The sequence below is a fragment of the Trichechus manatus genome, unplaced genomic scaffold (assembly GCF_000243295.1).
Source record: "Trichechus manatus latirostris isolate Lorelei unplaced genomic scaffold, TriManLat1.0 scaffold00057, whole genome shotgun sequence".
Taxonomy (NCBI): Eukaryota; Metazoa; Chordata; class Mammalia; order Sirenia; family Trichechidae; genus Trichechus; species Trichechus manatus.
In genome coordinates, this window is record NW_004443993.1 from 5,991,421 (window position 1) to 6,048,758 (window position 57,338).

General features: G+C 48.7%; 1 protein-coding gene across 1 annotated transcript; it reads right to left on the minus strand.

Annotated features, from left to right (window-relative positions):
* Positions 1-16,346: 16,346 nt before the first annotated feature.
* On the minus strand, positions 16,347-49,236 carry ELAVL1 (ELAV like RNA binding protein 1). Its single transcript, XM_004378398.2, has 5 exons — positions 48,370-49,236; positions 34,141-34,244; positions 25,744-25,897; positions 20,815-21,040; positions 16,347-17,852 (listed from the first exon to the last, which is right to left on the minus strand). Exons 1-5 carry the CDS (start codon positions 48,539-48,541, stop codon positions 17,528-17,530), a joined length of 981 nt encoding a protein of 326 aa, XP_004378455.1. The 5' UTR covers positions 48,542-49,236; the 3' UTR covers positions 16,347-17,527.
* Positions 49,237-57,338: the final 8,102 nt, after the last annotated feature.

Sequence of the window (57,338 nt, forward strand, 5' to 3'; positions counted from 1 at the left end):
CAATGGAACAGAATTGAGAATCCAGACATAAATTCATCCACCTATGAGCAGCTGATATTTGACAAAGGCCCAAAGTCCGTTAATTGGGGAAAAGACAGTCTCTTTAACAAATGGTGCTGGCGTAACTGGATATCCATCTACAAAAAAATGAAACAAGACCAAATACCTCACACCATGCACAAAAACTAACTCCAAATGGATCAAAGACCTAAATATAAAATCAAAAATGATACAGATCATGGAAGAAATAACAGGGACAGTGCTAGGAGCCCTAATGCATGGCATAAACAGAATATAAAACATTACTAACAATGTGCAAACACCAGAAGAGAAACTAGATAACTGGGAGCTTCTAAAAATCACTTAGGCTCATCAAAAGACTTCACCAAAAGAGTCAAAAGACAACCTACAGACTGGGAAAAAATTTTTTGGCTATGACAAATCCGATCAGCGTCTAATCTCTAAAATCTACAAGATACTGCAAAACTTCAACCACAAAAAGACAACCAATTAAAAAATGGGCAAAGGATATGAACAGGCACTTCACCAAAGAAGACATTCAGGCACCTAACAGACACATGAGGAAATGCTCACAATCATTAGTCATTAGAGAAATGCAAATCAAAACTACAATGAGCTACCATCTCACCCCAACAAGGCTAGCATTAATCCAAAAAAACACAACATAATAGATGTTGGAGAGGTTGTGGAGAGACTGGAACACTTATACACTGTTGGTGGGAATGTAAAATGGTATAACCACTTTGGAAATCGAAAAGGTGCTTCCTTAAAAAGCTAGAAATAGAAGTACCATACGATCCAGCAATCCTACTCCTTGGAATATATCCTAGAGAAATAAGAGTCATCACACGAATAGATATATGCACACCCATGTTCATTGCAGCACTGCTCACGATAGCAAAAAGATGGAAACAACCTAGGTGCCCAAGTGGACAAATTATGGTATATTCACACAATGGAATACTACACAACGATAAAGAACAACGATGAGTCCGTGAAACATAACATGGAGGAATCTGGAAGGCATTATGCTGAGTGAATTTAGTCAGTCACAAAAGGATAAATATTGTATAACACCACTATTATAAGAACTCAAGAAAAGGTTTAAACACAGAAGAAAACATTCTTTGATGGTTACAAAGGTGGCGAGAGAGGGAGAGGGGTATTCACTAACTAGATGGTAGACAAGAATTATCTTAGGTGAAGGGAAGGACAACACATACTACAGGGGAAGTCAGCACAAGTGGACTAAACCAAAAGCTAAGAAGTTTCCTGAATACAACCAAATACTTTAAGGGACAGACTAGCAGGGTGGGGGTCTGGGGACCATGCTTTCAGGGGACATCTAGGTCAACTGGCATAACAAAGTTTATTAAGAAAATGTTCTGCATCCTACTTTGGTGAGTGGCGTCTGGGGTCTTAAAAGCTAGCAAGAGGCCATCTAAGATGCATCAATTGGTTCCAACCCACCTGCAGTAAAGGAAAATGAAGAACACCAAAGACACAAGGAAAATATCAGCCCAAGAGACAGAAAGGGCCACATAAACCAGAGATTCCGTCAGCCTGAGATCAGAAGATCTAGACAGTGCCTGGCTACCACCAATGACCGCCCTGACAGGGAACACAACAGAGAGGCCCTGGTGGAGCAGGAGAAAAGTGGGATGCAAAACTCAAATTCTAGTAATAAGACCAGACTTCATGGTTTGACTGAGACTGAAGGGACCACGGAAGACATGTCCCCTGGACTCTCTGTTAGCCCAAAACTAAAACCATTCCTGAGGCCAAATCTTCAGACAAAGGTTAGACTGGAGTATAGAACATAAAGTGATACTGGTGAAGAATGTGCTTCTTAGCTCAAGTAGATACATGAGACTAAATGGGCATCTCCTGCCCAGGGGCGAGATGAGAAGGCAGAGAGGGTCAGGAGATGGTTGAATGGACTCGGAAAATCCATGGTGGAAAGGAGGAGTATGTTGTCACAGTACAGGGAGAGCAACTAGGGTCACATAACAATGTGTGTATAAATTTTGTATGAGAAACTAACTTGAATTGTAAACTTTCACTTAAAACACACACACACACACACACACACAAGAATAATGTAATGAACACCTGTATACCCTTCACCTGGATTCAGTTTGCCACACTTGCTTTAGCTCTCTTCCTGTGTATATACTGTATATCTGTGTGTATATATATGTTTTTTTTTTTTTTTTTGCTAAACCATTTGTCATGTAGACAGCATTACACTTCACTCTTGAATACTTAAACATGCATCTCCTAAGGCCTTTGCCACAATGCCATTATTACACCAAGACATTCATTAACACAAATTGGATAATTAAAATTCAATGAAATAAAACTCTATTATTAGACTCTCCCCATTTTTCTCTTTATAGCTTTAAAAAAAATCTAGTTAGGAGCTGGTTGAATGGACATGGGAAATAAGAGTGGAAAGGAGGAGTGTGCAGTCACAGTATAGGGAGAGCAATTAGGGTCACATAACAATGTATGTATAAATTTTTGTATAAGAGACTAACTTGAAATGTAAACTTTCACTTAAACTATAACAATAAACAACAAGAACAAAATCTAGGATCCAATCAAGTTTCACTCATTACATTTGGTTGTAATGTGTCCTGTAATCTAGAAAAGTCCCCTCACTTTTTTTTTTCAATCTTTCGTGACTTTGACAATTTTGAAGACCTGTCGTCTTATAAAAATGTCCCACTAACATGAGGAATGTAATCAACGCCACTGAATTAACTGTACACTTAAAAAATGTTGAAATGGCAAATGTTTTGTTAGATATATTTTTATCCCAATTAAAAAAAAAAGTCCCATTTTGACTTTGACTGATTGATTCATCATGATTTGGTTCCGATTTCTGTCAAGAATGTTCCATCAGTGATGTGTACTTCCCACAACATAAGCGTCTCCTGCTGCTGGTGATGCTAAGTTTGATGGCTTGGTTGAGGGTTTGGTTGTTTTTAACACGAGATGACAGAGTGTATTTACTTGCTGAGTGGAAAGAGACACAAGGGAGGGAGATACAGAAGAGTAGGAGAGAGGAGGTGCCCACAGGAGCAGAGTGTCTGAGGAGACAGATTAGCACAGCTGCAAGGAGAGGCACCGAGTCCTCTGGGAGGGGGCAGAGAGAGGAGAGGGACATGCTAGAAAGTTTGCGGCTGACCCAGGAGAACACTGAAGGGGTATTCATTTGGGCATTGATTCAGCCTGTGACCTAAAGGAAGAAAACCCTGCTCCTCATTCACAACCCTGGTTTCCCAGTAGGAAGGTCCAGGATATGGGGCTGGTGGGGGCAGGGGGTGCTCTTCAGTTGCTGTTGTTGTTAGGTGCCATCTAGTTGGTTCCAACTCATAGCGACCCTACGTACAACAGAACAAAACAATGCCCCGTCCTGCACCATCCTCACAATCATTGTTATGCTTGAGCCCATTTGTTGCAGCCACTGTGTCAATCCATCTTGTTGAGGGTCTTCCTCTTTTCTTGACCCTCTACTTTACCAAACATGATGTCTTTCTCCAGGGACTGATCCCTCCTGACAACATGTCCAAAGTACGTGAGACAAAATCTCACCATCCTTGCTTCTAAGGAGCATTCTGATTGTACTTCTTCCAAGATGATTTGTTTGTTCTTTTGGAAGTCCATGGTATGTTCAATATTCTTCTCCAACACCATAATTCAAATGAATCAGTTCTTCAGTCTTCCTTATTCACTGTCCAGCTTTCGCATGCATATGAGGCGATTGAAAATACCATGGCTTGGGTCAGGCGCACCTTAGTCCTCAGAGTGACATCTTTGCCTTTGAACACTTTAAAGAGGTCTTTTGCAGCAGATTTGCCCAGTGCAATATGTCATTTGATTTCGTGACAGCTGCTTCCATGGGAGTTGATTGTGGATCCAAGTAAAATGAAATCCTTCACAACTTTTGTATTTTCTCCATTTATCATGATGTTACTTATTGGTCCAGTTGTGAGGATTTTTGTTTTCTTTATGTTGAGGTGCAATCCATACTGAAGGCTGTAGTCTTTGATCTCCGTCAGTAAGGGAGCCCCCTTATTAAGTAACTTTTCCAAGTGAGTCAGGGAGACTCACTGCTGAGTCTCCATCTCTCTCACCAGTCTGTAAAGTCCCTTCGAGTCAGGGTCCTTTATGGCCTCATGGTTAGCACCGTGCCTGGCACATAGCAGGTGCTCCATAAATGTGTCTACTGACAAAATGAATGACAGGGTCCCTGAAGGACCTTATGTAAAAGCTCTTGAAAGAGAAAGGCTTTATTTATAGCACAGAGTCCCTGGGTGGTGCAAATGGTTCATGCGCTCTGCTGCTAACTGAAAGGTTGGAGGTTTGAGTCCACCCAGAGGTGCGTCAGAAGAAAGGCCTGGTGAATTACTTCTGAAAAGCCAGTCATTGAAAATCTCATGGAGCACTGTTCTACTCTGACATACATGGTGTCATGGATTGAGTTATGTCCCCCAAAAATATGCATATCAATTTGGCTAGGCCACAATTCCCAGTATTGTGTTATTGTCCACCATTTTGTGATTTTCTGTGATTTTCCCATGTGTTGTAAATCCTAATCTCTGCCTGTGGTTAATGAGGCAAGATTAGATTAGGTTAAAGAGGAGTAGGGTGGGATGTAACACCCTCGCTCATGTCACATCCCTGATCCATTGTAAAGGGAGTTTCCCTGGGGTATGGCCTGCACCACCTTTTATTTTACAAGAGATAAAAGAAAGGGAAGTGAGCAGAGAGGGGGAAACTCATACCACCAAGAAAGCAGCACTGGGAGCAGAGTGCATCATTTGGACCCGGGGTTCCTGCGCGGAGAAGCTCCTAGTCCAGGGGAAGATTGATGAGAAAGACCTTCCTCCAGAGCCAACAGAGAGAGAAAGCCTTCCGCTGGAGCTGACACCCTGAATTTGGACTTCTAGCCTATTAGACTGTGAGAGAATAAATTTCTCTTTGTTAAAGTCATCCACTTGTGGTATTTCTGTTATAGCAATAATATAGAAATAACTAAGACACATGGGTTGCCACGAGTCAAAGTTCACTTGGTGGTAACTGCTTTTTTTTTTACTAGCACAGGCTGAGGCTAGGCTCCAATGAGCTGACACTGGGTAGAGGTGGGAGGTCAGTGATATCAGTGCTGGAAACGTTCATTAGCCCTGACCAGCTTTCCAGCTGCTGTACTAAGTGTTATACATGCATCATCTCACTTAATTCCTCCAACAATCTTATAAGGGTAGTATATTCATTTTTTATTCCTGTATACCAGATTACCACAAACTGAGTGGCTTAAAACAACACTTTTTTTTATCTCACAGTTCTGTAGGCCAGAATTCTGGGTCGGCTCAGCTGGGTTCTCTGTTTAGAGTCTCACAAAGCCAAAATCAAAATGCAACCAGGCTGGGCTCTTTTCTGCAGGTTCTGGGGAAGACTACACTTCCAAGCTCATGCAGGTGGTTGGCAAAATTCATTTCCTTGCCGTTGGAGGACTGAGATCCCCATTTTCTGGCTGGCTGTCAGCCAGAGGCCAGTCTTTGCTCCTAGAGGCCACCCACATCCCTTCTCTTGGGGCCCCCTCCATCTTCAAGCCAGCAAATCTTTCTTATGCTTCAAATCTGACTTTCTCTTCTGCTGCCAACCAGAGAAAACTCTGCTTTTGAAGGGCTGGTTAGTTTGGGCCCACTCAGATAATCTCCCTTTTGCCATGTAAGGTAATCATGGGAGTGATATCGCCTCCGATTCATAGGTTCCACCCACACTCAAAGCCAAGGGGATTATATACAGGAGGGCAATGGTGATTCAGTGGTAGAACGCTTGCATTCCATGCAGGAGACCTGGATTCAATTCCTGGCCAATGGACCTGATGTGCAGCCACCACCCATGTGTCAGTGGAGGTGCACATGTTGCTATGATACTGACCACGTTTCAGCAGAGCTTCCAGACTAAGATGGACTTGGAAGAAATGCCTAGCAATTGACTTTTAAAAATTTATCAATGAAAACCCTATGGATCACAACGGTTTGATCTGCAACTGATCATAGGAATGGTGCAGGACCGGGTAGCATTTCGTTCTGTCGTACATGGGGTCGCCACACACTGCGGGCCAACTTGACGGCACCTAACAACAACATGTTTAACAAATTACCCTGAATCTTAATGGGTTACAACAATAAATATTTAATATCTCAGTTTCTGTGGGTCAGGAGTCTAGGGGATGGCTGAGCTAGTCCTTTGGCTCAGGATATCTTACAAAGCTGCAATCAAGGCATTGGGTGGGCTGCAGTCTCATCTCAAGGCTTGACTGGGGAGGACCTGCTTCCAAGATCACTCAAGTGGTTGTTGGTAGGATGCAGTTCCTCAGGGTCTCTAAGACTTAGGACCTCAATTCACTGGCTGTTGGCCGGGAGACCATATTGTAGAATATTCTAGAATATATTTAGAAGTGAGTCACTAGGTCCAGCTGACACACAAGGGGAAGGGATTACAAAAGGACTTGAATAGCAGGGGGTAGGGACCCTTGGGGCCATCTTAGAAGCTGCTCACCACACCCTTCCTAAACAGGCAGAGGAATTTGATTATAATGCCTGTGAGGGTGAGAGTGGGGACTCGGATATAAAACCAGTTGCCATCAGAGTCGACTCTGACTCATGGTGACCCTATGTGTGTCGGAGCAAAACTGTGCACCACGGGGTTTTCAATGGTTGATTTTTTAGAAGTAGATCACCAGGCCTTTCTTCCATGGCACCACTGGGTGGGTTCAAACTGCCAACCTTTTGGTTAATAAACCAAAACCAAACCCACTGCTGTCACATCGATTCCAACTCATAGCAACCCTATAGGACAGAGTAGAACTGCCCCATAGGGTTTCCAAGGAGTGGCTGGTGGGTTCAAACTGCTGACATTTTGGTTAGCAGCCGAGCTGTTAGCCACTGTGCCACCAGGTTGTTTGCACCACCCAGAGTTCCCTTTGGCTGTAAACCACTTAAATGAGGGAGACAGACATTTAAGCTACGCAGCAGCTAAGCCTTGTGGGAAGAACCGGAATGGTCCCTCCGGCCTCGTGGAGAAGGGTCTGCGGTGCAGACAGAGCCTCAGCATGGGAGTCTGTGGCCACTAGCCAGAGGCTCTCCAGGCTCTGCTTCTCCTCCATCCCCCTCAGCGGCTCTGCTCAGTCTTCCCTTGGGCTCAGAGCTCCTGCCTGCTCCTGATTTCTGCTGCCCACAGGCCTCCGCCATCTGTCTGCCTCCTGGCTTCCTTTCCACTTCTACCAGCTGACTCCCCCCATCTCCTGCTGTACTTCTCGGAGTACAATAATAGCTGCTGGCACTTGTCGTGCCTTCTCAGTGGCAGACCATGTGCTTGGCACTTTGAAGCAGTATCTTCTTCAACGCCATCCCGACCACCCTTTGAGGCGGGTACTATCACCAGGCTTCTTATATAGTTGAGGCACCCAAAGCTTCGAGACAGGGAGGAAGCTGTACACGCCCACACAGCTCACCTCAGAAAGAGAATCTCCTGGCTGGCCCGGTGAGGGCAAAGCCTTTGCTTCAAGTCAACTGACTGTAAATGTTAACCTCATCTACAAAATACCGCCACAGCGACAGCTAGACCAGAGCTGAGTCAAGTCAATACATAAAATTAACCACCACAGAAGGTGAGGACAGAGAAAAGGCGTATTCTGAGAGACTCAGGAGCCAGTGTGATCCTGGGCAAGGCACTTCACCTCTCTGTGCCTTGGTTTCCCCATCTATAGTAATAATAATAATAATCTCATTGTCATTGAGTGGATTCCGACTCATGGCGATTCCACGTGTGTCAGAGTAGAACTGCGCTATATGTTTTTCTTGGCTGTAATCTTTACATAAAGGAGCCCTGGTGGTGCAAGAGTTAAGTGCTCAGCTGTGATCTGAAAGGCTGGTGGTTCAAACCCACCCAACAGCTCCACAGGAGAAAAGACCTGGTGATCTGCTCCCATAAAGATTACAATCTAGAAAACCTTATGGGAGCAGTTGTACTCTGTCACATGGGGTTGCTATGAGCCAGAACTGACTTGATGGCACCTAACAATAACAACAAGGTTTACGGAAGCAGATCTCCAGGCCTTTCTTCTGTGGTGCCACTGGGTAGGTTCGAACCACCAACTTTTAGGTTAGTAGACCAGAGCAAACCTTTTGCGTTACCCAGAGACCTTAAAATAATAGTAAAAAGCAGATATAATAAAATTAACTACTTCACAGGGTTACTGTGAGGACGAGGATGTCATCTACCGTAACGACAACCTTACAGGGACGTGGGTCCCACAGGGCAGCTCTGTTGCAACCTAGGGAGCGTCTCAGAGCCCACTGACCAATTTATTTGTTTCCTATGGCCGCTGTTAATTAATATCACATGCAAGTAAAATTTTGCTGAAGATCATTCAAAAGCGGCTGCAGCAGTACATCGACAGGGAACTGCCAGACTTTCTAGCCAGATTCAAAAGAGGACGTGGAACCAGGGATATCATTGCTGATGTCAGATGGATCCTGGCTGAAAGCAGAGAATACCAGAAAGATGTTTACCTGTGTTTTATTGACTATGCTAAGGCATTCGACTGTGTGGATCACAACAAATGATGGATAACACTGCAAAGAATGGAAAAATTCCAGAACACTTCATTGTGCTCATGAGGAACCTATACACAGACCAAGAGGCAGTCGTTAGAACAGAACAAGGGGATACTGCGTGGTTTAAAGTCAGGAAAGGTGTGCATCTGGGTTGTATCCTTTTACCATACTTATTCAATCCGTATGCTGAGCAAATAATCCAAGAAGCTGGACTATATGAAGAATAGGGTGTCAGGACTGAAGGAAGACTCATTAACAACCTGTGTTATGCAGATGACACAACCTTGCTTGCTGAAAGTGAAGAGGACTTGAAGCACTTACTGATGAAGATCCAAGACCACAACCTTCAGTATGGATTACACCTCAACCAACATAAAGAAAACAAAAGTCCTCACAACTGGACTAATAAGTAACATTATGATAAATGGAGAAAATACAAAAGGTGTCAAGGATTTCATTTTACTCGGATCCACAATCAACACCCATAGAAGTAGCAGTCAAGAAATCAAAAGATGCACTGCATTGGGCAAATCTGCTGCAAAAGACCTCTTTCAAGTTTTAAAAAGCAAAGATGTCACAGGACGGATCCAAGCCATGGTATTTGCAATCACCTCATATGCCTGCGAAAGCTGGACGACAAATAAGGAAGACTGAAGAATTGAAGCCTTTGAATTGTGGTGTTAGCCAAGAATATTGACTAGACCATGGACTGCCAAAAGAAAGAACAAATCTGTCTTGGAAGACGTACAACCAGAATGCTCCTTAGAAGCATGGATGGCGAGACTATGTCTCACATACTTTGGACATGCTATCAGGAGGGACCAGTCCCTGGAGAAGGACATCATGCTTGGTAAAGTAGAGGGTCAGCGAAGAAGAGGAAGACCCTCAATGAGATGGATTGACATAACAACAATTGTGAGGATGGTACAGGACTGGGCAGTGCTTCTGTTGTACACAGGGTCACTATGAGTTGGACCCAACTCAATGGCACTTAACAAGAACAACATGGCGGCTGTTAACAAATTACCACAAACTTGATGGCTTAAAACAACCCAGGTATTCTCTTAAGAGTTCTGGATGTCATCTGTCTCACTGAACCAAGATCAAGGTGTAGGCAGGGAAGTGCTCCCCTCTGAAGGCTCTGAAATCCAAAAATCAAATCAGTTGCCGTTGAGTTGATGCCAACTCTTGGCGACCCCTGTGCTTCAGGGCAGAACTGTGTTCCATAGGGTTTCTAATGGCTTGTTTTTCAGAAGCAGACTGCCAGGCCTTTCTTCTGAGGTGTCTCTGGGTAGACTTGAACCCCCAACCTTTTGGTTAGCTGCCGAGTGCGTTTGCCATTTGCACCATCCAGGGACTCCACAACTATTGGAGTCATCTTTTGGAACTCCCATTTCTGTTTAGCAACAAACATAAACCCACTGCCGTCGAGTTGATTCCGACTCATAGCACCCTATAGGACGGAGTAGAACTGCCCCATAGGGTTTCTAAGGAGTGGCTGCTGGATTCAAACTGCTGACCTTTTGGTTAGCAGCCAAGCTTTTAACCACTGAGCCACAAGGGCTCCTTGTTTGGCAAACTCCTGTTAAATGTCACTCCCCAGAGGCCCCGCCCAGCCAGCACTTGGTGCACACGTGGGGTCCCTGGTCTGTGCCCCGGCCCCATGGACTTTGTTCAGCAGTGGGAACTCTTGGGTGGGATAAAACACTCTTGCACCAGGCTGGGCAGGTGGGCAAAGCAAGTCTTTAATCTGTGACAAAGCCTCCCTGGCCAGGGTCACCTTGAGATTCTGTGTGGCTTCTGGAAGGTGGTAGAGCAGCAAGCCCAGTGCCGCCACTTGTCCAAGGCGCGCCCTCCTGCGCCCCACCATCTGTCCTGCTCCGATGGCTTCAGGCCAGGGGCAGAGGATAAGGGGTTGATTCACCATGCCCCCCAATCTTAATAAAACTACTCTTGTATCACACCTCGGTCCTGCCTGTTGTTAGACATGAGCCCAGCTCTTTGGGGACAATACTGTGGTCTATGTCCTCCTCCTCCCAAAATCTTTTGTTGTTGTTGGGTGCCGTTGAGTCGATTCTGGCTCACAGCAACCCCATGTGACAGAGTAGAACTGCCCCATAGCATTTTCTAGGCTGTGATCTTTATGAGGAGCCCTGGTAGTATGGTGGTTTAAGCGCTAGGCTGTTAACCAAAAGGTCGGTGGTTGGAACCCACCAGCCACTCCGTGGGAGAAAGATGTGGCAGTCTGTTTCCATGAAGATTTACAGCCTTGGAAGCCCTGTGGGGCAGTTCTAATCTGTCCTCTAGGGTCACTGAGTCAGAATCAACTCGAAGGCAATGGGTTTGGTTTTTGGTTTTGGTAATCTTTATGAGAGGAGACTGCCAGGTCTTTTTCCAGGAGAGCTGCTGGGTGGGTTCAAACTGCCAGCTTTTTGGTTGGCAGCCAGATGATTAACCATTGTGCCACCAGGGCCCCTTTCCAGAAATTTAGTGCTAAGAAATCACTGAGGTGAAAAAGTGAAATAAATCCCAAAGACAAAAGAACGTAGGCTTTGGGTCCGGCGGCCCTTAATCTGGAATGAAACAATGAAGAGACTGCACTGAGGCCATTTGGTAGGGAATGAGCTCTCGGACCCCAGGGCTGCTGAGGAATAACTTCCCACCACTCAGACAGGAGACGGCAGACTTGGGTTCAATTCCTGCCCAATGCACCTCATGCTCAGCCACCATCCATCCGTCTGTCAGTGAAGGTTTGCGTGTTGCTATAATGCTGAATAGGTTTCAGCGGAGCTTCCAGACTAAGATGGACTAAGAACAAAGGCCTGGCAATCTACATCCAAAAATCAGCCAATGACAACCCCATGGATCACAACCGTCCAATCTAAAATCGATCATGGGGATGGTGCAGGACTGGGCAGTGTTTCACTCCGTTGTGCATGGGGTCACATGAGTCAGGGGCTGACTTGTGGCTGGGACTCCCGGCGCTCTGAGCTCCAGGGCGAGGCAGCAGAAGGTGGGGAAGGGGGCAGGTAAGGCTTTGCTAGAGCACACCCTACTCTTTCTTCTCAAAGTGGGGTCCGTGGACTCGTGGCGTTGGCACTACCTGGGAGTGGTTGCAAATGGGGCCTCAGGCCGTTGGCTCTGCTTTCTGACCAGCCCAGGGGAGGCGGGGCGCTGCTCTCCAAGGCACTGGGGAGGGCTGGTTACCACGTGGAGATGGCAGGTGGTATTGCCGGTCCCCACAGCGACAGGGAGACCCACTAGCCTGAGCCCTGGTGGGGCCAGCTGATGGACACGGCTGGGTGGTCTGAGGCATCCCCAGAAGCCACGGGGCTGTCTAGCCACATCTGGAGAAGTGGGAGAAGAACACACACTCAGGACACACACAGTGACCGCAGCATCGGCTCCGTGAGTGCTGATGGCTGCGCTGCCTGTACTTGGAGCAGCCCTGCCCAGGCACCGCGGGAAGCTCACGCCTCCTTCATGTTTTCATTCTCACATGGACTTAGGGGGTGGGCCTTTTGAAGCCTGTTTCACCGAGGGGGAAACTGAGGCTCAGAGAGTCAGGGGCTTGCCCCCATCACACTGGAGCGGCAGCGCCTGGACCCAAACCTAAGACTTCCTGACCTAAGAGCCAGGTGCTCCTAACCACTGGCGTCCCACCACCAAAGAAGAGGAGTCCCAGAAGACACGCAGTATGGCCTAGGGCCCAGGGGGCGTCCGACATGGGGAGAGGGCAAGAGGCCATCGTCAGGGAAGGGAGGTCAGGTGGCCAGGGCGGGCTGGTGTGGGAGCAGGTGGGCAGGAGACGCCACGCCACCCGCCTCCTGCCCAGGGACCACGAAGCAGGCTCAGGAAGCTGCAAACCCAAACCCGGAGAAGGGGCCTCTGGGTCTCCAGGGGAGGTGGCTGGCCTGACCTGTGAACGTTTTCCAGGGGAGGAGGGAACGTCTGGGGAGAGGCCAAAGTGCCATGGGAGTCTGTCCCAGAGAGCGTCCCCAGCTGGCTCCGTTCAGCTCCCCACAGGCGCCCGCCCCCCAGGATTGGTGGAGGTCACCGGCAGCGGGAAGGAGGCCAGAGGTCAGCCCAGGCTCACCGGGGAGGAGGGGTCACCAGGAGGCCCGCGGCTCACACCATCAGCCCTACACCATGGCGACTCAATGATCCCACTTCGTTTATTACCAAAATATCACACAGTTCCAGTCAGAGTTAACAGACAGCGTGAAGCACACACCTGATAACCTGTGAAGAGAACTAAGTATTTGGACAATTGTGTTGTTTGGAATTGTTAACACCCCAAACCGTGATCACTCCGTACTTCAAAAATACGCTTGGAGAGCTTTGGAAACTGAATTAAAATGTCTACACAGCTATGAACAATTGTTTAATAAAACTTTTTCATGTTTCCATTACATGTAAATATATCAATTTGGCATCTCTATAAAAACTCTGAAAATGGTGCAAAAGTTTCATTCTCTTTGAGAAAGCCATTGACAAAAAATATTCACACGTCACTGAAATTTTGAAAAATGGTCTTCTTTCAAAGCTTCTTTATTAATCTGAAATCTCCTGGATTATCAAAATCTAGGTTTGCTTTTTTTTCCTTCTAAAACACTAAAGAACATTTATTCACAAGGATAAAAAGGCAGTGGGAAGGTGGAAACCTGATCAGTGCTTTTCCGAAAATAATAAAAAAGCTGTTTACATAAGCATCCTCCAAAGAACACAATGGGATTCATTTTATTGTTGACTTTTGGACAGCAGTGTCATACTTTATTGAAAACAAACCCAGGTAAAAACAAAGTTAAAATGAAAAATGGTACCTGAAAAATAAATTATTTTATATAAAACAAATCAATAACTTAAAACACGCTAATATACACATCGTCTAACCATCTACGGTACAGCATGGGAATCAATTGGTAATGCCTCCCCCAACCGCCCCAAAGCAAGTTGTAACCAAACATCACATATGGTAAGAGGTGGCCCCAACGAAGAGACTTCTGGAAGTAAAAGACAGTCCTCTCAAGTCCCTGGTCAAACCACTGGTGGGCCTCACTTAGGTACTTGTGGTGACTTACAAATCATGTTCTTTTCAACGACCAAGCAAAAAAAAAAAAAACAAAAAAAACCAGAACTGTGTCACTGGAAGGGTATGGAAAATACGATACAATCATTAGAGGTCAGAGGAAAATCAGGTTTTGAAATGTGAGCCCTGTTGGGGGTCTGGGCCTCAGATGGTGGCTCACAGATTCTACCCCGATTATAAGAAACGGTCTATTATAAATGCCACTCAACAGAAAGCACTTGTGACTTCAGGGAGCTCTTGGGGACGTTTGGAGACGTGGGCCGGGAGCCTGAGGAACAGTGGAGCTGGCTCGTTAAGGAGCTGCCTCACAGCCCCGTGGGCGGAGGAGGTGCTGGGAAGACGGGAAAGGGTGTGAGGTGGAGGGTGGGAGCAGGAAGAGGCCCGATAGCTGATAGCTTATTCTTATTCCGTTTAATCCGACACATGAAGGCTGCAAAAAGCATAGAGACAAAAAAACCTGTGGACTCTGATGGGAAATGGAACAGCTGAGTGACGTTAACACCGGACGGGGGTAAGTCACGTCTTTTCAACATCCGATAGGCAAACGGCCCGCGTCTGGAGGAGAACCAGGGTAACTAACAGCCTGCAACAGTCTTTGGATTCATCTACTTCTCTTATCCAGAAGTGACCCCTTGGAGGCTGGGGTCCTGAAATGAACAGCAAGTGCAGACTCTCAAGTGTTAAGGCCTTTGGAGTGGGGGAGACTCACCTTCTGGGAACCCGGAAGGCAGGACCCCACCCAGCACCACCTGCATAAGGGCCCAGAGGCCCCTATTTCAAATGGTCGTGCAAGATGGTGGCAGTGGAGGGGACAAAGGCCCCTGGGTGGGGAAGCACAGTCACAGTACTTGTGACCAGAGGCACAGCCAGCAGAGAGAACCACGGCTTGGCCTTTTATGCTGAAAAGCCAAATGAAGGGCAGAGCCAAGGGGAGAACCGGGTCATTCAACCGGAACCAGGTTCTCTCACAAAGTCCGAGCTGCTCAGTATGGTGTAACTATCAGGGGAAGTTTTACAGGCCAAAAGAGAATTCAATCAAAGCCTCTTTGGTATACTACCAAATCAAACTTCTGTTTAATCAAATTTCTCAAATAAAAGGAGAGTGCTCACTTTGCTAAATACAAATAGGATCAATCTACATAAACATTTTTTTTTCTTCTGGAAAATTCTGGTTTCTTCTGGATTGTGACTTTAACAAAAGAGACCTTCTTTTGGCAAACCAGCCTAGATAAGATGCACTGAACTTTGAGGGCACAGGGTCAGCATCTAGGATCTGGGTAATGCGTGAAAACGGCTCTTGGAGAGGAATGTTTCAAAAGCTAAGCCCTTCCCACACGCTGGCAAATTACAACTCCCAAAGGAACACGCTGCGGTTTTTTAGCTAGAAGGCTATTCAAACAGTGGAGACCACGTAAGAGGAACATTTCACAAAACCGAGAAACTCGAGGGAGCTTTCCAAGGTTCACAGACTTGACGTGTCTGTCCCAGCATTGGAATAATCCATATGGTTCTGATAAGGGCAGGGGACAAGGTGTTGGCTGTGTACCCATCACCATTTTCACAGTTAATATTCAAGATGGCATTCTCTTGAGAAACAAGACACTATCTGAGGCCAGCAGGAATGTGTGCACACGAGGAGACTCAAGGGCGAGTTTCAGAATTAGGAACCCCACCTTCACTCAGAAGACACCCACCGGAGGTGTCTTTTCCCAAGAAAACACCGTTCCGGGGCAAGACAGCTCTGGGCTGACAGAGCAGAGACAGCCTCGGTGTCCAGTCCAGGCTCACCGCCTTGGCTCTGGGTTGTGAGAGGCGACACACAAGTTGGCTTCCATTTAGGATCCGTGACTTTTGTTGGAGCTGGGGGCTAAGTCCTCCGTGGCACTTGGCCAACTGCGACAAGCCCTGGGTACAAATTTGCCTATTTGTGGGAAAAGTATGTGGCGATTTCTTAAACTAGTGAGGACAACACGCATGGCCGGCGGCAGCACCTCAATTAAGCGTCGGGGCCAGGGGGAAGGAGGCAAACAGCCTGGGGCACCCAGATCGCCCACGGGCTGCTCAGAACCCTGACCTGCTCTAGAGAAGCGCCTGACGCCCGATTTTCCATGCCAATAAAGAAATAAATAAACAGGCAGATAAATAAATAAATAAATAGATAAATAAATAATTCCATCATTCCGTTCTATCTAGAACTAAAACAAAAGCCAAAACCCAAACACATTTTAGACATTTAGTCTCATGGCAAGGTTAAAAACTGCCGGTACTAAGTTATCTCCCCCCCACCCCCGCCCCTTTTTGGAGTCTCTACACACGAGTTATGTATAAAAGTCAGATCACGTTCCTGAAGAGCTGCCCGGAGTCCGGGCCCTGCCTCCACCACAGGCCCCGTCTCGGACGCTTCCTATCGACGCCCGGTTTAAATCACGCCGACCTGTGACTGCATAGTCCCTACGTCACAGATTTGCGAGTGCTTTTCCTCGAGGCCGGGGTTTGTTTCTGAAGACCTTATAAACAGATTCTCCCTGAAAGCTGGCCCGCCTGTCCCTTCCCTAGCCAAAAAAGAAAGAAAAGGTAAAATAAAAAAAACAAAACAAAACTCGAGCAAAACAAAATCAAATTTAATGGTCTTAAATGCAAAAGTAAAAACAAACAAAAAACACAAAAAAAGCAAAAGAAAAATTAACAGAGCAACCCAAAATGTCAAGGCAGTTATGGAGAGAGCGTTGCGGGTTCATCTTTAGGACTACAATCAAAGACTTTTGTTAATAGCTAACCAGCAAGAAGTACTTTTCTGCTGAGTGTTCATACGAAAGCAAAATTTCAAAACAAAAATCCGACTAAAATAGGAAGGAAAGCCTAGCGCTCACAAGAAGGGATGCGAGAGATACAATGCTCAAATGTTTATGTGTGGTTAAAACACAGCGCTATGGTACGTGTTCAAGCTGTGGTGAATGGTCTCAGAGACTGGAGGAAGTGAACAACCGTGTCCGCTGTGGGGGCACCATGCATGCATGTTTGGGCAGATTCGGGAAGTCGGAGCAGCGACAAGTCTCCAGGTGTGCCTGGAGCTTAGAGCTGACTCTGGAATACACTGGAGTTTCCCTGAAACTCTTTGGTCCGTCCCCATTGGCGCCCGGGCTTACAAAACCTGTGTGTGCCCTTCTCTGGACGGCCCGCGGCCTCCCTCCCTGTGGAGGCGCCCCTCAGACGGGCACGCTGGCCCTCCCAAGGCCGCTCGGCAGAGCCTGGGGCTGAGTGAGCGGGAGGTGGCAATGGGACCTGCTCGGGGAAGCAATTTCCTGCCAACCAAAGCATCAATCGCTTAAAATGTGGTAGCGGTTGAGAAAACGCACACTCAGTGTCTGTCTAACATCTGTAGTTGAAAAACTAAAACTAAAAGATAACGTTTCCTTTTTTTTATCCAGTTCGTGGAGACATCAAATGAAACGAAATGTTAGACAGTCTTATAAGTTAAAGCATGCTTCAGTTTTACCACCATCCAGAGGGACTGGTTAGTTAATGCAGTCTACTTAGATTTCTGTTTAATATATATTTTAAAGGAAATAACTTAAGAAACTTAAAATTGGTCTAACATTGTGGGATTTCAAACATTTGAACATGTCAGTTGCATCCCAGAGTATAAAAAACCTTTTCACTTCTCATTTAGACTAAGACAAACACTTGTGAAAATTGGCGCAAAGTGAGTTGTACACTAACAAAAAAGTTTCAACTTCGGTCACTCTTAATTATCTATTCCGTACAAAAAAGCATGAGCGAGTTATTTGTGGGACTTGTTGGTTTTGAACGAAACCTGTAAGATTTTGTCCCCCAGGCGGTAGCCGTTCAGACTGGCTATGGCCATCGCGGCTTCTTCATAGTTTGTCATGGTCACAAAGCCAAACCCTTTGCACTTGTTGGTGTTGAAGTCGCGGATCACTTTCACATTGGTGACGGCGCCAAAGGGGCCAAACATCTGCCAGAGGATTCCTTCGTCGGCGTCCTGCCCAAGGTTGTAGATGAAGATGCACCAGCCCGAAGACGCATTGCCTGGGACGTTGACGCCAGAGAGCCCGCTCATGTGATCGACACCCATCGGGGAGAACCTAGCGGACAGAGAGAGCACAGTGTTCAGGCCATGTTCGGGCAGGCGGCCGCGTCCACACGTGAGGGCCCGGGAGGAAAGCCTGGCACACGTGGACACTGGGTCCTTCCCTGTCTACACTGCCGAGCTCGGCCACTGCTTGGGGCACGAAGTCTTGGACACCTGCATCAGTCACGATTGCTTTTTTTAGCTGAGAGGAATTCTGTATGGAGCTGGAGGAGGGCGAGAGTGGGTCCCAGCTCTATGGGTGATTAGCACTGAGAGGACACTTGACTCTCATAGATGGGGGAGCCCCAACTAACCCCATCTCAGTGCAAAGCCCCCACTGCAGCCTCTGAGCAGCTGCTCTCTCCACCCCTCACAGGGGCATGCCCACGTTTAAATGGTGGACGCGCTCCCCACATCCTTCCAGAAGCTTCTCACCCTCAGTGTTCTCTGATGGAAACTCTTTCCTCTCATACTCTGTGTCTGTGTGTCTCAGAGTGGGGGGATAGGGTGAAACTAGATTTTTTTTCATTTCTTTTTCCAAATTCTGTACCTTCCCCTCATCATGGCCTTCCCTCTCTGAGGGTCACAGCTGAGCAGCGGCCAGTGAAAGCGCCCCCATGGGGACTGCTGTAGAGGGCAGGGAGAAGTCCTTCCCACAGCTCCAGAGAACTGAGGGCTGAGGGCTCAGACAGGGGGTGGGGCCCGGGAGGGACACTGGCAACTGCAAGTTCACCCAACTTCACCAAAAACGGGGGACGCTTTCCAAAGCAACACTTTCGATTTACACCAAAAATAAACCTTGTGAAAACGTGTAGACGTTGCAAGAAGGATTCAGGTAGACGGGTGATAAACTGGTTGCTGAGGTCATGGTGCCCTCCCGACGTCACACACATTTAAAAATACTCAAGTACGAGACCGCAGTGAAGCCACACGATCCTGCTGGAGGAGGAGTACTACCTGCTCCAAAATAAAATTGGGCCTGGAGCCGTGGGACCCAACGGCCAAACACTGTACCTCAGGTCCCATCCAGGGGCCAATGAACGGTCACTCTCTCAGCAGATGACAGACAAGCGTGACCAGCCCACGATGCTGCTCACTGCCCCCAGAGTCAGTGCCAGTGCAGGCACAGAAGACTCTAGATACATTATCAATCATGGTTTTAAAATCTCAAGAATAATTCTGAACAGCCCACATCAGGATGACCAAGTTGGTTGGATGACTGGATGGCTCCTGAGTGGCCCTGACTCCCAGCATCATCGAGACATGGCTGGTACCCAAGCATCTATGACATGAAGTGGGCTGGGTGGCAAAGAGAACTAGAAAAAGGTTTCCACTTGTAAAAGGACCTTGTTTGCTCTGACTTTTGTAGGATGTGGCCTTGGTCCTCAGTGCCCCCATTTTCCACAACCACCCTGGAGGAAACCAAGCAGGGACACACGTTACTATCTTTCTGTGAGTTTTTATGTAGCTGTGATGCCAGAAATAATCCGAGGTCATACTTTACTATGTTTTAGTCAAGTTATTCTCATTCTTATTATTCTTGTCAGTTGGTTCTTCTGCTAACTGAAGCTGATTTCTTTTATCTTGACAGTCCCTCGCCCCTGAATTCTTTCCTCTGACGGTAGAGAAAGACAGGCCTCTCCTGACATGAGTGTAAGAAGTGGCTGCAACCTCGGTTCTCCTGGGTCTTTCTTCCCCGTATTCTTTATCTCAGTCTGCCTTCTGGCGGCGATGCTTTTCCTCCTTCCCTGACTCCCTAACCTGCCCCTTCCTTCCAGTTCTTTCCCCTGGGCTCCCTGTGGTCGCTGTGATCACTGTCTGCTTGACCAGCAACTCCAGCTCCTCAGGCTTCCCTTTTCTGCTCCTAGTCACTGTGACCAAAGGCCTCCTTCTTCTCTGACCTCCCCTGCTTTCCCAGTTCCAATTATCAAGTGACCCACTGACTGTTACGTCCACACCACCCACCCTATTACGAGTGATTCTAATGGTATTAGCTGACTTTTCAAATTGGATAGAGGTCCCTTCTCACCACAGTCACGTCCCCAGCCACTGTTTTTAAACTAGAAAAGGCAAGGAAGAAAGGCCAGCTTCAGAGTCTGAGCAGAGCGGAGAACTGTGGATTACTCAACTGTGAACATGCCTCTCAAGACAGCATTTGTGGGGACGAGCAGGGACGGTTTGACCTTGGTGCTTAAAATGAAGATGGGAAAACCGAAAAGCCACTGAATTAAGCCCTCGTGCTGTTTTTGGATGTTTTGACCAAAAATAAAAACTTAAAACAGCCCCACAAATTGTGATCTCCTCTGGCTAGTGAGGTGATAATACCCACAGGTTGGAGTCCAAGTTACTGACTCTAATTGTCTCTTTTCTACTCTATCCTGGCAACAAGCACCGTTTCCAATATGGAAAGACTAAGACTAAGCGTTTTCATTATGTAAACACTGTTCACCTCTTGCAAAGGGCTTTTAAACAGCAGGCCTTTCACATTTAGATACAAAAATGACTCCACAAGGAACGTCTATGAAAGGTTCATCTTAAGGCTGCTGACAAATGTCTAAACCTGGTTTAAAAACTCTGGAAAACAACTCTCTTCTAACCACACCAAAAGCCGCTTTTTTCTCCCACGGATCTTTTAAACCATGGCTCTGTTCTCATTTTACTAGAAGCTATGAGTATGAGCTGTATGTGCTCATTCTTATGGTAGCTACTTGGGACTTGCGCCACCTTTTGGATTCCAATTAAAGACACGGCTTTCACGCAGATACGTTTATGACGGGCAGAAGCACGGAGACGGGAAATGACTCCAAATGTGCCTTTCCAAGAGGCTGGGCCTAGCGTCCCCAGCATTTTCTGTTTGCTTGAGTTACCCCAGGCCTGGCTCCAGCTGCCTGGGAGAGCGTCAGGGCCCAGGGGGACGCAGGCACCGAGTAGGTGCCGCAGCGCAGGCCTCCCGCAGCGCCGCCCTCCTGACCCACCTGAATCTCTGCGCCTGGTGGTGCACGGGCCCTCCAAACCGTCTCGCGGGCGAGTGGTAGAGCTGGGAGAGCAGCGCCACGTTTTTGTTCTGGTTGGGATTGGCGGCAAACTTCACTGTGATAGGCTCGGAGGAACCTGGGGGTTTATGACCATTGAAACTGGTAATTGCCTCTTCTGCCTCCGACCGTTTGTCAAACCGGATAAACGCAACCCCTCTGGACAAACCTTTTTAACAAACCAATAAAAATAAAGTTAGGGGGAAAAAAAGAACTTTTCAAACTGAAAAACAAAAGTCAAATCAGTCTACTGTGCTTCAGAGTGAATTCCTGGTTAATGAAATAAATAAAAATTAAACCTGAAGATGAAAATAAACAAACGGATTAAAAAAAAAAACAAAAAAGACAATAAAAGACTAAGGTCTCAGACTTTCTTCTGAGCTGAAGCAATGATGCCATAGTCTCAGTGCTAATAGTTTTTGGTAATAACAAAAACCCAAAAACCAAACCCGTTGCTGCCGAGTTGATTCTGACTCATAGTGACCCTACAGGACAGAGCAGAACTGCCCCAAAGAGTTTCCAAGGTCCTATTCTTTACAGAAACAGACTGCCACACCTTTCTCCTGAAGAGCCGCTGGTGGGTTCGAACTGCCGACCTTTCGGTTAGCAATCGAACACTTTAAACCACTGCGCCACCAGGGACCCTTCTGGTGACAGATATCTCAAATGAAATGTTTCTTTTTTAAGAAAAAAGAAATAATGTCAGACAAGATTACACACACCATGCCCACTGTGTGATGTGGGTCACAGATGAGCTGAGGGGAAGGTGGATGAACAAGGTTGGGGGACAGGGCTCCAGGCCTCCCCCTCCTTCTGCTAATGTGCCTGAGGAGCTCTGCCTTCTGAGGCCGCTGAGGCAGGAGCGGCACAGCCCTCGTTGCCCAGCCCAGCCTGTCCCAGGCTCCCCTGAGGCCCTCCAGCCCTGCTCGGCCCACGCATCTCCTCCTTTACCAATGCCCTCCCCCACTCTTTCTAGCCGCTGTCACGACTGCACTCACCTCTGGGACACTGCTGCAGGGTCCTGGGACATTCTGTGGGACCCAAATCACCCTAAGAATGAAATGAGGCCACTAACCCTCTCCCAGGAATTTGTCCAGGCACATGGGCTGAAATCCACCACAGACTCTGCTGTCTTGGGCCCCCTGTGCACCTGGCCCCGTCCTGCCTCCATCTGCCTCAGGAGGGCACGGTCTCTTGCCACCTAGACTGAACCACCCCCTGCAAGGGGTAACACAGCCCCTAACGAGCACAAGAGCAGGCCGGGGCAAGGCGGCCAAGCAAACCGAGTGGGAGGGAGAGTCTGGCCATCCTCCCACCATCTGCCCACCACTTTCTAGGTCTGGGGGAAATGGTGAGCAGTGGAAGGAGGACCAACTCCTTCCTGGGGAGGAGGAATGAGGGCCAAGTGTGGAGGTCCTGGTGCCCGTCAGTGGGAAAGGAGACAGCCGAGGGCCAGGCCTGAGAGTGATGCCCCTGGGAGTTGTGAGGAGGGGGCCCAGGTGTACCCTGCGGTAGACAGCCTCACCTAAACACCCTCTTTCTTAAGACACTCAGTCATGGGTTGTCGGAAACGGTTCTCAGCTCTGGGACAGAGAGCTTTGAGCACACTGCTAGTGACTGTGATGAAAGTGGGACAGCCCAGTGCCTGGGTCACCAGCTGAGTGAGGTGTGTCCCCCCAAGATGGGCGTGGGGCGTGGGACGTGGGACTCCTTGGCTGGCCCCAAGGCAGTAGAGGGGCAAGGAGACCCGGGCACACCACTGGCAGGGCACGAAGTGACAGGCATCACTGCAAGGAGCAGCTGGCCCCTTTCGGGCCTAGAACCCCACACTCTGGCCTGACTTGGACCGTGATGCAGCGGGTCTCATGAGAATACACAGATGACAGTCAGGGACCCACCAGCCTGGGATTTCTTCTTTACAAGCAAGCCCTCTTCCATGTTACCTACTGTGGACGCCCCACACTGAGTCCTAAAGCACCCCCAAGCCTCCAACTGGGGAACTCCCCTGAGGGGCTCGCCCCAGGACCATGCCCAGGAAGGCCATGTGGCGGCTCCTAACAGCGCAGGGACCGTGATTGTTTAAATTAAAAAAAAAAAAAAAAAAAAATCACATGGCCCAACACTCACTGAATCAGTGAGAACAGACCTAGCAATCAGACCAGGCAGTGTTTTGTTCTGTTGTACACAGAGCCGCTTATGAGGCGGAACCGACTTGACGGCACCTAACAACAACAATAACAGTAAGACCTAGCAATATACATGTGTGCTGGGAAAATTCTGGAGCCTGAGCTCATTTTTAATTTCAGTTCAGACGGAACACCTGAAAACAGACACTCAGCACTGTTTTGTCTGCTCCTAATAGCAGGAAGGACAGCTGACTTGGAAATCAAAATGAAATCTAACTTGAGGTAAGTAAGACCCGGAAGCACTGGCTGGCTCCTCCTTCCAGAAAAGCTGCCTTCAGGGAGGCGTGTTCACGCAAATGAAGGTCATGTTAATGACCTTGAAATCAAGCAGAGAGAGAGAGAGAGAAAGAAACAAATGCACAAAATTATCTGAAGTCATTTTTTTTTAATATGACACCATGTTTTTTTAGTGTCTTCTAGAATTAAGAGCAAAGACTAACAAATGAGTAGAATACAAAATTTACAAATAAAATGGGTAAAGCAGCAAAGAAACTTTAAAAATTAAGTTCTGTCAGCTCAGGATGTTAAGATTTCTTAAGAGAACGTACCACTTCTTTATCACTAAAAAGCAAACGTGAGGTGCAAACCCAGCAGTGTTTCCAAGGGAAATGTTTCGCCCCTGACCCTCTTTGGGCCTCTGGAGCCCAGCAAATAAACTAGCCTGTCCCCAGCGGGGGAGCCCACGGCCTCAGGGGCTCACCTTTCTACTCTTTGGTTAGAAAGAGCTAAACAAGGGCTGGGCGAGGGCAGTGTGGAGGAGCCCTCCCGGGTGACCTCAACTCTCCTTCCCCTTGGCTCCTCCCTCCTGTCCTCCTGCTCTAAGAGTGTGCCCACAACTCAGGGTGGGGTTGCCACTTCCCTCATCGAAGCAGCAGAGGCTGGCGGGAGGCCAGGTGGAGAGTGAAGGTCCTGTGCACCCCCCGAGGCTCCTGGCTGACACTGGGGGCAATTCTGAAGGTCCCCCAGCACTCTGAGAGACATAGGCCTTGCAGAACTTCCAGAAAGGAGGCCAAATCCCCAGCAAAGGATGAGAGGTCACGGGAGTGACCTCCCTTGGGATGGTGGGCACGTGTGTGCCCGAGACCCCGGGGGAAAGCAAGGTGGGCTGGGGTGTTCTTAGAGGTGGGCTCCACTGGCGCTAGGCCGCGGCTAGAAGAGCTACCAGCAAAGGCAAAGCAGTCTGGATGCAATCTGGACAAGGAGGGCCACAGGGGCAGACGGCAGCCAGCACGGCCACCACGCATGTCCGGGGCAGCCTGCTTGGATGGCCCCATGTGGGGTGAGGAACAGACACGGGCACTGACTAGCCAACTAGCCCTTGAAGGTCAGTAAAGGAGACTTTAGGGACCACACCAAGCAAATGGCATCCTTCCCGCCCACCCCAGAGAGAAGGGGCTGAGGAAGGAGGTGATGTGAGTGAATGGACACACGGCCTCCAGCACAGCTTGGGGTCGGAGTGGGTGTCTGCACCAGGCCACACGCGGTACCCAGGGCTCCCAGAAAATGCCAGTGACCTGAGCCTGCAGACCAGGCTCCAGAAGCCAGAAATGACAGTGGGACAGGGCATGGGTGGTCATCCGCTCCCCTCCCTTTCACCTACAATGGTGGCTCAGGGCCACAAGCTGCCTGTCCCTCCCAAGGCAGTGCCCTAGCACATGCCCAGCTGACCTTCCACAGTAGGGGTGGGAGGAGGGGGAGAACACAGTAAAATGCCCACGCTCTCCAACCCTCATTGCCACAGGTCAGGAGGCTGGCCCATCTAGGAGGAGATCTCAGAGCTATCCCTTCCTGGGACCCTGCTGTGTGCTCTAATCTGCAGCCTGGGGCTGGCCATGCTGAGGAGGTGATGAACGCACCGTGTTGAAGAACATGAAAATCAACTGTGGACAATTCCATCAGCTTCACTGAGCTCTGTGGGCAAAAACTGTTCCTTTCTGGTTTGGCAGCAAATCCCCACTATTGTTGGGAACAGAATTTAGGAGCCTGAAGACAGGGACGGCCCACACACCCTGTTCCACAGATGGAACCAGGGGGGCAGACGGGTAGGGCAGCCAGAGCTACTTCTACCAGGGTGTGTGAGCCTTAGCCCGCCTGTGCCTGGCCGCTATATGCAAAGTGCAGAGCCAAGGTGTTATGTCCAGTACTGAGATGACTACGGACGGTAGTGACGGGACTTGCTGTCTTCGAGCTTTGTGGGCTTTGAAAGTGCTATGGGCGGTGGGGTGGGAAGTGCTCATCAGAACAGTCAACCCTGTAGCTTCAGGGAATGAGCAGGGATTCTGGGTCATAAAAAAAGATGATTTTGCACTGTAATCGTAAACCATAAAGACGATTTTGCACTGTAATCGTAAACCGTCTGCCTGAAATAAAACCAGCAGAACACGGACAGCAGCCTTTCCACCCCCTCCCCCACAAACAGGCAAGGCTGGGACATGTGGGTGCCTGAGGGAAGGTGTCAGCACTTCTCGGTGTTTCCACCAAAACGAGCTGGCCTAGCCCGGGGGCTTCGCTCATCCTCGTTTACCTCTGCAGCCTCATGAAACAAAAGCCAATGTCATCTCATGGCCGCTCTCTTCACTTGTGAAATCACTAATGACACCCCCCAATCAGCGGTCTGTGTTCCCCAGAACACCTGGCCCTGACTTGGAGGACGACGCCCCTGGTGCACCGCGGCTGCTGGTCGTACCTGTGGTCTGGTCCACGAGCACACGGGAGTTGATGATGCGTCCAAACCGCGAGAACATGTCCTCCACATCCTTCTGGGTCATGGTCCTAGGGAGCCCGCTGATGTACAAGTTGGCATCTTTGATGACCTCGGAGCTCGGGCGGGCGTACGACACCTGGGAAACAAAGGCACTTTCCAGGATTGGGGCAGATGGGAACCAGAGCCTGGCGAGGGAGGGGGTTTGATGTGCAGGTCAGAGCGATCACACACAGGACCACTGACGCCTGGTAACACTCGTCCCCAGCAGCTCCCATGGGCCAGGCACCTGACACTGTCTCCCCCTCAGTCCTCGCCATCCCCATGAGGCAGATGTCACTCCTGCTTTACAGAGCAGACGCACTGAGTCCCAACTGGCTGGGATCCAGACCCAGCCGCCTATGCTCATACGCCCTCCATCACGTGCTGGCCAAGAGCTGGCCTTGGGATGGGAGCTGGTGCTGCTGGGAGGAGCCGGTGCAGCAGGCAAGCGTCAGGAGTTGTTCTAAGTGTGACGCCATTGGCAACTGAGTGCATGAGCCACAGGAGCCCAGACAGGGCCGTGAGTTCTGGGGGAGCCCGAGTTCCACACTCAAGTGCTCAGTGGGAAATGACTGGGTGCCTTGGCTTATGTTTTGCAAAGTATGTTGCTGTTGTTGTTAGCTGCCATTGAGTCAACCCCAACCCGTGGATGGGATATGACTGCTGTAATCCACAGTTTTCATTGGCTGATTTTTAGGAGAGTGCCAGGCCTTTCTTCTCAGTCCATCTGAGTCTGGAAGCTCCACTGAAACCTGTTCAGCATCACAGCAACACACAAGCCTCCCCTGACAGACGGATGGTGGCTGCACATGAGGTGCACTGGCCAGGAATCGAACTTTGGTCTCCCACACAGAAGGTGAGAATTCTACCACTGAATCACCACTGCCCCTTGCAAGATTTAAGAAGACCTAAAGGGAACTTCTGCCGTGGCTTAGATCAAATGTGCACATGTGCTGAGGACAGAGGGCAGTGGCGCTGGCGGCCGCATGGACCCGACTGCAGACGACAAGGACTGGGACCATGGTCACCCTCTGCAGGAAAGGAGCCCAAAGCAGCTGGGTGCTGAAGCCAAGGGCGAGGAAGCCTTTCTGCCGCAAAGAGGTGGCTGGGAAGGCCAGGACTCCATCACACCCAAGGGAGTCAGAACCGAGTCAACAGGCTGGGAAAGCGAGGAAGAGGACACAGGGCACTGTGGGCTGGGGAAGAAAGCGTGTACTCCTGGAGGGTCACAAAACTGATGAGAGGAGGGACTGTGACCCCAGGGCAGGGAGCAGCTATAACCTCTGAGGTATCCCCAGTCAGGTGAGGGCATGGACGACAGCGTGTGCTCCGACGACAAGGTCAGGCCTGTCAGGACAGCTCTATGTGCCAAGCACAGGCACACACCCACGTCCACACACAGAGCCCTTCACTCCTGTGTTCACTGACTCAGAAACGCTCACCGAGCACCTTCAACGTTCCCGGAGAGCAGACCACAGGCACTGCCCTGCCCTCCAGCTGAAGAGGCAGAGTGGGATGGGAGCCCCTGTAGTGTGGCCAGAGCTGACTCCCCCTGACGGGGCTCAGGAGGTGAGCACACAAGAACAGACAGAAGTGCCGCTGACAGGGAGGAGGCCACAGGGCATGGGGCATCAGAGGGCAGGCAGGCCCCCAAGGAAGCTGTGCTGCTCAAGCTAGACTTTGCCTGAAAGCTTCCCTGTGCTGCTTCCAGGCCCCAGGCACCTTGGTCAGGTTTGTGGCACGAATGCTTTGGGGATACTTGGTGACGTGATTATTCTTCAAGGCCTGGGGCCGACACAGCACTGTCCCCTGAGGAAAAGCGGCTTGGCCCCCAGCCCCTTCCCGCAGAGGGGGGTGGCCACCAATCCGCTCGGGTTTGTCGTGCTCCTCATCTTGCAGAGAAGCCAGCTCTCTCCTGCTCGTCTGGGCTTAAAGGGCCCAGGCCGACCACCACAGAATACCCCACATCAACTCCTGCCAGAGGGCACCGCCCCCACCGTGTGCTCTCCAGTTTTCCCAGAAGCCCTGGCGAGAGACATGGTATGAGGACAGCATGGCTGGGGGAAGAAGGCAGGCCCGGCAGACTCCAGTCACCCTGTGCGTGCCCAGGATGTTCTGCTCGGCCCTTGGCAGACGTGTCAGGACCAGTCTGCGTGTGGGGTCTGCCGTCGATGGAACAGAGTTGAGGCCATCACTGACTCTACTTATTATCCTCTGCTCCAGGAATCCCCACAGGAGAATTATTTTTAGAAACAAATGCTAGGAAAAGCTTCGATGCCTTTGAACAACAGGCGTCTTTAAGGACTATGGTAACTATTTTAGCTTTCCTTTTCCCTTCAGTCACTGCGAAGTTCAGGGTCAAATCAGAATCATACCCACTGGAGAACCTAGCACACAGTGGGTGTGCAACAACCTGGCAGCGTGCCCAGGGCCTTTGCTCAGCCTGGAAGGCTCTTTTCTAAGCTCCTGGCATGACTCTCTCCTTTGCCTTGACCTTAACTGTCCTGTTCTCAAGAAACTTTCCCAGCCACTTGATTTAACCCGGACCCCTCCACCCACAAGCACTCCGAACCTCTCCCATCGCTATTTAGTTTTCTCCATCAGCACTTACCGCAATCTGATGTTCTATATCAGTACTAGTTGCTGTTGCGCTGACTCCGACTCATAGTGACCCTGTGTGTTAGAGTAGAACCGTGCTCCATAGGAACACAGGTTTTCAATGGCTAATTTTTTGGAAGTAGATTGCCAGGGACTCAAACCTCCAACCTTCTGGTTAGCAGGGAGCACATTAACCACCAGCACCACCCAGGGCCTCCTGGCAGAGGATGTGTTTTACTTAACTGTTTAGAACAAACCTGATGAGGGCAAAACTTCTTTGCCTACTGCTGCATCCCCAGTACCTCGAACAGATTCGGGCCAACTGTAGGCATCCAGTAAATATTTGTTGAATGAATGGCTAAAAGAGGAGCTGTGATTACTAATGGTAATAGGATTCCCCACCCACTGCAGTACTGTGCAGGACCGCTCGGCCCATCAAGCTCCATCTCCATCCCCCAGCGCCCTGCTGTGTAGCCAAGAAAAGTTCTATTTTCACGGCTCCTTGTATTTATTTCCCATTTTTACTGGGGAAACAGCCTGCGCTGGGTTAAGTGCCCAGAGCCAAGGCACCGGTTTCAAACTCTGGCTTTGTCCCTTTCTCTATGACCGTGGAACGGCTATTTAACTACGTTAAACATCAGCTTCTTCAAGCCTAACTGGGGAAGATGACTAAGACAGGGCATGTGAGGGCCTGGCCCACCGCGAGCCCTCGCGATCCGCTGCTGTATGCATTACGCAGGGTCACATCATGCTCTAGCAATGACACAGGGCTCCACTTTGATCACCATGCTCAGCCCGACACATCCAAGTGCCTGCCACAGCTCTGGTCTGGACGACTACGGTGCCTGGGCTGCTGTCACAGGGGAAAAGATGGAGTGGGGACAAAGTAAACACAGCTAAGGGGACAGGCAGGTCCAGGCTGGCTGTCCAGAGTACCGGGACCTCAAGAGCCTGGGGCTCGGGAAGAGCCTTCATGTGCCCCTGCCTGCAGTGTCAGACGGGGGCTGTGGCCTTGGGGGACAGCTCCCAGTTCCCAGAACATGCTAGCCACCAGTTCCCTGAAATGCAGTTGCCTTAGCCTCCTGACTTCCCGAGGGCAGGCTACACTGATTCCGCTGGCCACGGGATCCTGGCAGAGGACCGTCCTCAAACACACACTGGGGACTAACGAGCGCACACTCCATGCCGGCCTTTGTTTGGCTGAGCAGGGGAGTCACCTTCTAACTGCAGGCTCTCGAGGGTGCGGCACATGACTTACATCTCCTGATCTCGGGGCACCTGGCCCAACCACATCTCTGTAAGGGTTTGCTTGAGGAACACACTCCGAGGACAAAGGACCTCCAGAGCATGCCGGGCAGCAGGCCCAGGTAGCCTGCAGAGCCAAGACAGTGGGGGCAGCCACTAGGAAGCAGATTCTGGTCTTAAAGACAGAGCTGCAACGGAGTGAGAATGTCTGCACAACTTGAAGAATGGACACAAGGTCACTGAACTGAATGTAAAAATTAATGAATTGCTGCCTGTCAGGCTGCACGCATGTCATTATTATAAAAAAAGACAGGGCTGTAAAAGTGGGGCGGCTGCCCCACCCACACGACCAGGAGGATGTGGAGGGGGTAGCCCTTGCGTGTTCCTGGCCCCTGTGGGCCTATGAGCTCTGGTCTTTGGCCTCAGGAAGGGCCATTCCCTTCAGTCTTTCTTGCTCCTGGGCCCCACCGGTGGAATCCTTATTTTTAAGGCATACCCTGACTCACCCCACACATGTGATCGAGCATTTGCAGCCATTAAGAGAAAGTAACTAATTGCCCAATTCTGGCTCCAACTCCCAGAGGACATAGTGAGGGGCGTCTAAGTTACATATCCCGGACTTGGAATGATAGATGCCAATGCCAATCCCAATGAGGCGCAATGATTAGAAGCACACATGGGGACGTCTGGGTCCCTGGGTGGTGCAAATGGTTAAGCACTGGGCTACAAACCACAAGGCTGGCAGTTCGAACCTACTGAGAAGCACCTTAGAAGAAAGGGCTGCCAATCTACTTCTGAAAAATCAGCCATTGAAAACCTTTTACGGAGCTCAGTCCTACTCTGACAAACATGGGGTCACCATGAGTCCGTTTGGTTTTGGTTGTGAAGTAACAGATTGTCTTCGTTTCCTAGTACTGCTGTAACAGAAATACCACAAATGGGTGGCTTTAAAGAACAAAAATTCCTTTTCTCACCGTTCAGGAGGCTAGAAGTCTGAAGTCTGAATGCAGGGCGTGGCTCTAGGGGGAGGTCCCTCCTTATCTAGTGTAGCTTCTAGTAGCTGCCGCAATCCCTGGAGTTCTGGGCAGGTAGGTTCATCTGTCTCTCCTCATCAGATAGCACCTGTCTTCCCCTGGTGTCTGTTTCCTTCTGCGTCTAATCTGCTCTTTGTAGTGATTGGGTTTAGGGCACACCCTATACAGATACGGTACCATTAACACAGCAAAGGAAACCTGATTTCCAAATAGGATTATTTCCACAGATATACATATACACATGTACAAAAATATCAGCATAGGGTATATCCTAAACCTAATCAGTACAAAGAGCAGAGTGGCGCAGTGGTTAACAGCTCCGCTGCTAACTAAAAGGTCAGCAGTTTGAATCTACCAGCCATTTCCTGATAGATTCTACTATGTCCTATAGGATCAGTTCTACTCTGTCCTATAGGGTTGCTATGAGTTGGAATTGACTTGACAGCAACGGGTTTGGTTCTTTTGGTCTGGATCTATACATATTTTTTGGGGATACAATTCAATCCATAACACAGATATTCCTGGATTTGAGACAACGCCAACATCAATCCTAAAGAGACGCAAGGACTAGAAGCACATATGGGGACGTCTTTTTTTTTTTTTTAAATACATTTGAACGAACAGAACTATCAGGTTAAGAATAACTTTCTGCTCTATACCTCAGCCTGTCTGCCTCAGAAACCAGAGCATACAAACATCTCCTAAATGAGGAGGGCAAGTCTAAAGGACAGCAGCCTTGGGCAGAGAATAAACTTGGGCTGGGGTGAGGGCAGACGTCGCCATGCAGGTGACATGGGACAGCCTTCACCAGTCTCTGCTGCAAAAGGAGCCTTCTGGAGCTTGTGCTATAAACAGACACAGGAGAAGCACTCCTGCCCTTGGGGAGCACACACTCTGGGTCCACACAGCCCAAGTAGAGTCTAAGAAAGTTCCAGAAGAGTGAACAGTGCCCTGTGGTCAGGGAAAGTGAGAGCTTAACAGCAGGTACAGACTCACACACACAAAAAAACAGGGGCGCAGTGGTTAAGTGTTCGGCTGCTGACCAGAAGTTTTGCAGTGCGAATCCACCAGCTGCTCCTTGGAAACGCTATGGGGCAGTTCTGCTCTGTCCTGTAGGGGTGCTATGAGTCAGCATTGACTCGAAAGCAATAGGGCTTACAGGCTCACATCCTCCAAAGCGAACACGGGTTGTTACGGCCAGATTATAAGACTTCCCTAGGGGGCTCGAGCATAACAATGATTGTGAGGATGGTGCAGGACTGTATGTGGGGTCACAATGGCACCTAACAACAGGAACACAGGAATGGCATGAACACAGGCTCCCAGGCCCACCACTCAGGAGGCCCAAGCTGGAGTGTGGGAACCTGTATTTAAACAAGTACCCAGGTGGTTCTGATGATCCAATAAGCTTAGGAAGCATAGCCATGGTACAGATCCCAAGTGGGACCACTGTGATGAATCAGAGGGTATCTGCCTATGGGGTGGGGGATCTGGTATATCCAAACACTCATGCAGTGGGTTGAATTTTGCCCTCCCCCCCCGGATTATAGGCCCCAAGTCTTAACCCCTGGTACCTGTGAATGTGACCTTGTTTGGAGCTAGGGTCTTTGCAAATATAATTAAGAAGTCTATGGGTGGTACAAATGATAAACATGCTCAGCTACTAATAACTAAAAGGTTGGAAGTTTGAGTCCACCCAGAGGTACGTGCCTTGGAAGAAAGGCCCGGCAATCTATTTCCAAAAATCAGCCACTGAAAACGCTATGGAACACAGTTCTGCTCTGATGCACATGGGGTCGCCACGAGACAAGGGTTGAGCTGACGGCAACTTATTTTTTTTAAGATTAAGTTAAAGCTCTTGAGATGAGATCATCCTGGATTTCGGGTAGGCTCTAAATCTAACTATTGGTGTCCTTAAAAAAGAGAAAGAGGGAGATTTGCGACACAGAGCAGACGGCCACGTGACCACGGAGGCAGAGATTAGAGCGAGTGGCCAGAAGTCAAGGAACGCCAAGGACTGCCGACAATGTCAGAAGCTAAGAGACAAGGAAGAATCTTCCTGTAGAGTCTGTGGAGGGAGCATGGCCCTGCCAACACCCTGATTTCAACTTCCAGCCTCCAGAATTGTGGGCAGATCCATTTCTGTGTCTAAGCCGCCAGTCTGTGGTGACGTGTTGTGGCAGGCCTAGGGCACCCACATGGCTCGGGCAGGGTCGTCTCCTTCCCCACTGCTACAAGTGACTCTGGCAGGTGTGTGCCTTAGCAACAAGAGGTGAAGAACCAGCTGCGGCACCGTGGGGGTGAACCCTGAGGAGCAGGCCGAGTGGAGGCTGTGGGTGCAGCTGCTGCAGGAGGCCAGGTGGGGGGCCTGCTGGGCGGGGGGAGAAGGCTTTCTAGAGGGAGGCTCAGCAGTGCCAAGGCTGACAGGAGACGGGGGAGTGAAAGGCGGGAGCAACACCTAGTTTCTCCAGGTGGCAGGCCTAAGGGACAGCTGCCAGAGATCCTGGGGGACAGACACTTGGGGACAGGAGGGAGTGAGGTGGAGGTGGGATCCCGGGCTGAGAGAACCACAACCAGAGAGGAGGGAGTGGTCAGTAGTAGCAGGTTAAGAAGACTCTGAAGGCAGAGAAAACCATTCTGCGTGACCTGGAGGCCTCGCTAACTCATCACTAGGAAGCCACCAAAGCCCAACTTGGGGAGTGACTCCAGGGATGTTCTGCTGAGGCTCACTCCCTCACTTCCCTCAGGCCTCCACTCACAAGTCCGCTGACTGCGTGAAGCCCCCCACCCCATGCACCTCCAGAGCTCTTATCTCTCTGCCACATGTGGCTTCTCGGTTTCAGCTTATTGTTTGTGATCCTCCCCCTCCCCGGCTCTATGAGTGTCCTGGATTTGTTCTGTTCACTGTCTGGCGCACAGGTGCTCAGGAAAGATCTGCCAAATGAGTGCTGAGTGAACAGGTGAGAGGAAGATCACACGGGCTGTGAGGGAGTAGAAAGGGAGGCTGGGCCGCGGGTCAGGTCGGATGGCGTGGTGGCAGCGGCAACAGCCAAGGCGTGAGCAGCAGGAGGGCTGGCCAGAAAATGTATGGGGACGAACACTGTACGGCAGAGGCGGGTCTGCGAAGAGGCAACCTGTGAGCTGACACACCGTGGGAACTGTAAGACCCTTCTCGGGACTCTTTACTGTCCATGGACTAGCGGGGCTGAGGAGGACATGAGCCACCAGCCTAAGGCTGGGGACAGTCACCGCCAACATGCATCTGACACAAAACGCTTCAACTATGAATGGACAGGAGACCACAGATGCCCAAGAGTACCAGGCTCTAAGGAGTGGCCGCAACAACGATCTCAACATTTGGGGTGGGGGGTCACTCAGCCAGGATGGGGCAGCCCAGTCTCTGGCCTAGGACAGGAAGGAGCGAAATGGAACAAATGAAGGACAGGAGATAAAATTGCTTTACCTTAATGGTTTTGGACTGGAGCCTCAGGCCGTTCAGCGTGTTTATTGCTCTTTCCGCGTCTTTGGCAGTCACGTAGTTCACAAAGCCATAGCCCAAGCTGTGTCCTGTGGGAGAACATGAGGACATTGGCAAACCAGCCGAGACTGTGTGTGCGTGAAAAGAACGAACGTGAGTAAATCCTAACTAACCAGCTGCCATCTAGTCAACTCTGACTCCTGGTGACTTCATGAGTGTCAGAGCAGAACTGTGCTCCACAGGGTTTTCTACGGCTGATTTTTGGGAAGGAGATCGCCAGCCCTTTCTTCTGAGGTGCCTCTGAGTGGACTTGAACCTCCAATCTTTTGGATAGAAGCCAAGCACATTAACCATTTATACCACCCAGGACTCCAAATAAATCCTACTGGGTTCAAAAAGACTAGGTCACCCTGACTTTCTGTTAATGGTGGTGGAATAATTTCGAAAAGGATAGTGGTGATGGTTGCACAACATGATGAATGTAACTAATATCACTGAATTGTATGTGTAAAAACTGTTAACTTGGCAAATGTCTTCTATACATATTTTTTTACTATTTTTTTTTTTTTTAAAAAGACTAGGTCAAAGAAAATTTTTGTAGAAAATACACCAAAATCATCTTTGAGGAGTTGGATTATTGGCGGTTCCGTGGTAGAATTCTTGCCTCCCATGTGGGAGACCTGGGTTCGATTCCCAGCCAATGCACCTTGTGTTCAGCCACCACCCGTCTGTCAGTAGAGGCTTGTGTGTTGCTCTGATGCTGAACAGGTTTCAGCAGAGCTTCCAGACTAAGAAGAGGAAGAAAGATCCGGTGATCAACTTCCAAAAATCAACCACTAAAAACCCTATGGATCACAATGGTCTGATTCACAACTGATTACGGGGATGGTGCGGGACTGGGCAGCATTTCATTCCATTGTTCATGCTCGACTCCAGCAGCTGAGGATAACCTTACACTTCTTTGGTAACTTAAAAATTTTCTGCAATAAACAAATTTACTCTTGAAATTAAAAGAAAAGGTTATTTAAAAAGAAACATTGTGTTACTGCCTGCCTCCTGCAGAACCGCTCATCAAATCCACAGTACCGCCCAGTCTGACTGGTGTGGCTGCTCTGCTGGGCCTGGGTGGGTGGGTGGCAGGAGGATAGTCACAGCAGGTACACAGGCGGGTGGCTGAGGAGGAGGAGGAGACGGAGGACCAGCTGTCTGCGTCTGTGCTATTTCTCCTGCCACTTCCTTTCCTAGAGCTGGAAGGTTCGCTGGGCTCTGGCGCCACCCAGTGCCACTTCCATTTACTTTCCCAAAACAAAGACCAACCCGCCCCTCGGGAGCATGAGAAGCTGGAGCAGAGAGAACCCCCAGCCCAGTAGGGCAGCCCTGACCAGGACCTCAGCTCAGCCAAGTGTCCAGGGCTTCTCCCAGCAGCAATGACATCTTAACAGGTTCACCACATCAAGTTTGGGGAAGTCGAAAGCAATGGGAAAACTGGAGCTCTTCAGTCAAAGAAAACCAGGGTTCTGGGTAGGGTGTCTGCACTTCATCTTTGTGAAATCCACAGTCCTGGCAGGAAAGACCACCAACTGGACACCCGGGAGGGAAACAGCATAGCAGGGGGAGGGGCCCTGGGTTCCAGAGAGACCCAGACAGAAGCAACTGCCCAGGGTCGGAGTTCAAAGGAGCCTTACAGAGCATCTACTCAACATTCTCAGTAAAGGAGAGACCAGAGGAGGCCTAGCCACATAATAACACCCATCTCTCATCCATTCACCCCAAAGCAGCGAGCACCCACAGCGTACACCAGGCCCTGCCTCACCGAGCTTTGTTCCAGCCTCCAGGGTCCGAGGCAGGCATGGCTTGGGCTCCGTGTGTGCGGGCACGTGTGCATGTGAGACACAGGCCAGCAAGGCCTCGTTGCAGAGCCACACTGAAGAGACCCTGCAGCTGAACCCAGGTCCATCTTGCAGGTAAGAAGAATGCAGACCCAGACTATGAACCCAGCAGACAGCCCCGACCCAGTTTTGCCACTTTCTTCTTGCCTCCATGAAGATTACAGCCAAGAAAACCCTATGGAGTACTTCTACTCTGTAACACATGGGGGTGCCATGACTCAATGGCAACAGATTTACTTTTTAGAATAGTTTTAGATTTACAGAAAAACTGCAGCTAGTACAGAGTTCCCATATACCCTACACGGTTTCCTCTAGTAGTAACATCTTATATTAGTGTGGTACATTTGTTTCAATTAATGAACCAATAATGATACATTATTACTAATGAAACCCCAGACTGTCACTCAGCTTTATTTAGTTTCCCCTAATGTTGTTTTTCTAGAGCCCTGGTAGCGCAGTGGTTAAGAGCTTGGATGCTAACCAAAAGGTCGGCAATTCGAATCCACCAGCTGCTCCTTGGAAACCTTACGGGGCAGTTCTATTCTGTCCTATACAGTGGCTGTGAGTTGGAATTGACTTGATGGCAAGGGCTTTGGTTTTGGTTAATGTTCTTTTTCTATAGGAGCCCTGGCAGCTCAGTGGTTAAGAGCTCAGCTGCTAACCTAAAGGTAGGCGGTTCAAACCCACTCAGTGGCCCCGCAGGAGAAAAGACCTGGCAATCTGCTCCTGTAAAGGTTACAGCCTAAAAAATCCTATGGGGCAGCTGTACACTGTGAGTCAGAATGGACTCAACTGTACCCAACAACTATGTCTTTTTCTGGTCTAGGATCCCATGTGGGATCCCACATTGCATGTAGTCGTCACATCTCCTTAGGCTCCTCTTGGCTGTGACAGTGTCTCCGTCTGAAACTTATAAAATTTTAAATAATTTACTTTACATTTTGTTGTTGTTGAGAATATACACAGCAAAACGTACACCAATTCAACAATTTCTATGCATACAATTCAGTGACACTGAGTACAATCTTCAAGTTGTATAACCACTCTCACCCTCCTTTTCTGTTTCTCCTCCATTCACATAAACTCACTGCCCCCTAAGTTCCTAAGTTTTGAGTTGCTGTTGTCAGTTTGATCCCATATGGACAGATCTTAAAAGAGCATAATGCTCAAGGCAAACATTCTTTACTAGTTAAGTTAAACTATTATTTGGTTTTCAGAAGACCTCAGGGAATATTTTCGGTTTAAGGTTTAAAGATTATCTCAGGCAAAGAGTTTCAGGGGTTAATCCAGCCTCCATGGCTCGAGAAAGGCTGGAAATGAACATTCGAAATTCTATTCTGCATTTTACCCCTTTTGATCAGAATTCTTCTATTGAATCTTTGCTCAAAACAGTCAGTAACGGTAGCACCATCCAGTTCTTCCAGTCTCACGTCAAAGGCTGTTAGTTGTTCATGGAGGCAATTAGCCTCACATTCTACTTCCTCCTCCCATTCCTGGCTCTTTCTTGCTCCAGGTGAATAGAGACCAATTGCTGTGTCTTAGATGGCCACTTGCAAGTTTTTAACACCCCAGGCACTATGCAAGGAACTAGGAGGTAGAGCAGAAGCACTAAACAGGACATTATTAAGACAATTAACTGGGATGTTCCATGAAACCAAGATCCTAAACCTCCAAACCAAGGAACTAAATCCCATGACGTATTTGGTTGTAAATAAGTAGCCTCAGTACTCTTTTTTAATTTTTGTTGTTGTTGTTGTAGTAAATACGTTTACCACACAACTTTTGCCAATTCAGCTTTTTACAGGTGTACGACTTACTGACAGCACTTATAATAATTGACTGTGCAACCCTAGTCTTAATCAATGTGATTTTTCCATCACTGTAAACCGAAACGCAAACTCAGTACTCCATAAGCAATAACCTCCCCATTCCCCTCCCTTCCACCCCTGGTAACCACTAATAAACTTTAGTCTCTATACATTTGCCTTTGCGTGTCTTTTTATATGACTGAGGTCATACGATATTTGTCCTTTTGTGACTGAATTATTTCACTTAGTATGTCTTCCAGCTCCATCCATACTGTAGCATGCATCAAGACTTCCTTTCTCCTACTGGCTGAGAAGCCACACCTTGTTTTTGATGACTGTGGCAGTCCTGAGGTGCGCTGGTCAGGGATTTTGTAGACTATCCCCTGGCGCTTTTCTCGTGGTTATGCTGGGATGAAGACCACGGGGTAAAAACGCCCTTCTGATCACATGGCATATAAGATGACCTTTCACTGTTGATGCTGACCTTGACCTCCTGGCTGAGGTGTTTGTCAGGTGTCTCCACTGTGAAGTTACTCTGCTCTTGGGAAGAAGTCACCTTGCACAGCCCACACTTGAGCAGTGGGGAATTCTGCCTCCCCTCCAAGGCAGAGGAGCTACAGAAATGTGTTGGAATCTGCTCAAGCCACTTTCTTTTTTAAAGAAACAAAACCAAAAGCTGACCCCTAGGCCTATATTCCTAAGAAAACACTGTGGGTCTTAGAGGCTCCCGGGCAGCCTGCTGCCCCAGGGCAGCTACTTGGAGGGCTCTGAGCTCTCGACCAAGGGAGGGCCTGGGAACAGGGGAGCTGGGGGCCGAGAGCACTACTCCCGGCTCAGAGAGCTAGGAGCGGCTCCAGGGTGGGGCCCTGTGGGGTCCGTGCAGATGCTCCAGCTACAGATGATGGACCAAAGGACACAGAATGTCTGTGATGTGGGTTTCTGACCATGACTCCAGTCTCGTGCACACCTGCTCTCACCTCCTCTCCACCTCCTGCCGTGCCCAGGCCATCAGCCTGTCCTTGTCAGCCTGAACCCTGGACGCAGCCCGCCTGCCTCTCTCTGGCCAGTGCCACCCACCCACAAGGCCAGTGCCGATCTGGACCGTCTGTATCCTTTGCTCCTAGTTGTCTCAGGTGGGGAAACCAGACAGCAGTGAGCACACGGCCCCAAACCTGAGACCTCTGGTCTCTGCCAGGCCTCCAGGAGCCTTGGGCCTTGTTCCTGTGTCTCCAGCTGTACCTGCTTCCTCCTTCTGACCCTTCACCTCCCAGAAGCTCGGTGGCCCCGTTGGGCTGCCCTGGGGTGGACGCTGCCACCTCTGCTGGCACCAAACCAAGCCCGTCCACGCCGTCCTTCGTGCTGAGCCCACGGGCAGTCTCAGACTCATCTCCCCACACTCTGCTGACCCACTTGAAATGCCACCTCCTTCGTTATGGGAAACCCCACTGTTAGGGACTACTGAACTGTGTCTCCCTAAAATATGTGTGGGAATCCTAACCTCTCTACCTGTGGATGTGACTGTTTAGAACTAGGGTTTTCTTGGTTAATTAGATCCTACCAGAGCAGAGCAGAATCTAAATTTAATCATTTCTGAGTTATAAACACAGCAGCTTAGACACAGAGGCAAGACTGAGCACACAGGAAGACGGATGCTGCTCAAGGATGGTGTACAAACCAAGGAACCAAGGAACCAGGGCTGCTGACAAGGAGGGACCGGCGCGGCCACGACCCTGATTTGGGTGCTTAGCCTCCGGTCTGCGAGACAATCAATTTCTGGTCTTCAGAGTGACTCCCTTGTGGGGTTTGTGTTACAGGCGCCCTAGGAGACTGAGACTCCCAATGTTCTCTCGCAGTGGGTCTCCCTCCCCATCCTCTCTCCCCAGTTGTCTGTCCTCAGGTTCCCTGTCCTCAGCCCATTCCATCGAGATCCATGTTCCCTGAGGCCTCGCCTTTGGCCCTTGTCTCTGCCACACATTCTCCCTGGGTGATCTCCTTGAGCACTACGGGCCTGTCCTGCCTCCTATGGCTGTCACCCCTGTCCCCAATACTCCTCTGCCCACCCTCCTCACTGGTCCGACACATATGCCAGGCCTGGGTGGAGCAGTGATGATCACCATGGGGGACAGGTTCTGCCCTACTGAAACCCACATCCCAGTGGGTGGGTCAGACAATAAACCAGCAGGAAATTAATTCACAAAATCGCGGGGTAAGAGCTACAAAGGCCTCAACATTGTGTCGTGAGCGGGATTTTCAGGATGCAGCCCACGACAGACAGGGAGATCGGGGGGCCTGAGAAGGTGACATTTGAACACAGACCTCAGGATGCCCAGGGGTGAGCCAAGAGCAAGCGCCAAGTCTCTGAGGTGAGAGGGCTCTGGTATGTTCCAGGAATCAAAGGCCAGCGAAGCTGGAGCAAAGGTAGCCCAGTGGGATGAGCTGGACGAGGAGTCGACAGTCGGAAAAGCTCCCTCCAGGGCTGGGTGGAGAGTGGGCTTCAGTGGGGGGCTTGCGAGCTGCTCCAGATGGGAGGTAAGGGCAGCTCACATCAGGGCGGGCAGCAGCAGGAAGACCCCAGAGGACCTGCAGATGGGCTACTGGGGGCGGGGCAGAGTTCCCGAGGGGCTGAGGCCCCTGAAGTACCAGGAAGCAGCTCCCTGGGGGGGCAGGCCCTAGTGAGTCTGGGACTGGGTGGGAAAGGGTCTCTCCCACACCCCCCTGGGGGCTTGCCCTATCTTCCCTCAGTCCCTGGAGGGTACTTGAGTGGCAGAGGGTAGGAACAAGGCGGGGGGCACTATTCTCACCTGCTAGGTGAGACCATGTACTAAAAATCGCTTAACACACACAGAGCCTGACACCCCTGCCCCCCCCCGGCACCATGTTTCCCGCTCCTTCACTATAAACCAATGCTTCTCAACCTCGCTGCATCAGAGCCACCGGGGGAGCTGTTTAACACCATGCACCCCCAGGCCACACCCCAGCCTAGTGAAATCAGAATCAGGAGCAGACCAAGTTACTGGTTCTCAGAGCAGGGTCCATGAGCCGTCAGCACCAGGACTGCCTGCACAGAGGTTAATGGTGCAGCCCCCTCGCTCCCCGCACCCTTAAGCCCCTGGAGTCAGCAGGTCAGCAGCCTGGGAATCTGCATTCCTAAGCTTCTTGATGATGAGTCTTCTGTCCTCGAGACGCAGAGAGTATGCTAGAGCCTTTAGGGGAGGTGGGGTTCAGCCTGAAGGAGGGGGAACAGAGGCCTTAAGGGCTGAGCTCAGATAGGGACAGTCCTGTGCTGGCTGCTGTGGGCTGGGGTGATGGGGCTGCCCAGAAACAGGGTGAAGGGGTGGGGGGAGATGAGGAAAAGAGGAAGAAGGAGAAAGGGAGGAGAGAGACAGAGGGAGGGATGAAAAAAATGAATAAACCCAGCCAGGTCTCTGAGGCTGTGGTATTTCCCCGTTATAAGAAGAGCACCCCCTGCTGGCCACAGAGCAGCGGTCCCCAGCTCTGGTTTTCCAACGGGCTGGCATCAGCATTGCCCTCCAGGCAGGTTCAACACACAGGTTAAAACACCCTAGGCAGTTGCTGACTCACTTACTTTGGACATATCATCAGGAAAGGTCAATCTCTAGAAAAGGACATCAGTTGGTAGAAGGCCAACGAAAATGACAGAAACCCTCCATAAGATGGACTGACACAGTGGCCACAACAAAGGACTCAAGCAGACCAACAATCATGAAGATGCTGCAGGACCAGGCAATGTTTCGTCCCTTTGTACATGGGATCAACATGAGTCAGGGAACAACACTGAGTCCCTGACTCAGAGGGTCTGGATAGGGCCCGAGACCTGCATTTGCCCAAGTCTTCAGATGTGACTGCCAGTTGGGGACGGCAGTCTGTGAACCACCACTGCCTGGGAGCGTTATTTATGCCCCATCAGGCATCCCCTTGAACAAACGTGGTCCTGTGCTCTTGCATTTCTAAACCCATTTCTCTCCTTTAGATGAGTTAGGTCTTACATCCGCAGATCCAAGTAGTTGGAAGAGATGTTTTAATCCCTTTGTGCTCTCTGGACTGGAACAGCCCATGAGCAAGGCCCCCTTTGCCACCTGAGAGCTGGGCACAGTTGAGTTCTTCCTGTCAGGGGCTACAGGGGCTCAAGGGACGATGTCACCAAGGGAGAGAAACAGGGTCATGGGGGACAAGCAAATCAGTTAGGCAATAAGAAACAACAAACACCCCAAAAGAGAGAAAATGGGCAAAGGACAAGAAGGGGATTTTACAACAGAAGCAGCAAAAACAGCTGATAAAAAAATCCAAACTCATTGCCTTTGAGTTGATTCCAAGTACTGGTGACCCCATGTGTTATAGAGTAGAATTGTTCCATAGGTTTTCTTGGCTGCGATCTTTACAAAAGCAGATAGCCAGGCCTTTCTTCCAATGTGCTGCTGGGTAGGTTCGAACCACCAACCTTTAGGTTAGGGTTGTTGTTGTTGTTATTGTTAGGTGCCACCGAGTTGGTTCCAACTCATAGCAACCCTACGTACAACAGGAAGAAACACTACCCGCCCGTGCACCACCGTCACGACCACTGCTATGTTTGAGCACACTGTTGTAGCCCCCGTGTCAATCCATCTCGTCAAGGGTCTTCCTCTTTTTCACTGACCAACTGCTTTACCAAGCGTGATGTCCTTCTCCAGGGACTTGTCCCTCCTGATAACATGTCCAAAGTATGTGAGACAAAATCTTGCCACCCTTGCCTCTAAGGAGCATTCTGGCTGTACTTCTTCCAAGACAGATTTGTTCGTTCTTCTGGCAATCCGTGGTATATTCAACATTCTTAGCCAACACCACAATTCAAAGGCATCGATTCTTCTTCGGTCTTCCTTATTCATTGTCCAGCTTTTGCATATATACGAGGCGACTGAAAGTACGATGGCTTGGGTGAGGCACACTTTAGTCCTACTTAGGTTAGTAGTTGAGTGCAAACCTAAATACATGAAAACAACGATTAACATCAAAGAAATGCTAACCTCAACAACGACCAGACGCAATCTGTCGCTTCCAGATTGGCAAGGTGAGAAATCACACCCAGTCTAGAAGCTGGCAAGAGCTAGGGCAGAAGGACTTGCCCACAACCATGCCCAGGAAGGTCCAAGAGGCGTATACACTGCAGAACCCCTTTGGAGCAAGCTGTCGATCTGTAACAAAAGCTTCAGAAGGTACACGCTCTTGGATTAGCTGGTTCATTTCCAGGAAGTTATTTTATGGAAATAAACAGTGAGCAGAGCACAGATTTGAGGTAGGATATTTACCTCGGTGTGAGGTGTGACTTGTAATATTGAAAAATGGAAACCATGTGAGTATCTATGGTGCTGCTGGGAGCTCAGGTACACCCAGACAACAGTATACCATGCAATCATTTACCAAGAGGAGTCCTTGGGTGGTGCAAAGGTTAACTCACTTGGCTGCTAACCAAAAGGTTGGAGGGTCGAGTTCACACAGAGGCAAGGCCTCAGAAGAAAAGCATGGTGAACTACTTCTGAAAAATCAGCCAGTAAAAACTCTATGGAGCATGCACAGGGTTGTTATGAGTTGTAATCAACTCAATGGCAACTGGTTTGGTTTTGGTTTTGTTTTTTTCCCTCCAAGAGTTCTATCAACCTACTGGACAAGGAAATTCCAACTGCAGGGCAGTGTGGGGAACACCAGGCTGCAGGTCTGCCCGTGTGCTACGGAAACCCAAGAGAGAAGTGCCTAACATTGACTGGGCCAGGCCAGAGAAGGCCTCTGAGAGCTGCAGGTTCTACAGCAGGTGAGGGGCGGGGTCACACGTGGACTGTTAAGAGACCCCTTTGTGGCAGTGAGGAGAATGGTCTGGAGGGAGCAAGGGTGGAAATGGGTGGCCTTCCAGGAGGCTAGTGCAGGGGTGCAGGCCAAGGACTACGGTATTCTGATATAGGGCGGGGGCAGGGGAGATGGAGGAAAAGGCATGGACTGAAGAAGCATTCAGAAGGACCAGTGCCAGGGATGCATGTCAGAAGTCACTCTCGGATTCCTGTTCAGGTCATTGCTGAGATGGGGACACAGGGCAGCAAGTGGCAGGCTTGCAGAGAGACTGGAAAGACAGTCTGGAAAACACTGAGTTTAAGCTGCTGAGGGGTTTGGAGCTCAGGAGAGCTTTCTGGTCTAAAGAGAGGTGGCAAACTGATGGGCAATGTAAGCTGCAGTGGGAAGTGAACCTGCATACCCAGAGTGCAGGCTTGGGAAAAGGAAGGGGACTAGGGAAGCACCCAGAGGAATGCCTGAGTAAAGTCTGGGAAAAGGAGGAGGAGCTGGCAAGAGAGACAGAGCACGTCTTGTCTCAGGGTAGGAAGAAAGCCAGGAGCGTGTGGCTCATGAAAGACAAGGGAAGAGGATGTTTCTAGAAGGATCTGAATTTGACAGCTCTGTGAGTGGGGGAGGGGCAGGGCAAGAGCTAGAGTAGTGGTGAACCCGGCGGGCGATTCTGCCCCAAGAGGGACACTTGGCCATATCTGGAGATATTCTTGGCTGTGATGACTGGGGGAGGGGATGCTACTGGCATCTGGCGGGTACATGCCAGGGATGCTGCTCAACATCCTACCATGCACAGGATGGCCTCCTCAAGAATTATCTGGCCCAACAACAAAGACAAACAACCCAATTTTAAAACAAGCGAGCACTTGAATAGACATTTCTTCACAGAAAACATACAGATGGCCAAAAAACGCATGAAAAAATGCTCAACAACATCATTAGCCACTGGGGAAACGTACATCAAAACCACAATGAGATCCCACCTCACACCCACTAGGATGGCTATTACCTTTAAAAAAAAAAAAAAAAAAGGAAGGTAACAAGTGTTGTTCAGGATGTGGAGAAACTGGAACCCTTATCCATTGCTGGTAGGATTGTAAAATGGTGCAGCCCCCGTGGAAAACAATTTGGCGGTTCCTCAAAAAGTTAGAACTACCACATGACCCAGCAACTCCACTCCTAGGAATATACCCAAAAGACTCTTGAAAGCAGGGACTCACACAGATACTGCACACCAACGTTTATAGGAGCACCATAGCCAAAAGATAGAAACAATGCAGATGTCTACCAACAAATGAATGGATAAACACAATATGGTCTATCCATACAATGGAGTATTACTCAGCTGCAAAAAGGAGTGAAGTTCTGATACATCCTATGACATGGATGCACCTTGAAAACAAGCTGAGTAAAGGAAGCCAAATACGAAAGTACTCTATCATTCCACTTACGTGAACTATCTAGAATAGGCAAAGGCATAGTGACAGAAAGTACAGGTTACCCAGGGCTGGGAGGAGGGAGAAATGGGGAAATACTGTTTAATGGGTCCAGAGTTCCTGTCTGGGGAGATGATAGTGCTGAAGATTGAACAACTTTGGAATGTAATTAATGCCACTGAATTGTACACTTAAAAATAGTTAAAATGGTAAACTTTATGTTATATATAGTTTTACCACATTAGGGGAAAAAAAAAAAAAAGAGAGAGAGAAAACTATCCAGTCCAAATGTCAACAGTGATGAGGTGGAAGAAGCCTGAGCTAGAGGAAGTCATGGCATCCAGAAAGGACTTCTGTAAAGGCAGTGGAGACTAGACCGTGTCAGGAAGCTGACAGGCGGTCCTGGAGACACCCAGGAAGAAGAGCTGCTCGACAGCCTAAGGTTCCTGAGAGGCTAGGAGGGAAAGGGTCCACGGTGGTGGTGAGGATGGCTGTTATTTTCTCTGTAAAGTAGGAGGGGGTCATTGGCTGAGACTGAAGGATCCCTGAGGAAGGGAAACACATTGTGGTGAACCAGATGTCCTGTGGCGAGAGCTGAGTTAGGTGGGGAATTTGATTGACAGGTGCCTGTCGGCTGGGATGCGAGAGACTGCCTCTTGGTGGGCGGACAGCCTGAGCTCTGGCTGGGAGGAAGCGCTTGAATGAACGTCCCCACAGATGGGGTTCTGCCAGAGCGGTATAATAAAAGGACAAAAGGGCAGTGAAATTTCAGGCCATGGCCCAGGGACGGTCAATGAAGTTTTCACACACTGGTGGCAGAATGAAAGAAGTGACAATGCAGGACGTTTTTCAGAAAGCTACGTTCATTCAATTTAAAGAACAACTTGGTGGTGCAAAGGGTTAAGTGCTCAACTACTAACTGAAAGGTTGGTGGTTCGAACCTACCTAGTGGCACTGTGAAAGAAAGGCCTGGCAATCTGCTTCTGTAAAGATTACAGCAAAGAAAACCCTATGGAACAGTTCTACCCTGTAACATACGGGGGTTACCATGAGTCAGAATCGACTCAACAGCAACAGGTTTGCTGGTTTCTGTATCTGAACTGAAATGATTTCCAAATGACACTTTTGCGGCTTTCACCAGTTCTCAAAACCAGTTCCCTCTGGACAGATCTCACCAAATCTAAGTGTTCCTATTAACATAGCTCACATTCCTTTCAAGAGCACAACACAGGAACAGACAAAGAAGCCAGGCCCTGTGAGAATGCTCGCAGAACTGGACTCCAATGCTGGGGAGTATCAATGGGGGCGAGAATCCCCTCCCACCAAAACCAAAAAGGAGAAGACTTGTGAGCAGCACAGGAGAATTTTAAAAGCCCTCTAAACAAGGACTCTCTTATTCAGGATGGTCTCCTGGAACAGACCAGAGACAGTGGCTTCTAAAACATCTGAACACTGTTCCATATTGCATATTATCGAAAAAAAATACTGCATATTATCAAAAGTTCCTATTTAGAAGATGTTTGTTAAATCACACAATCAGAGGGCTGGGGAGAGTTCTTAAAAGGCTTTCGGGGTCAATGCCCCCATTTGATCACTTAATTCTCTGTACAGCTCTGCCCGGCAGCCAGATAGCCTGTACAGGGTAATTGTGGCAACAGGTGCACTCACGTTTACCAACAAAATCCTCAATGTTGATGAAGCAGGACGACAGGTACATGGTGTTCAATATATCATTCTATTTTTATGAATACTTGAAATTTTCCAAACGTTTTTCACTTTAATTAGTTTTCAATGTAGGAAATCAGTCCCACAAGCCAGAGTGGCAGCCAGAGCCTCCCCCCAGAGGACCGCCCATTCCTCGGCTTGCCGAAGCAGTGCAGAGAGGAAGGAGGAGGAAGATGAGAGCTCCCCAAAATGTTAACCCTGCAGAGAAAAGAAAGGAAGAAATGCTTTGCAGCACCTGGTCTTCCTACGGTTTCTCTAGTCCTTGAAAACATGCTCTCAGAATGGATGCTGCCCTACTCGGATAGCTTTGCCAGGTACCAGGCTGTTATGGATTGAATTGTATCCCCCAAAATAGGTGCTGGAACCCTAACCTGTGGGTGTGATCCAGTTTGGAAACAGTTTTCTTTGTTATGCTAATGAGGCAGTATCAGTGTAGGGTGGGTCCTAAACCTAATCCATTCTGAGTTATAAAAGACGAGACTGGATACAGACTTGAGAACAAACTGGGAAGACAGACGCCATGTGAGGATTGTCTCTAAGCCAAGGAACCAGAGAATGCCCAGGGCTACCACCAAGGAAGGAATCAACACAGCTGAGACCCTGATTTGGACTTTTAGCCTCCAGACTGTGAGAAAATAAATGTCTGTTCTTTAAAGTCATCCACTTGTGGTACTTCTGGGTGACTAAAACACAAGCCTTCTACAAAACCGTTATGATGCTGGGACTCTCAGGATGAAGGAGTCACCACCTCACTTTCTGGAGGGAAGCACTGAGGCTTAGAGAGCTGAATGACTCTCCAACGCCGCACCATGACCTATTTGATGATTCACAGCCCTGCTTCTGCCTCCCCAGAGTTCAAGCTCAGTGTTGCAGAAATTCAAGTCAGTGGCACAACAGTAAACAGCCAGAGTTGCTCAAATCTAAGGAAGAGTTCTCGCTGTTCTGCCACAGGCCTGGCCAAGCATGGGGCCTGAGAAGACGGAGGCAGACCTGCCTGTGCCTGCTCTGGGCAGGGTGCCTGCCAGGGCATCTCCCTCCCGGGGTACTCTGCTCACCCCTCTAGCTCTCAGAGCAGTCTGTTTCTGGGGTCTCCTCACTCTTCTGCTCCTCCTACCGTCTCATTCTGTACACACTCTCATCTTACAATCAACTTTTTCTCTTTTGAGAACCAACTAGTTGCCGTTGAGTCGATTCTGACTCATGGCGCCTGCATGTGTGTCAGAGTAGAACTGTGCCCCGGGGCTGATTTTTCAGAAGTAGATTGCTAGGCCTTTTTTCTGGGGCACTGTGTGTGGACTTGAACCACAAACCTTCAGTTAGCAGCCGAGCACATTAATCATTTGCACCACTCAGGGACCCCAATCTTATACTAGGGCAGTGGACAAACAACATTTGAGATAAAAACGAACTTCACCACCATCATTTCAGCGGTGCACCGAGGGATGCTGCAGTCACATGCCAAGAGTACGTTGCTCAGCAGGATGGACACCAATAAATACCCTTTGTACCAGAATGCCTCAGTTTCTTTACCTGCTACTTTATCTCGAATAAGTTTTGCGGATTCAACTTCACCAATACTGCTGAACAGACTTCGTAGCTCATCCTGGGTCATATTCTGAGGGAGATAGTTGACAATTAAATTCGTTCTCCCGATATCATCCCTGCAGTCTTCGGCCATGTGGTCTTCATAACCATTAGACATGGTATTTTTTTAAAAAATCTGCAAAGGAAAAAAAAAATCAAGTAAATTCTAAATGTTCATACTGCAGTGTAGTAAAACAAAACTCACTGCTGCATTTACACAAAACTTTTTCTTTTCAAAATGACAGATTCAACCACTTCAGCTAAGAGGGCTTCAAAGAAACCTACAAACCATTTCAATACCAAAGCTCCTGTAAAAAGGGGTTGGGTGGTCTCTCAAGAGCTTTCCAAATATTTCTTATGGCTTTCTCTTGTCTCCACGTCCACTACTGATTTCAGCTGGATAGTGAGGGGCCTGCGGCGTATGTCCTAGCATCCCAATTCCAGATACTGGTCTGTCATCTATAGGCAAGCCACAGCCATCAGACCCAGTCACCTGCACCCTTTTATTCCAATAGACATAGTGACAGAGGTGGGAAAGAGATTAGGATTTTTCTGCCTGTTCAGGGAACCCAGTCTTCATTACTGTAGGTTTTGGGATCCTTTAGTGATCTGCAGAAGTCTTTACTTTCAGTGACCAAACATCCAGCCCACTGAAGTTTCAGAGAAGAGTCCAGATCAATGAAGCTGAGAGCACCCAGACCAACCCCTGTTCTGAAAGTACAATCTCACTGGGCATGCAGCTGCCTAATCTAGCAGGTCCGTCCACCCATCTGCCCCTCGTTGTTGTTAGCTCGCGTTAGCCCCCTTGAGACTCATGGCGACCTCATGTACAACAGAACGAAATGCTGCCTGGATTGGACTGCTGTGATCCACAGAGTTGTCTGTGGCTGATTTTCAGAAGGAGATCACCAGGCCTTTCTTCCTAGTCCATCTTAGTCTGGAAGCACCACTGAAACCTGTTCAGCATCATAGCCACATGCAAGCCTCCACTGACGGACGGGTGGTGGCTGCGCTTGAGATGCACTGGCCAGGAATCGAACTTGGATCTCACGCGTGGAAGGTGAGAATTCTAACACTGAACCAACATTGTCCTCTGCCTAATCTAAGAGGTCTATCCACCTGCCTGCCCTTCACCTGTCTCAAAATATGCAGTCTGTTTACTTCCATGGGTCTGAAACGTCATCACAGAGAAAACGTTCCTCCGGCTCCCAGCCTGTAGTCTCAGTGGTGGCCCCTCCCTTTCTCCAGATCTCTGTCCTTGCTGAGCTCTGCTTCATGCTCAAGACCCAGTGCCCACGGTCATGAGCATTCTGCCTTCTTTAAAAATAACCTCGCCAATGGTTACATAAAGTCCGAGGCCCTCTCTTGCAGAGATTCCCGACCTAGCCCCAGATGAATGTTACGAGATTGGTAGGTATGGTTTCTTTTTCCCTTGTGGAAATGCTTCAGATCCCGCCACCCCTCTACTTGCTAGCTTGCTTCAGACCCCAGACAACATGCAAAATTCGTGTAATATCCCACGGTTTCTTTTATTATTTGAAAATGTTCTATGCTCCCTAATCTTTATAAAGTAGGTTAGTATCAAAGTCATAAAAGAAAAGATTGCGAAGAAAACACCTGGCAATCTGCTCCTGTAAAGATCACAGGCATGGAAACCCTGTACGTCAGTTCTACTCTGTCCCATAGGGTTGCTATTAGTCAGAATCGACTCGACGGCAGTGGGTTTTGGTACGACCCTTGACTCAGTGCTGCAGGAATCTGTTCGGCAGAAATATTCACATGCTTATGCAGGGAAATAGGTGTGAGGAACATGCTACTCTGTGGCTTGTAAAAGTAAAAAGCCAGACACAATCTAAATACACATTAATGGGGCAGGGTGTTAAATAAATACCAATTTTTAGTAGAAAGCATGGGACTACCAGCAGTAAAGAGTTTAATCATGAAAATCTCCACAAATCGGTTAAACCAACTGTCTGTGGCCATGGGACTTTAAAGTGGACCATTAACTTAAAAACAAACACACAAACTGATTTGCTGAAGCCTAAACCAAAATGTAAATGTTAACGCTGAAAAATTAAACTGCATACTGAAGTTTACTTAAAAAGTGATTCCAACATTTCTCTTCTTCCTTCCTCTCTTTTTCTTTCTCTCTCCCTCTCTTCACCTTTTTTCTAAGGGCCAGGCATCTACTCCTCTGCATTCTCTCAAGCCTTGCTTTCATAGATGATCAACTGGACAAACATGATCTCATTCTTATTATCCAGAATGGGGCGCTCTCCATGCTGGGCAAAAAGTGAACCTTCTAAAACAGGGGTTGGCTAACTACAGCCTGTGGGCTAAATCCAGCCTGCTGCCTGCTTTTATAAGTAAAATTTTATCGGCACACAGTCACTCTCATTTGTTTACATACTGTCTATGGCTGCTTCTGCATAGAACAACAGAGTTGGGTAGCTGCAACAGAGACCTTCTGGCCCACAAAGCCTAAAATATTTACCATCTTTTTTTTTTTTTTTTAACAGAAAAAGTTTGGTGATCCCCGTTCTAGAATGTAAAACTATAAAACTTGTAGGAGTAAATCTTAGTGAGGTTTGGTTAGGTAAAAGATTTCTTAGATATGATACCAAAAGCCTGATCCATAAAAGAAAAAACTGCAAACTGGACATCATCAGAATTAAAAACTTTTGCTTTGCAATGATGAGAATTAAAAGCCATTGCAAATCATGTATCTGAAAAAGGACTCATCTAGAATGTATTTTTTGAAAAAATTCTCAAAACTTAACAATAAGAAAACAAAGAATCCAATTTAAAAAATGGCAAAAGATTTGAACAGACACCAAAGAAGATATATGGATGGCAAATAAGCACGTAAAAAGATGTTCACCATCAGTCATCATTAAAGAAATGCACACTAAAACCACACTGAGATACCACTACACACTTATTCGAATGGCTAAAACAAATAAAAACAAAAAAATGAACAATACCAAGTGCTGACAAAGATGAGAAAACAGAATTTTCATACACTGCTGGTTTCGAATGCTGAAGTGTTATAGCCACTTTGGAAAACAGACAAGCAATTTCTTATAAACATACATTTACCATGTGTTTCACAATCGAACTCTTAGTATTTATCTAAGAGAGAAAGCGTAAGTTCATAGAAAAACCTACACACAAATATTTATGGAAGCTTTATTCATAACGGCCAAAAACTGCAACAATGCATATGTCCTTCACCCCAATGATAAATAAACTGTGGTATTCCATACAATAGAATACTACTCAACAATAAAAAGTTACTATCAGTTCCTGAAACTTGGATGAACCTCAAATACATTTTGCTGGCGAAAGAAATCAGACTCAAAAGGCTACATCCTATATGACTCCGTTTATGAGACATTCTGGGACAGGCAGAACTATAGATGCAGTGAAAAGATCTAGTGGCTGCCAGGGATGGAGGATGAATAAGTGGAGCCCAGGGCACGTTTTAGAGTGGTGAAACTATTTTGTATAATACTGTAGAGCACAGGACATCACGCATTTGCCAAAACCCCCAGGACTATGTAACACAGAGTGAACCCTCATGTAAACTATGAACTTTAGTTAACAATGTATCAATATAATAATAATATATAATATGTTAACAACATAGCAATAACGTATCAGTATTTGTTCATCAACTGCAATGAATGAACCACATTAAGGCAAGATGTTACTAAAGAAGGAAACTACGTCGGCAGAGGGGATATGTGGGAACTCTGGACTATCTAGGGTCCCTGGTTTATACAACTGGTTTGTACTCAGCTACTAACAAAATGTTAGTGGTTTGAATCCACCCAGCTGCACCATGAAAGAAAGGCCTGGAGATCTACTTCCGTAATATTGTTAGGTGCTGTCAAGTTGGTTCCAACTCATAGCAACCCTATGAACGCCATTGAAAACACTATGGAATCCAGTTCTACTCTGACGCATGAGTCAGAATCTACATGATGGCAAAGAGTTTTTATTTTTGTTTTTGGTCTGTACTATCTGCTCAAATTCTCTGTAAGCTTAAAACTATTTTAAAGAATAAAATCTATTAATTAAGGGGAAAAAAATTGTCCCTTTTGCTTGGCAGCCCTATCCCACAGCCCACCAGCTCCTCAGGACACACCCGTCAAGGCTGAGCAGCCCCTGCAGGCAGAATCCCTGACACTTGGTGAACTGGCAATGATGGAGAAACCCAAACCCCGACAGCACAGCACAGTTCCGCTGTGCTTGAGGGCCACTCCACCCCGCTCTCCAGGTCCCTTCCCTTGACCTTTTCCAAACCCATGTCGTTAATCCTGGAGCAAACCAGTTCTGTTCCACAGGCTCCAACCACAACCAGACCTTCACCACGTAACAGTAAATGATTCCAAGCGTAGAAGTCTCTGTCCCTCTCTCTCAGCTCACCAGACCACTGTCTCTTCCTATCTCTCCAAGTACAAGTCCTATAGATGCCTCAAAGTCAACACAGTTAGCCCCATCAGGCCAGCTCCTCCCTCTGATGTTTCCTGTCAATGGATCACCACAAGATCCCTGGTGGCATAAATGGTTTGTTCTAGGCTGCTAACCGAAAGGCTGGCAGTTTGAACCCACCCGGCACTGAAAAGAAGGGCCTGATGATCTGCTTTAAGGCCAAGAAAACCCTATAGAGCTCAGTTCTACTCTGTAACACATGGGGTCATCATGAGCCTCAACGACTCCATGGCAATGGGTTTCTTTGGATTTTGGGATCAGCATCCCCAGAGGCACAGAGATTACACTATCTTACTCCCGGCCACAGTGGTAGTAACTGGGAGGGCCCGGAGTCAAACTGTCACTCCAGAGCAGTGGCCCTTCACAACTGGGCCCCCACCTGCTGCTCCAACCTCACCCTCCACTCTATACTCCCTTCCCTCCAGCGTCCCCCCAGATTCCCTTCATGTCTTGGATGCCTTTGTCCTGGCAGCTCCCTCTGCATGCAAGGCATCCCTCTCCCTCCCACCCCTACTCAGCTTTAAAGTCCCCTCGCCTAGAACAGGGCACTCAACACCCCCGTGGTATAAACTTATTACTGCACTAATCACTGACTGTAATCAAACTCGCTTTTCACTGATGTCATCAGTGAGAGCCTTTAGAGCTGAGGCTACGTCACTGTTATCGAAGGGTCCCTAGGCAAGCTGTAGGTGTGTCACACCAGGGAACACACAGGGAGAGGGAGACTCTGGGTGTCAGACTCACCCTGGAACCAAGTGTATTTGGTGTATTTCTTTTATGTTAAAAAAGGGTGGTTGGAAGTTGTCCAGACATTCTAGCCACACATTCAGCTTCTTACTTTTTTAGGCTCCTCAGTAAGCACCATCCCAAAGAACCAAAGTCCACTGCAGGGAGCAGGAAGGGAAACTCCGAGTTTAGCCAATGACTACCACTGATGTAGAACTGTTCCACTAACTGGACACATCCCAGACAAGTCCTGTTGGACCCTCTCTGGGGATTTTGCATGATCTTGGTTGTCTGTGTGACTTGGGCAATACCATTCACATCTGTAGAACATCCACTACACATATTGAAAAACAAAACAAAACAAAACAAAAAAACCAGCAGCCGTCGACTCCAATTCATGGCGACCCAATGTGTGTCAGAGTGGAACTGCACTCCATAGGGTTTTCAATGGCTGAGTTTTTGGAAGTAGGCTGTCGGCCTTTCTTCTGAGGTACCTCTAGGTGGGCTGGAACCTCCAACCTTTTGGTCAGCAGCCGAGTACATTAACCATTTGCACCACCCAGGGACTCCACTACACACATAGGGAAGACATATGTATCTATAGGCATCATATGAAAACACGGATAGTTGGTACCTATATAAACCAGCAGTAAGTCTGGTTTCCATTAGGCATGCATAAGAATTGGTCTCATTTTATAGGCACAGCACATGCTTTCTATACTACTTGGGCCAGAACAACAAAACTAGAACAGTCAAATATATCCTCAGCTTATTAAAAAAAAAATAATAATAACAGACAAACTGGAACAGTAGAGAACAGAGGACTCCCTGAGACTATCGCCCTGAGACGCTCTTTAAACCTAGAACTGAGCCTATCCCCTGAGATCACCTTTTAGTGAAACAGCAGAGTGGCACACAATATAAAGGATATTACCCATAAGATTGGTGCCCTACTTAAAAACCATCAGTATGAGACCAAAAGGTCAACAATTACTCAAAAGCAAAGATAAGAAGAGAGGGGGGCAGGGAAACTAGAGTACTGGAAAGGAAACAAACTGAACGCAATTAAGAAAATGTTGACACATTGTGATAAATGTAACTAAGGTCACTGAACAAGTTGTTTGTAAACTGTCAGATGGGAACCTAACTTGCTATGTAACCTTTCACCAAAACTCAATAAAATATTATTAAAAATATGTATATACATGCACACGCGCACGCACACACACACACACCCTCAGGTTTGACCTTGATAATTCACATGTTAAATAATGAGGTATTCAATTATTTCTAAGGTCCTTTCCAGATGTAAAATTTTGAGTTCTTCAAAGTAAAAGTCTTAGGAACTAAAGGTTACCCAGGAAACGCTCTGGGGCCAGACAAACAGCTGAACACACCTCCTGACCCAATTATAACAGCCACACGAGGCAAGGGCTCGGGGAACATGGTGCACATCACCTTCGTCTTCCCTTCACATAGCCCAGGGAGGGGTGGGCTGCTGCGGGGCAGCTCCAGGGAAGTCGCAGCAATTCCTTATCAACCAGGTTGAGCAGCCAGGGGACAAGAGACCAGGTGCCACCCAACCTCTCGCTCAGGGGATCAGGCCAGCTCCCCAGCCCTGCTAAGACTGGGTTTCTTCCTGGCTGGTCAAGTCACCTGAGGGCGCTCACGTGGAACTACAAAGCAGCAGGGGACAGCAAGAAAACCCATAGTTTTTGGAGTCAGACAAGCCTGAGCTGCTCCACTACTCATTCTACTGCTAGTCAGTGGAATTATTTAGGATAAGTCACTTACCTTCCTTGAACTTCAGTCTCCTTGTCTGTAAAATGGGGGTGTTACCACCTGCTTCCCATCACCCATCTGTCAATGTGTCATACTATGGTGGTCTGCATGTTGCTGGGATGCTGGAAGGTATGCCACCAGTATTTCAAATACCAGCAGGGTCACCCATGGTGGGCAGGTTTCAGCAGAGTTTCCAGACTAAGACAGACTAGGAAGAAATATCCAGCAATCGACTTCTGAAAATCAACCAATGAAAACCCTATAGATCACAGACCATAGTCTGAGACTTTGACTCACTTACTTTGGACACGTCATCAGGAGGGACTATCGCTAGAGAAGGACATCGTGTTTGGTAAAGTGGAGGGCCAGCAAAGGGGAGGGAAACCCTCGATGAGATGGACTGACACAGTGGCCGCAACAATGGACTCAAACACTGCAGCGATCGTGGAGATGACGCAGGACCGAGCACCATTTCATTCTGTTATACGGGGTTGCCACAAGTCAGAGCTGAATCAACCGCAGCTAACATCAACGACCACCGGCTTCACTGTGCCCAACTCGTTCCTGTTATGCAGTAAATACACACTTTACCAGCGAGCTACACCACAACCCTTTTTCCTTGGGACCCTGGAAGCCACCCATACCTTTGATGCCCTTTCTAATGGGCCTGGGTCCCTCAGAAGCACAGTGTGGTTACATCAGCCAGGACTCAAAATCGCAGCATGTCAAGTGACAAGATGCACTGGGAGGAACATGGAAGCTCTCGTTCATCATCCCTGCTGAACCACTGATAAATCGCATGCAAAAACAAAAGACAATTGCCGTCAAGTCGATTTCGACTCATGGTGATGCCACACGTGTCTGAGTAGATCTGTGCTCCATGGGGTTTTCAAGGCTGTGAGCTTTCAGATTGGCAGGCCTTTCTTCCGAGGCACCTCTGAGTGGGTTTGAGCACTTAACCATTTGCGCCATCCAGGGACTCCTAATCGCACCCATAACCTTGGCTGATCAGCTGCCTCTTACGTGCTCACCAGCGACAGAAACCTTATTCAAGTCCGATCCCCTTACTCTCAGCTGAGAGAGCCTGCTCTTAGTTCTTTAACAAAACCAAGGTGACCAGGTGTCTCCTGACTGCCCTGCCCCCAGCTATAAACATCCTCACCCTTCTTCAAACCTCCTCCTCTCCTGAATTACTTCATTTGGTGGCACTGCCACACTTGTCCCCTAAGCCACCTGGCTCCACCCCCCACACCTAATCAAGCACCAGGTTCTGCCACTTTTACATCTGAGCTATTTCTCTCACTCTCCCCGCATCTCTCTGCCACTGTCCCTGCTCAGATCTGCGTCACGTCTCCCTGGTGCACTATTAGTTCAACCTCAGCGTCTCAAACCCAACTGCACCTTCTCCTTCCAAACCACTCCTCCTGTTTCTCCTCACGGTCACAAGTCTTGCCATTGGGTTGTTCTGGACTTATCCCTCTCCTGTGAATCCCTCCTCTGTCATAAGTGTCCCTTTGATAGGTGGCTGGATCCACTCACCTCAGAGCTCCTTTCTAACCCTGTTGTTGTTAGCTGCCATCAAGTTGGCCCGAGACTCATGGCGACTCCACATACAACAGAATGAACTGCTGCCTGGTCCTGCATCATTGTGATCTGTAGAGTTTTCGCTAGCTGATTTCTGGGAGTAGACCATCAGGTCTTTCTTCCTAGTCCATCTACATCTGGAAGCTCTGCTGAAACCTGTTCAGTATCACAGCAACACGCAAGCCTCCAACGACAGACGGGTGGTGGTTATGCAAGAAGTGCGCTGGCCAGGACTCGAACCTGGGTCTCCTGCACAGAAGGCACCACTGAACCACCACTGCCCCTCTCCTAGCCCTAAACCTCTGTAATCCCCACCATCCCCTCCC

What these genes read in the sequence shown, in the direction of transcription:
- ELAVL1 (XM_004378398.2), bottom strand. Translation starts at nt 48,541, where the DNA reads ATGTCTAATGGTTATGAAGACCACATGGCCGAAGACTGCAGGGATGAT. An exon ending in GCTCGTGGACCAGACCACAG is followed by an intron (nt 21,041 to 25,743) that starts GTACGACCAGCA and finishes TTTGTTAAAAAG; the next exon opens with GTTTGTCCAGAGGGGTTGCG. An exon ending in CACCAGGCGCAGAGATTCAG is followed by an intron (nt 17,853 to 20,814) that starts GTGGGTCAGGAG and finishes TCTGTCCGCTAG; the next exon opens with GTTCTCCCCGATGGGTGTCG.